This window comes from Dasypus novemcinctus, chromosome 23, assembly GCF_030445035.2.
Source record: "Dasypus novemcinctus isolate mDasNov1 chromosome 23, mDasNov1.1.hap2, whole genome shotgun sequence".
Lineage (NCBI taxonomy): Eukaryota > Metazoa > Chordata > Mammalia > Cingulata > Dasypodidae > Dasypus > Dasypus novemcinctus.
In genome coordinates, this window is record NC_080695.1 from 55,998,192 (window position 1) to 56,070,280 (window position 72,089).

Sequence of the window (72,089 nt, forward strand, 5' to 3'; positions counted from 1 at the left end):
TGTTGCAAACCTGGCAAACTTTAAACTGCTGGGAAAGCTGATTATCTGATGCAGGATGCTTTGGCCATAGTCACGACAATGATAATAACTCGGGTTTTATGCGGCAGCTCTTTGAGAACTAAGCTTTTCCTTTCATCTTTTGGCACAAAGGTAACTGAATGATGATGTGTAATAAGGCTGTGTGTTGTTATTAGGTGAACATCTGCTACCCCAGGGAACTCCAGGACAGTAAGAATTGACAGAGTAATGATGATGATGATGATGATGATAAAGAGAAGGGGAAGAGAATAAAGAAAGGTTACAGTTTAAATGTACTGTCTACTTAATATAGGTCTATCATAGTAAGTATTTTTCATGAACTTCTATTTAATCCTCACAACTAATCCTAAGAGACGGGTTTTATTAATATCACATTTTACAAATAAGGAAACTGAGGCTTAAAGAAATTCAGTAACAGGCTGACTCAGCTAGTAAGTGGTAGAGAGGACTCAAACCCAGGTCCTGACTTCAGCATCTGCACTCCTAACCGTCGTGCTATGTGTCCTCTCATAAAGAAAGCAGTCAGGACTTGCAGAACAAATAAGCATTCCAGATATTCTCCTGCTGGTAGCGGGCATGGGTGGGAAGTGAGTGCCTTCCGTCTTCCACATTTCACATCTTCCAAGTGGATATATTGGAATCCCCAGGAAGTTTTTCCAAACTGCCATTCCCATTCCTGTTCTCAGCCACCTCCCACTCCCAGTTGAGAATCCTTGCTGAGGTCAGTCACTTTTAGTGGTGAGAAGTGTGTTTTCTCCCTCAAATATGTTGGGGGGGGGGGAAAGTTTGGAAAATATTATTCTAGTCCTGAGCCCTCAAACCTGGCTGTGTATTAGACCAAACCAGGTCACTTTTGGTAAATACCAGTGCCCACACCCCACCTTAGACTGATTAAAGTGGACTTTCTGAGGGTGGGGCCGGGCAGCGGTGGGTCTTAAGAGCTGCCCAGGCGACTACAATATACAGTCAACCTTGGGAAACTGGTTCGGACCAGACTCTTCAAAAGCAACCACAGGATTCTCCAAACCCTCCCCATTCCTTATCTTTAAATATTTGCTTAGAGGTGTAGTTCATTGCACAGAAATCAAAGATGTTACATGTTTAAAATTTTAATTTAATTCAGCAAATGTTTCATGAGCATCTCTTGTGTGTAACAGACAACAAAGCATAAGCACAACTTTTATCTTTTATGGCCATAAAGCTTGAAAATGGGATTATACACGCATAAAGATGACTACTGACATAGCTATAAAAGATGAGAAAATACCATAGAGATGGGAAGGAATAAGAGGACTGACAGGAAGAGAGACCCTAATGGAAAGTGGAAATGAAACTCTGGGCAGCTGAAGAAAAAAGCCATGGAGAGAAAGGAAATGGATGGAGAAGAAGAGCAGAGGAAGCACAGATGGCCTCTCTTTTCTTTTTTTTAACTTTGTATTTTGAGACAATAGTAGATTTACATGCAGTTGTAAGGAATAATACAGAGATATCCCATGTTCCCTTCACCAGGTTTTTTCCAATGGTAGTATCTGGCATAACTATCATATCCTATCGTATCTTTTCTTTTTGATAGAAGTCTCTGAGTGAGCAGCAAAAAAATTTTAATTTAATCCTATTAATTTACTTTTGAGGATGGATCAACATTTTATTTCAAGCTTTTGGCAAAGGAAGAGAACTATCAGAGGTCACTCAGTGTTTGACCTCAGAAGAGGAATTTTCCATAAAAGAGGAAGGTGAGATAATCTTAGACTGGTTAGATTCTTGACTGACAGTCAGTAAGTAGGTAGATAGGTAGTTTCTCAGAAGAGGTCTTAATCTTATTAAAGTTTAATGTAAAACTGTTTAAGCATTTTATCATGAATATTAATTTCCTACTAAGAAGGATGTTGTGAATTACATCAAGAAGAAACTTCTGTCTCATACCAGGTTTGGGACCATTTTTCTTTATCATCAGCCAAGACACTAAGTGCACTATTGAGGCCCCCTTGAATTTTGGAAGAACTGGGTTCAGCGCCAAGAATAGAGGCCCATGGGTCTAGTATCATAGAAACTTTAGCTTCTGTTGGACAAAACTGACTTGGTGTTTAGTACATATTATTTACAAATGAGACTGTGATTCCTTTATAATATAAGCTCCAGGGGGACAGGGATTTTGGTCTGTTTCTCACACTTATATTTCCCTCCCACATTATCATGCCCATAGTAGGTACCCACTAAATATTGGCTGAATGAATTCATATCTGAGCATTCAGATGACCTGTAAAACTGTCTGTCTTATATTTGAAATATTATGGGGATGGAGATAGTTAAACCATGATTATATATCATGTAATTGATATTTGGGGACCACATCTAAGAGTATACTGATATACACCAATGCTACAGCTTTGAGAATATTTTCAACCTCATCTTGGATAAGGACCTCTACCCAGACACATTGTTGGAGGTTTAGGAATTGCTCAAAAAACCTTCATTATCATTATAATGATGGAGAATAGATCAGTGGTTGCCATGGGTTGGGGTGTGTGGGGAAGAAGGTGTGATTACAAAAAGATAGCATGAGAGAGTTTGGGGGGTATTCTGTATCCTGATTGTGGTGGTGGTTACACAAAGCTACATGTATTAAAATTCATAGAACTGTACCCAAGTAAGTCAATTACTTAAAAAATAAAATTTTTTGCCACTAAAAGCCTATTGAATGGATATCTTTGGAGTGTATCTGACAGCCAAAAAACCATTTCTCCCTTCTCTTCGACCAGCCCCCATCTCTTTGCAGGGTTAAGCTTCCAGGAATGATGCTCAAATTGGGATACTCCACCTTCACCCCCATCCGCACTCCTTGAGGTAGCTGAACAATGGGTAGGCATCAAGGTGCTCAGTCAAGTCTCTGTCAGATATTTGAAATTGGGGCTACAGTTACAAGTTATTCTCCAATCAAGGACGGATTGGTAAAAATACAACCTATGGTCGTGAGCCAACCATATTCTATTAAATGGAAGTAGAAGCTGAGATTTGAAGTAAAAGTTGACTGAACAGAAAAGGATAACTAGACAAACCCAAATCTTCCTTAGTGATATATTTAAAAATCAGACAAAAACCCAGTATGCATATAGAAAATGTGAAAAACAACCAATTTGACATCATTGGTATTTATAAATCACTACACCAAACAACTACAGAATGCACGTTTTTCAAGTACAAAATAGACCAATGGCTCAAAATAGAGCAAATATGTCAAAATAGATCATAAACCATGTCTCAAAAATTATTACACTATATAGAATATGTCCTCTTACAACATTATAATTCCACTAGAGATCAATAACAGAAAGATAATTAGAAAATCCCCAAATATTTGGAAATTAAGCAATTTACTATTACATAAAACACAGATCAAAGAAGAAATTTTCTAAGGAAAAATTTTAAATGTATTGAAGTGAATGATAATCAGAGTATTACATATCTGAGCTTATGGAATAGAGCTAAACCCCTATGTAGAGAGAAATTTGTAATTTTAAGTGCATATACTAAAAAGAAGAAAGGATGAAAATCAAGTATCTAGGTATCGATCTCAAGAAGGTAGAAAAAGAACAGGAGAACAGGAAGAGAAATATAATAATAATAATAATAGAACAGGTTAATGAAATAGGAAACAAGCAGGCAAAATAAAAGAATCAGCAAAGTTGAAAGCTGATTCTTCGAAAAGGCATATGAAATTAACAAAAGCCAATCAAGACTAAAGAATACAAAGAGAGAAAAATACAATATTAGGAATAAGAAATGGAAAATTACTCAAGATGCTACAGACATTAAAAGGAACAGAAAAATATATTAAACAACTTTAACTTTATTCTGTGAATAAAAGAATTCCATGGCCAATACAATTTACCAAAACTAACACAATGGTTAAGAGATATGCATAATCATTTATCTATTAAAAACTTAACCCATATTTAATAGGGTTTTCACACATGTGCACCCATGCGCACGCACATACACACACACATACACACACCCCGAACCTACAGGCCCAGATAGCTACACTGGTTAATTCTTCCAAATATTTAAGGAATAAATAATAACAATCTTACACAAAGATTTCAGGCAACAGAAAAAGAAGATATACTTACCAACTCCATGCTATGATGCAAGAATAAACTTCATACTATAAAAACCTAATAAAGGACATTAAAAGAAAGAAATATTTCACCCATGAACATAAAGGCAAAAATCATAAATTAGATATGAGCCAATCAAATTTAGCAAACCATGCACATACTCTTATTTGAATTTATTTCAGGAACACAATGTATATTTATAATTCAAAACTATATCCAAATGAAAAACAAAATAAAACAAAAAAGAAAAAAAACTATATCAGTGTAATTCAGGACATTAATATGTTAAAAGAAAAATATCAGTAATTCCCTCACTAAATGGAGAAAATGCATATGGTATCAAACAACCATTCATGTTTTTTTTTTTTAATTAGCAAGTTAAGAATTGATGGGAATGTCTTTAAACTGACGAAGGGTATATGCAAACGCCCTAGAGGAAACACAATGTTTATTGGCAAAATATTGAAAGCTTTCCCTTTGGGGTGATTTGGAATAAGAAAAGAAAGTCTGGTATCACTACTTGTATTTAACATTGTATGGGCAGTCTTATCCAGGGCAATAAGGAAAAAACAAGTGTAAGAGATTTGGAAAGAAAGAAACAAATATACTTTTGTTCTTGGACAGCATGATTGAGTTCATTGAAAATCCAAAAGATCTTCAAATAAACTTAGAATTAATAAGTGATTTTAGTCACAACACTGGATACAAAGTCAATACACAAAGCAAAATTTTATTTCTATATACTAGTAATAAACAATTAGAAAATGCATGTTTTCTAAATGACAATTTTAAAATTGTAGCTATTAAAAAAACAGCCTCATATTCCTATGAACCAATCTAAGGAAAGAGATGCAAGAGCTCAACATGGAAAACTACTAAATATGTCTGAGAGAAATTCAAGAAAACATAAAGGGACATCCCATGTTCACCAATTGGAAGACTCAATATTTCAAGGATGTGAATTTCCCCAAAATTTATTTATAGAGTCAATACAATTCCAATTAAATTGATGGCAGGATTTTGGGGTAAATTGATAAGTTGAAAAGGATCCAGAATAGCAAAGCTAATCTTGAAGAACAAACTTGGAGGACAACACTACTAAATATCAAGCTTATTTTAAAGCTGCAATTATAAACACAGGGTAGTTTCATGTGATGTTATATAAATAGTCCAATGGAATAAAGTTGGAAATGCACTAAAATACACACATATATGATGACTTATGGGAACAATCTCTATTATGAGAAATAATCGGTGCCAAAAATTTGACACCAGTTGGGGAAAATTAAGCATTTGCTACTACCTTTCACACATCATACACAACATTAATTCTAGATTGATGAAGATCTGTGTTTGAAAGGCAAACAAAATATTATAGAAAATAACATGACCTTGGGGAAAGCAAAGATTTCTTAAAAAGAACAACAAAAACATTAACCTTAATGGAAAAGATGGATACATTAGGCTTTATCAAAATTAATAAATTCTTCTCAATGGACATTATTTGGCAAGTGAAAAGGTAAACTACATAGTGGAAGAGTCCTTCGTGAGACAAAGGGCTTTTACCTAAAATACATTTTAAAAACTACGAATCAATGTAAATAAGATACAGACAAGCCAATTTTATTTTATGTAGGCAATGAATTGAACAGGTCCTTAAGAGCATATTGTAATGGCCAATAGGCTTAAGAAAAGGTGCTCCATAGTATAATTTTCAGGGAAGGGCAACTTAAAACAATGAGGTATCCACCAGAAAAACTAAAATTAAAATGACAATAACAAAAGTCAGTAAAAATGTACTCTTCTACACTGCTTATGGAAGTATAAATTGGTATACCATTTTGGAAACGGTCTGCCAATATCTACTAAAGCAAAACACCATGTCTAGCTTTTGACTCCTGAATTCCACTCATGGATATATTCCCAATACCAATGAGTACTGAAAGTTCTGTACCAGAATATTCATAGAAAGTTTTTCTGCAAAAGCCTGAAACTGGAGCCCATCCAATTATCCAGTATTGAAAAGAAAAGAAAAAAAAAAACCACTGTGGTAGAGTCTTACACATTCTGAGAAATAATTTCTTGGAAATTCCTATTATTCAAATCTCAATGTGGGAGATATAAACATACAAGAACAATGCTTGCACAGATTTTATCAATCCAAGGTGATATAATCACTGTCTCCAATCGAGAGAAGAAACAAATACACAGTTTTTTTTTTAGAAAAGCATACACTTAAAGCCACAAAATGGATTTTGAGTGGAAGTTAAAGCAGAAAAGCAGTGGGGTGTCTCTCTATGACTTACCCAGTTATATTAGTGAGAAGTAGAGCATGAAGGCAAAAAAGTTCCTTGGGAGCACACTTCTCCAGAAGATTTGCTCATTCCTAGCATCTTGTGTTCATCTACTTGCCAACCAACTGGAAGGTCTTTTATTTTAATAGCTAAAATGACATCCAGACCACCCAGATATCACCTTCTCTGATATCACCCATTCTTTTGAAATTCAAATGAATTTAGTTCAAACCACATACCATATGCAATGGAAAACTTCAGCATTCGTCCCCATCCCTGTGGAGATTCTTGAGAAGTCAGGAAAGGGTTGACACAACCACCTAATCCTTCCTGGTTGGCAGCCCCACAGCTCAGGTAAGACCACTCAGTTTTGAAGGCACTAACTCCCAGTCCATGTCTGATGGCCATGCCTTAATCCAAGCTATATGTGCAGGAGACTTTTACTGAACGTTTGGGGCAATGAAGAGGATTTGACATCACAGCACAACAAAAGAACTTAGACAAGTATAAGACTCTCTTAAAATTCCTTCCATCTCTTTGCCAGCCAACCGGAGTTCTCATGCACCGCCTTGGTCAACTCCATTTCTCTCTCCTTCTGCCTCCTGGTCTTTCCGTTGCCCCAGACAAGGCATAACTCCAAAATTACTGTTAATTTCTAACACAGGCCAGTTTTCACAAGCCCTTTGTTTCAGGTCTCCTTCCTTGCTATCTCGTGCCCTTCCTAAGTGTTTATTTTAAGCTATTTTATCACTTTAAGCTATTTTCCAAAACAACAGTAGTTCTCTCCCTAGAAGAAACTCAGCTGCCAGATTTTAAATGATTCATTTCTACCCTGCTTCTATCAAAATGATTGAAATTTCCTTTTACTTCTAAACTCAGCCAATAGATGGCTAGGCACGGATGTACTTGAACAACAAAGTTCCTAAATTCCTGAAGCTCCCAAGTGGGAGCTCAATAAACGCTTGTTTGTTTGCAAAAATACAGTAAAATCTTTTGCATTAATGAATGAATGAGGGACATCATTTGTATGTTGGTGATTTAGGACTCAGGGTTTTATACATAATAATTCCTTCTCTACTTGGGACGGCCATCTAGGCCCTCTCCTTCCTTACATGGGAGTGGGGAGGGGGCACAAGCTACGGAGCAACGCTCCTAACCACCTTCCTTTAAAAACACTGTATCAAAATAACCAACATTCTCCATTTCCTCTGTAAAGCATTCTGACTGCTCTCCACAGAAAGCTGAAAGCTCATGGCTAACAGGCAACTCTAATTTTTCTTCTAGATTAACCAGCCAACTACCAGTCCTAATTATGTCAGATTAGAAGACTTACCATATTTTTCTAAATAAAAACATTTTCTCCCCAAGTGGAACTATAAGGCAAGCTGTTGAAAAAAAAAGTGCTTCTCTTTTCTTCCCATCACATGCAGACAACTGGATGCTTCAGAAAGACTTTTCCAGGACTACATAAATGCCATGTACTTCTCAATCACAGAGAATGACTCCAGTCTTCATTTACAGGAAAGAAACTTTAATGGTTGTATTATTTGTTATCAGTTGCCTATTCCTGAGTAACAAACCACTCCAGGACTCAATGGTTTAAAACAATAAGGTTTTATTACTGCACGTGAGCCTTTGTGTGAGCAGGGAAGTTCTGGAGCCTTTTGAAGTCTAGGCTCATCAGCTACGCAATGTCACTTCCACCACATGCTATCGGCCAAAATAATTTACTAGGTGAGCCCTAATATAAGAGAAGGAAACAGAGCCCATCTATTTATGAAAGGAACTACAAAGTCCTACTGTGAGAGTACTGTTTGGGGTTGAATTGCGGCTTCCAATAAAGATTAAGTTGAAGTCCTAATCCCCAGTACCTATAAATATGGCCTTGTTGGAAATAGGATCCTTGCAAATGGAGTTGGTTAAGTTAAAGTGAGGTCTTACTGAGTAGTGTGGGCCCTAATCCAAAAGAAGGGGGAGAGGAGACACAGACGGACACAGAGAGAAGACAGCCATGTGATGACAGAGGCAGGGAACGAGTTCTGCCTCAAGCCAGGGGACACCAAGGATTGCTGGCCACTGCCCAAAGTCAGGAGACAGGTATGCAAGAGATTCTTCAGGGGAGCATGGCCCTTCCGCTACTTTGATTTCAGAAGTCTAGCCTTGCAAACTGTGAAACAATCAATGTCCGTGTTTTAAGCTGTATTAGTGAGCCAAAGGGGTGCTAATGCAGAGTACCAGAATTCTGTTGACTTTTATAAAGGGTATTTATTTGGAGTAGAAGCTGACAGTCACAAGGCCCTAAGGACTCCAAGGTACCATAAGAGGTACTTTCTCACCCAAAGTCATTGGCCACATATTGGAACAAGATGGTACGTGATGTCTGTGAGGGGTCAGCCTCCCTCTTCCTCTTAAGGCTCCATGGTCCCAGCTTCGTCCAATCTCAGCTGTAGGCTGGGATAAGGCTGAACCCTGGGGTTCATTTCTCTCCGGGCTCAGCAGCAACCATAGGCTATCAGGCTCATCTCTCTTCCCGGGTCCTCTGCTGTGTCTACAGAGCTGTCTCTGTTCCTGTGATCTTCTCCTGTGTGTTTACTTTCCTTTGAGCCTCTGTTTTATCCCCAAGGGGGGCTGGGACTCGACACTGAGTCACACTCTAATGACGTGGTTGGATCAGAGCCCTTATCTTAATGTAGTTTAATCAGACGTCTCAGCCAAATCTCATGCATTCAAAAGGTTACCTCACCAGAGGAACTGACCCATTTACGAACATAATCTATATTTCTTTTTGGAATTCATAAATAATATCAAACTACATAAGCTATCCAGTTTGTGGTACTTTGTTAGGGCAGCCCCAGGAAAATAAGACAGGTGTGGACACAGGAAGGTGTGGAGAATCAAAGGCTTTATTATAATCACTGTACCACATTGGTTGAGGCAGTATTATCAAAACTTTTTGCATTTTATCTCACACTTATCTGCAAATTTTAGTAATTAGAAAAAAGTCCTCTTCCATTTAGGACCTAGAAATCATAAGAGACAGTTGCTCTGACTCTAAGAATCAAAAACAAGTCACTTAAGCTATAACGAAAAGCTGAAGACATACGTGTGTGCACACATACACCATCACACACAACAGAAATAAATGCCCAAAGGTAAGCAGGATTTTACGTGGAAGTAGAGATCCACCAATGGCCTAATCACTGCCAGCACTGTGAGGGTGAAGGGGAAAACATCAGATTTCTAACAAACTTTTCATGTCCACACGAAGACTGGAATGAGAAATTAGAATTAAAAGAAGCCACAGAAACAAGCCAGTTTCTTTCCATCTACCGACACTTTCCCATCAGTCTTTACTTGGTGTTTGGGAAATATTCACACAAAGCATGAATGGAGAAAGAGGTAAGAAATAACTCCAAATGCAGGCTGGAAGAGGTGAAAGAAATCTCTCCCCCATGCACTCGGATTTTTACCTAAGGAAGTCTAAGGTGAGACAGGAGAGCTGAAAGAAAACACAAGACATTTCTGGCTTTCAACAACTAAAGACTGGGAGAGGAGAGTAGATATGAGAAAATCCCCTCTAAGGCATTCTAATCCATCACAGAGGATAGAGCTGCCACCCTCTGAAGACCCAGAGGCAGGAATGTAGGGCTGATAGCTCTCCTAGGTTCTGAAGGCAGGGAACAGGACAGGAGAGCAAAGAGAACTCCCCAGAAATTCAGGAAGTACTCAAGTAGGTGGACAACAAGGAAAGATTTTTTACAGTTCTGAAAGCTGGTGACTTGATTGTGAATAAATTGCTTAAATCTCACCTGCACTGCAATCCCAGGTCCAGCTTTAGGTAAATTCCTGTTCCCATACTCAATCATTTAAGGACACGGATGAATTGACTCAAGCAAAAGCTACAACAAAGCCCATACTGTACTCAACCCCAGGTCAACTGAGTCACCCCCATTTTAGTAGCCTGACATAAGAGAGAGTGTACCACTTTCTGGGGGCAAACATTATTTCTTTCAGTCTCTACTATTCCTTTATGTATACTATATAATAAAAAATCACAAGGAACTTCCCAATAAAACAACAAAAGAAAATGTAAATCATGATAAGAAAAGAAAACAGTACAGAAAAGCAGACCAAGATATGGCCCAGATGTTAGAATGAACAAACAAGGACTGTGAAATAATTATGACAAAAATGTTAACACAGCCCTCCCTGATTAAGACGGCAGAGTGAGAAGCTTCAGGTTTCCATGTCCTACCCACGACAGAGGCTTTGAACAACCATCAAGAACTGGCAGAAACAACTTTCTTGAAGTGCCCAAAGGAGTTAAAGGATTATAGAAACAGGGTGAACGTCAAATCAAGACGGGGTTGGATATATGGGAATTCCCTATATCTTCTATGTGACTTTTCTATAACCTAGAGCTTCTTTGAAGATAAAGCAAAATAATAATAATAATAAGACTCTGGGGCAAGATAATGGAAGAAATTGTCACTGTACATAAAAGATAACAGATCTTACAGTGATGAAAGCATGAAAAAAAATTTTCATTTATTTTAATTTTCGTATTGTATTTGATATTTTTATTATTATTTCATTTTATTTTTTAGTTATTAATTTTTTTAGCTTTGTTTTGGGGGAGGTTTTGGATTGCAGAAGGGTCATAGATGTGGCAGGGGAGGATCACTGGTATGGAGTGTTAGAGAAGGGGAGGAAGTGTGGGAAAGGGTGCACCTGGGACATGTCTCTATGTCATACGAATATGTTCAAGTGGCCATGGGCTGTTGTCTCAGTGGGTGGAGACCCACACAATAACCGAAAAAATATTGAATTCCCATCCTGTAAGTCTTGCTGTATTTTCTAATAGAGTGGCAAGAATCCCCAGAGTATATGGGCAGTGCTTAGCAAAAGAAGAAAGACCATTATGCCAGGCCCTTGATTTTGATGGTTGTGCCCATGAAACTTTACTTATGAAATTGATACTTAACCTAGTATTATATGTTAGGCAATATATAATGCTAGGCAAAGTTATCTCCTGAAAGCCTCCTTGTTGTTCAAATGTGGCCTCTCTCTAAGCCAAACTCAGCATATAAATGCACTACCTTCCCCCTGGCAGGGGACATGACTTCCTGGCACCAAGGGATTATTACCAAACACAGGCTAGCAATGCATCTGGAAAAAGGCCTTGACAAAAAGGGGGAAATATTATATACAAATGAGTTTTTATGGCTAAGAGATTTCAAAGCAAGTCAGGAGGTCATTCCAAAGGTTATGCTTATGCACATCTCAGCAGGATCTCATTGACTGCCACAGTAAACAGTGCTTCAAACAGTGGGGTTCCTGAGGGCTCAAGAGACATTCAGACACTATAAGTAGGGCAGATAATCTCAGGAATTTGGCACCCTGTCAGTGGGCCTTTCTTTGGATTATATGCTCCCCAATGTAACAGAGTTAGACTCATTTATAATTTCCCTATACATGGCTCTTCTACCCCTTTTATTTGAACCTAGAATTAGTACCATACTTGTTAAATATGTCTCAGAGACTTAACTCTTCAGTCTGTTCCACTGAGCCCTGAATCTCAACAGAGTTGCAACACCTACTCTCCCATTCATTGGACTCACTCAGGACAACTTGCCAAAGAATGATGATGAAAAATGCCCTTCCTCTAAAACAGAGAGTATTTACTTCAAGCAAGACAGTTTCATCCATCTGTCCCATGGGATCTAAGCCCCCTCTCAATCAGAAACAGAGTGGGCATCACCATCCCCAAAACCTCATGATTGGGGAATGAAGAAATATAAGGGAGAATGCAACTATGGACTAAAGTAGACTTATTATTATTCTAGCAATAGAAGAACTTGTACCATTGATATAAAGTCAATGGCCACCAGAGGTTCTGAGGGAAAGGAAAGGGAAGAATAAATGTAACATAGGGGCATTTGGGGGATGTTGGAATTGCCCTGCATGACAATGCAATGACTGATACAGGCCATTATACATTTTGTCAAAACCTATTATAATTGTGCTTGGTAAAGTGTAAACTACAATGTAAACTATAGGCCCTGGTTAGTAGCAATGCTTCAATATGTGTTCATCAATTTTAACAAATGTACCACATTAATGAAAGATGTTGTTGATGTGGGAAAGTGTGGGAGAGAGGAGGGAATATATGGAAAGCCCCTATATTTCTGATGTAATATTTATGTAATCTAAAGCTTCTTTAAAAATTTAAAAAATAAATAAATAAAAGCAGTAGGATCTCATGATGTCCTGACAGCACTTCCCCCATCCAGGAACTGGCCCATGTTTCCAGTATGATTCTCTGTTCTTGGTTCCAGAGGGAGCAGAGTAGCCTTCATTCTAAAACTGGGAGTGTGTTTGGCCCAATCTCTGGTGGTAACCTGGGAGATTAAACCAAATAGTCATTGCAGGGTCACCGTCTCAGAATGTGCCTTCCATGTAGAAAGCAGTTAACAGATCCTCTCCTACAGAACACCATGGGAAATCAGTCAAGGTGAGGCTACCTGAAGCAAAAGATTGCTGACTATAGGGCATACAATGTAGTGTATGGAAAATCTGCTCCTTTGGGAAGAGGGGGCATTCATATCATATAAATGGGGGGGTTATGGGGCCAGACATGCATGCCCAACACAAGATGCCTGCACAGAAAGGATCAGGGAGGCCATCACACATTGGCCTTGAGCTATTCTCTAAACTTACTGTAAGGATAAACTTTGAAGGAGAGCACTTGCACAGGTCAGTCTTTGAAGAATGGGAAAACTTGTCCATATTTTCCTCCTTTTTCCCTTAGGTAGATCCTAGCATTCAAGGAAAGCGCTATCATAACCCTAACTGGATTCAATCTTGAGGAACAGATGCCACAGAGTCTAAATCCCACTGATAACACATTAAAAGATAAAAATATTCAAGTTTAAACAAAAGATTATAAAACATACAAAGGAACAGGAAGTGATGGCCCAGGCAAAGAAGAAAATGAAAGCATTAAAAATCACCAGAAAGGAGTTCCAGACCTGGAACATTCCAGTCAAAGATTTTTTTTTTTTAAAGATCCTAAATATGCTCAAAGAACTAAAGGAAAATATGGACAAAGAACCAAAGGAAATCAGGAAAAATAATAGATAAATAAAAAGAAAATAGCAAGAGAGAGGTGGAAATTATTAAAAGGAACCAAACAGAGCTGAAGACCACAATAACAGAAATGAAAAATTCCCTAGAACAGTTCAATAGCAGATTGGAGCTAAGAAGAACTAGTGAAATTGAAGGTAAAGCAATTGAAATCATTTATTCTGAGGAGCAGAAAGAAGGAAGAATGAAGTAAAGCGAACATAACCTGAGGAACCTGCAGGGCACCAACAAATTTACCAATATATGCTCTGTGGGAGACCCAGGAGGATAAGAAAGAGAGAAAGAAACAGAGTGACTATTCAAGTAAATAATTGCTGAAGACTTCCCAAGTTTAATGAAAGACATGAATATAAACATCCAAGATGCTCAAGAAACTCCAAACAGGATAAACCCAAATAAATTCATACCATGACATATAATAATCAAACAGTTGAATGCCAAAGAAAAAGAGAGAATTCAGAAAGTGTTAGAAGAGAAACAAAGTATCTCAAAAAAGGAAGCCTCAATAAGATTAGATGTAGATTTCTCAGCAGAAAACACAGAGGCAAGAACAGCAGTGGGATGATAAATTTAAAGTTCTGAAAGCAAAACATTTTCATTCAAGAATTCTGTATCTGGCAAAATGAAGGAGAAATTAAAACATTCTCAGATAAGCAAAAACAGTGGGACTTTGTCCCTATTAGACCAGTACTACAAGGGATGTTAAAGAGATTTCTGTAGGTTGAAAAGAAAGGACAATCAACAAAAAATTGAATAAAGATCTCTGGTAAGGGTGAAGAGTTGGGCAGATAAAAATGTCAATACTGTTGTATTTCTGGTTTTTAATTCCATTTTTACTACGTACAAAATCTAAAAGGTATGTACATAAAAGTAATTTTAAATAATCAGTTTTAGACCCATAATGTAAGTTCTGACAAGAATACATAAAAGGGGTAGAATGGAGCATAGAAATATATGCTCTGACTATATGGAAGTTAAGCATGTATTAAAGCAAACAAAATTAAAGATTTAAGATGTCAAAAATTATATTCTTAGGGAATGGATGTCGCTCAGTTGTTTGAGTGCCTGCTTCCATGTATGAGGTAATGGGGTCAACTCCTGGTACCTCCTTAAAAAAAAAGTTCCATGGTAACTACAAATAAAATATTAGAGAATATGGAAGTTCATAGATAAAGAAATTACAGAAAAGATATCCAGGGGCATGGGCAGGAGGAATGGTCAGTTAATGCCTAATGGAGTTTCTGCTTGGGGAGATGGGAAAGTTTTAGTAATGAAGGGTACCATAATATTGTGAATGTAATTAATCCTCACTGAATGTTATGCTTAGAAGTGGCTAAAATGGGAAATCTTGTCTATGTTTCCACAATTTAAAAAGAAAGAAAGAGCAACTAAAGAGATCATGAGAATTAAATGTAATATGTGCTTCTGGGTATGACCTAACAAGGGAGGAGAAAATGCTCAGATTGACATTATCAGGACATATGAGGGAAAAAACACTGGAATATAGACTGAAAGTTTTATATCAATGGTAAAGTTCTTGAACTTGATAATTGCACTTAAAGTGGTTACATAAGTGAATATCCTTATTCTTCTAAAATGTACTTGCATTATTGAGTATTCAGGGAGTCTGATGTATACAATGTACACTCTAGAGTTCAGAAAATGGATTGATAAATAGACATAAATGGATGAATTCATAGACAGATGAATCAACAGATTATTAAATTTAATGATGTGAAAATTAAAATTAATGGATCTGGGTATCTGGGGGTAGAGAACTAGTTGGAATTTTCTATATGGCATTTTTATTGTTATTATAACTGTCCTATAAGTTTGAAAATATTACAAAATAACAAATTTTATAAAATGTAACTATTAAAGATTAGGGAGGTAAATATGGATTAAACGCATGAAGAACTGTGAGATTTAGTAGAGACATTTAAATTATACAAAAAGCCAAACAGAGGGAGGGAGTGGATATGAGTCGAGCAGTTGAGCACCCACCTCACACATGGGAGGTTCCAGGTTCAGTTCCCAATGCCTACCAAAGAAGACAAAAAACAATGATCAGACAATGAGCAGACATCAAGCAAAACAACAAGAAGACAATGAGAAAAAATGAGCAGACAAAGAGCAAAAACAAATGAGCAGGGAGAAGATGTGGCTCAAGCAGTTGAGCATCTGTTTTCCACATGGGAGGTCCAGGGTTCGGTCCCCAGTGCCACCTAAAAACAAAAAAACAAACAACAAGCAAACAAATGAAAAAACCAACTCGGGAACCATTGTGGCTCAGTGGTTGAGTGCCAGCTTCCCACATAAGAGGTCTGGGTTTCAATCCCTGGCCTCAGTACCACAAACAAATGAACAAGCAAACAAACAAAAACCAATTAGAAATACAAGACAAGGAAAAATCAGGGAAAAAAGAATCTGTTAGATGGGTGAAGGACAGGCTGAAGAAAAGAGGAAAAGTAAGTGATTTAGTAGATAGGTCAATAGAAAGTAGCAATACTAAAACAGGAAGTAGGAAAGAGTACAGAAAATAACTGAACATCTGAGATTGTTACATAATATCAAATGGTCCAACATATGTATAGAACCAAGAGAGGAGAGGAAAAAGTGGAATAGAAGAAATGTATTCAGTGATAATGGCCGAGAATGACCCAAAATAGATGAAAGATATAATCTACATATAAAAGAAGATCAGTGAATTAAAAATAGGATAAAAAAACAAAGAGAAACACCATTATACATACCATATACTATAGAAAACAAAAAAACTAAGGGCAAATATTAAAAGTAACCAGAAATAAAAGACACAGTACATATATGGAGGAAATTATATAAATGATGGCTGAATTTTGACCAAAAAGAGTGGAAGCCAGAAATTGATGCAATGACATCTATAAAGTATTGAAAGAAAAAAAAAGCCAACAAGAATACTATATTAAACAAAAATTTCTTCAAAAATTAAGGAAAAGGGGGGACTTCCAGGGGAAATGGTGGAGAAGGAAGTGCCAGGATTCAGTCCTTCCACCAAAACAAGTATTAATCGGCAGAAACTATCTGCAACAGAAATTTTGAAACTACAGAGTCCAGAAGAACACTGTACAGCATTCAGGGAAGAGCAGGAGGAAGAAGCTGATAAATTACAATGAAGAACTGTAAATCACTCTCTCCACAGGGCATCTACTGATCTACTGATGCCCATCCATCACCTTTGCAGACAGTCTCCATGAGGTTCCGTCCCTGGTTAGCAGCTTCTGAGAGAAAGGGACATAAAAATCCTCTTCCCCAAGAAAAGGGATGTGCATGGCCAATCACTGACCATGGGTTTGATTAGTGAATTTGGAACCCTGGGTTCCAGCTCTGAGGGCAGCTATTCTTTTAACCTCCCCTGGACAAAGGTGTTGGCAGCCAGTTGTTCAACTCCACTCCAGACAAAGGCAGTAGCAGCCATTGTTTCAAAAGCCCTTCCCCCAAGACAGGGGTAGAGTGGTGGAGATTTAAAGACACAGGGCTCCCTCACAGCTCATGGGAAAGTGAGCTGGAGGGCTGCATTGCTGGGTAGGCCAGGAAAGCTTAGCTATGGGGAGCCATTGGAGGAGCTTGGGGCACCTTTCCTACCTCCTCCACAGGGCACTGTAGAGCCAGTCTGTGCTTTTTGTGGGTCCCTGACCCTGTTTGAGCTGGGAAAGGCTGACTTAGAAAAGAATCCTCTAGGGTGACCCTCCTCCTGAAATTTGTGCTTCAGGCAAAAGCAGCATGAGACAACAAAAGGAGTGTAAAAATATATGAAAGCAGGGGTGGAGCCAAGATGGCATCAGTATAAGGAGCTCATGGAGTCAGCTCCTGAAACAGGGCAGTTGGTGGTCACCCAGAGCTACCTAAAGCACCTTTTGGAGGACCTAGGAGACCAGAGGAGCCTCCTGCAACATCCTTGACAGTGTAGAAGGAGAAGACTGCCCATCTGCACAGAGGAATCGTGAGTAGAGCCCTCCACACTGCAGAGGTTGGTACCCGTGGCATGCAAGCCACCTCTGGAGCTGTTCTATGGTTGAAGTTCCATCTCCCCCAATAGAAATGGGAGGAAAACACGGTGTGGCACCGACTTCAGCTACTGAATAGTGGATTTGGCAGGCAGAAGTAGAATCCTAGGAACAACTAAACTTTGAGCCTGTCCAGGTCAGAGGGAAGCCAGTGGCTGCCATTCTGACTCTGCCCCAGGCACAAAGGGAAGTGGTGCTGACTGAAAATCAGTGCTTCGAAGGGCCGGTTTCTTTCCACTCAGGTTGGATTGCAGGTCTAGCCTAAACCCCAGGCCCATCTCCGGCAGGGAGGAAGCTGGAGGGACCTGCCCACCTCTCTGGAAAGCTGCAAGCTACACTGCAGAGGCTGCTGCCCATCCTACTCTAGGAGTGCAAAGCCTCAGGAGTTGTTCCATGGCTGGAGTTAAAAGCTCCATTTCCCATAAATGGTGGAGGAAGAGACAGATGTCCACTGACCTCAGCTACTGATTAGTGAACTCAGCTGGCTAAAGTATAATCTTAGAAGCAGCTAGGGTCTGAGCTGTTCAAGAGGGAAAGTCTGGTAGCAGTCATGTTGACTCTGCCCCCACCAGGAGGGGGAGCCTGGCTGACTGAAATCCAGTGAAGTTAGGGATGGGCTTCCTTCCACCAAAATCAGACTGCAGCCCTAGCCTAGGTTCCAACCCCACCTCCAGCAGAGAGGTATCTGGCAGGACCTGCACCAGGCTCTCCAGGGAAATGCAAGTGCTCTCCACTGGCAGAGGCTGAATAGTCAGACACCTGGGGCTGCATCCCCACACCCCAAGAGAATAGGAGAGGAGCTGGGTATTCCTGGCCTCTCCAGGCAATGGCAGGAGTTCTCAGCCCACACACATTTGTTGAGTGCCTTTGAGCCCATCTCTACCTCTATCCCCCCACAGGATAGGAGGGAGCTGGTGTTGCCTCATCCTCTCAGAGCAAGTTTTGGGCTGCACAAGTCTGACTGTTGGGCATCTGTGGCTCCACCTCTATCCCCAATAGGACAGGAGATGGACTATGTTTGCCCAGCCTCTTTGGGTAACTGCAGATGCTTTTGGCCCATACAGCCAGGTCTGGTAGGTACTTGTAGATGCACCCCACCCCCCAATAGGAAAGAAGGGGGCTTATCTTTCCACAGCCTTTTTGGGCAACAGCAGACCTTCAGCCTGCATAAACTGGACTATTGGATGCCCATGAATCCACCCCCATCCCCAATAGGATAGGAGGGTTTTGGTGTCTGCACAGCCTCTCTGGACAATGGTGGGTACCTTCAGCCAAAAGGGACTGAACTGTCAGGTGCCTGTGGATCCAACCCCATGCCTTAAGAGGATAGAAGGAGGCTGGTATTTTCTCAACCTCTCCAGACAATGGCAAGTATTCTTGGCCTAAAGGGACTGAACTGTTGAGCAACCAAAGAACCACCCCTACTGCCTAATGAGATAGGAGGGAGCTGGTGCTTCCTCAGCCTCTCTGGGCAGTGGTGGGTTCTTTCAGCCTACAGAGCTGAACTGTTGAACATTTGTGGTTCTGTTCCCACCCCCTAAAGGCAGAAGGGACAGTACTCCCTAAGCCTCTCAGGGCAATTGCAGGCATATTTGGCCCACAGAGATTAGATTGTTGGGCACTCCAGAGGGTCCGTTCCCACTCCCAGTAGAGAGAGGGTCTGGTGATACATCAATTTACCTGAAGAACTGTGGTCATTTTGAACCCAAACAGCATAGACTGCTGACCAAAACTATAGCTCCCTCCCTGCCTAAGGTAGGGTAGGAAGGGGTGTGAACCTTCACCAGTGTCTCCAGGTGACTACAGACAGTCTTGTGCCCAAATGGGATTATTACATATGGCTACAGCTCTGCCCCTACCCCTAACAGAGGAGAAAGGTGGGAGAAACTTCATCAATTCCTGGGGCAACATGGGCAGCTTTAGTCTCTATAGCTTACAGCACCAACTATATCCTTGGCTTCTACTACACAACCAGCAAGGGAGAAAAGATACAAAATCCCTGAACTAAAGAGAGAGATTGCACCTAGAATAAATACATCTGGCAAGCCTGATGTGAAAACACCAACAAAAAAAATTACAATTCACATCAAGAAACAGGAAGATATAAGCCTACAGATAACATAAAGGAGTTGAGACATCTAATCATGGATGTTCAAACAAATCTCCTTAATAAATTCAATGAGATAGCTAAAGAGATTAAGGATATTAAGAAGACATTGGATGAGCACAAAGAAGAATTTGAAAGCATACATAGAAAAATAGCAGACCTTATGGGTATGAAAGGTGCAATAAATGAAATTAAAAATACACTGGAGACATACAACAGCAGAATTGAGGAGCAGAAGAAAGGATCGGTGAGCTCAAAGACATGGCCTCCAAAACTGAACAAATAAAAGAACAGATGAAGAAAAGAGTGGGAAAAAATTGAACAGGGTCTCAGAGAATTAATGACAGCAAGAGACATGCAAATATATATGTGTCATGGGTGTCCCAGAAGGAGAAGAGAAGGGAAAAGGGGCAGAAAGAATATCTGAAGAAATAATGGTGGAAAATTTCCCAACCCTATTGAAGGACATAGATATTCATATCCAAGAAGCACAATGTACTCCCATCCAAATAAACCCAAATAGACCAACTCTGAGACACATACTAATCAGAATGTCAAATGCCAGAGACAAAGAGAGAATTCTGAGAGCAGCAAGAGAAAAGCAATGCATAACACATAAGGGATACCTAACATATAAGGGATACCCAATAAGATTAAGTGCTGATTTCTCATCAGAAACATGGAGGCAAGAAGGCAGTGGTATGATATATTTAAGATACTGCAGGAGAAAAACTGCCAGCCAAGGATTTTATACCCAGCAAGATTATCTTTTTAAAACGAGGGTGAGGTTAGAATATTCACAGATAAACAGAAACTGAGAGAGTTTATAACAAAAAGACAAGCTTTGCAAGAAATATTAAAGGGAGTGTTACAGCCAGATAAGAAAAGATTAGAGAGAGAGGTCTGGAGGAAAGTCTACAAATGACAATAGTATCAGTAACAGTAACTAAAAGTGTCAAATATAAAATGACAAACAAAATGCAAAGATCAAAATGGATGAAATAAGAACTGCCTTTACAGTAAGAACATTGAATGTTAATAGATTAAACTCCCCAATCAAAAGATACAGACTGGCAGAATGGACAAGAAAATGTACATATATATGTTTTCTGCAAGAGACTCACCTTAGACCCAAGGATAGCAATAAATTGAAAGCGAAAGGTTGGAAAAAGATATTCCACACATGCAGTAGCCAAAAAAAAAAAAAAAAAAGCTGGGGTAGCTATACTTATATCAGATGACACAGACTTTAAAAGCAAAACTGTTATTAGAGACAAGGAAGGACATTACGTGTTAATAAAAGGGATGATTCATCAGGAAGAAATATCAATCATAAATATATATGCACCTAACCAGGATGCCCCAAGATACACGAGGCAAACACTGGAAAAATTGAAGGGAGAAATAGACATCTCTACAATAATATTTGGAGACTTCAATACACCACTCTCAACATTGGATAGAACACCTGGGCAGAAGATCAATAAAGAAACAGGGAGCTTGAATAATATGATAAATGGACTAGACCTAATAGACATATACAGAACATTGCACCCCCAAAACAGCAAGATATACATTCTTTTCAAGTGCTCATGGATCTTTCTCCAAGATAGACCATATGTTGGGACACAAAGTAGATCTAAATAAATTCAACAAAATTGAAATTATACAAACACTTTCTCTGATCAAAATGGAGTAAAGCTGGAAATCAACAAGCAGCAAATAACAGGAAAATTCACATATATATGGAGATTAAACAACACACTCTTAAATAATCAGTGAGTCAAAGAAGAAATTTCAAGAGAAATCAATAAATATCTCAAGACAAATGACAACAAGAATACAACGTATCAGAACCTATGGGATGGTGCAAAGGCAGCGTTAAGAGGAAAATTTATAGCCCTCAGTGCTTACCATAAAAAAGAAGAAAGAAAGAAGAAAGAGCTAAAATCAATGACCTAACTACACAACTGGAGGAAATAGAAAAAGAACAGCAAACTAATCCTAAAGCAAGTAGAAGGAATGAAATAACAAAGATCAGAGCAGAAATAAATGAAATTGAGAACAGAAAAAAATAGAGAAAAAAATTTTTTTAAAGATTTATTTATTTATTTCTCTCCTCTCCCCCCACCCCCCACCCTGGTTGTCTGTTCTCTGTATCCATTTGCTGCGTCTTGTTTCTTTGTCCACTTCTGTTGTCGTCAGTGGCACAGGAAGTGTGGGCGGTGCCATTCCTGGGCAGGCCGCACCCTCCCTCGTGCTGGGCAGCTCTCCATACGGGGCGCACTCCCTGCGTGTGGGGCTCCCCCATGCGGGGGACACCCCTGCGTGGCGCGGCACTCCCCGTGCGCATCAGCACTGCTCATGGGCCAGCCCCACACGGGTCAAGGAAGGCCTGGGGTTTGAACCGTGGACCTCCCATGTGGTAGGCAGATGCCCCAACCACTGGGCCAAGTCCGTTTCCCAATAGAGAAAATTAACAAAACCAAAAGCTGGTTCTTCGAGAAGATTAGCAAAATCGACAAACCCTTAGCTAGACTGACTAAGATAAAAAGAGAGAAGATGCAAATAAATGAAATAAAAAACAAAAAAGGGAACCTTACTACTGACCCCACAGAAATAAGGGAGATCATAAGAGGATACTATGAATAAATTTATGCTAAAAAACTAGACAATGTAGATGAAATGGAAAAATTCCTAGGAATGTACAAACAACCTACACTGACACTAGAAGAAATAGAAGACATCAACAAGCCAATCACAAGTAAAGAAATTGAAACCGTCATCAAACAGCTCCCCAAAATGAAAAGCCCAGGACCAGACGGTTTCACAGGTGAGTTCTACCAAACATTCAAAGAAGAGTTAATACCAATCTTACTCAAGCTCTTTCAAAAAATTCAACAAGAAGGAACGCTACCAAACACATTCTATGAAGCCAATATCACCCTAATACCAAAGCCAGATAAAGATATTACCAAAAAAAAAAGGAAATTACAGACCCATTCCTCTAAAGAATACAAATGCAAAATCCTCAATAAAATACTTGTTAATCGAATCCAAGAACACATTAAAAGAATTATCCATCATGATCAAGTGGGTTTTTATACCAGACATGCAAGGCTGGTTCAACACAAGAAAATCAATCAGCATAATACACCACATTAATAAATCAAAGAAGAAAAACCACATGATCTTATGAATTGATGCAGAAAAGACATTTGACAAAATACAGAATCCTTTCTTGATAAAAATACTACAAAAAATAGGAATTGAAGGAAATTTTCTCAACATTATAAAGGCCATATATGAAAAATCCACAGTTAACATTGTACCCAATGGTGAAAGACTAAAAGCTTTTCTGTTGAGATCAGGGACAAGACAAAGATGCCCACTCTCATCACTGTTGTTCAATATAGTGCTAGAAGTTTTAGCTAGAGCAATCAGGCAAGAAAAAGAAATAAAAATCATCCAAATTGGAAAGAAGAATTAAAACTTTCACTATTCACAGATGATATGATTGTATATCTAGAAAATCCTGAAACATCTACAACAAAGCTGCTGGAGCTAATAAATCATTTCAGTAGAGTATCAGGAATCAAGATCAATATGCAAAAGTCAGTGGTGTTTCTATACACTAATAATGCACAATCTGAGGAGGAAGTCAGGAAAAAAATTCCATTTACAATAGCAACTAAAAGAATCAAATATTTAGGAATAAACTTAACCAAAGATGCAAAATACTTGTATTCAGAAAACTATAATGCATTGCTAAAAGAAATCAAAAAAGACCTAAATACTTGGAAGAACATTCCATGCTCATGGATTGGAAGACTAAATATCATTAAGGTGTCAATTCTACCCAAATTGATATACAGATTCAATGCAATCCCAATAAAAATTCCACCAGCATTTTTGAAGCAAATGAAAAATGCAATTATCAATTTTATCTGGAAGAGTAAGAGGCCCTGAATAGCCAGAAACTTCTTAAAAAGAAAAAGTGAAGTTGGAGGACTCTCACTTCCAGACTTAAAATCATATTACCTAGCTACAGTGGTAAAAACAGCATGGTATTGGCATAAAGATAGACATATAGACCAATGGAACTGAATTGATGGTTCAGAAATGGACCCTCACATCTATGGCCAAGTGATTTTTGACAAACCTGTCAAGGCCTCCCAGTTCAGGCAGAACAGTTTATTCAACAAATGGTGTTGGGAGAACTGGATATCCATAGCCAAAAGAAAGAAGACCCCTACCTCACACCTTATACAAAATTAACTCAAAATGGATCAAAAACCTAAATATCAAAGGAAGTACAATACAGCTCCTAGAAGAAAATGTAGGGAAACATCTTTAAGACCTGGTGGTAGGTGATAGATTCTTAAACCTTACACCAAAAGCACAAACAACAAAAAGAAAACATGGATAAATGGGACCTCCTCAAACTTAAACATTTCTGTGATTCAAAGGACTTCATCAAGAAGGTGAAAAGGCAGCTCAGTCAATGGGAGAAAATATTTGGAAAGCACTTATCTGATAAGGGTTTGATTTCCATTCTATATAAAGAGGTCATACAACTCAACAATAAAAGAACAAGCAATCCAATTTAAAAATGGGCAAAAGATTTAAATAGACATTTCTCCAAAGAGGAAATACAAATGGCCAAAAAGCACATGAAAAAATGTTCCATATCACTAGCTATTAGGGATATGCAAATTCAAAAAACAATGAGATATCATCTAACACCACATAGAATGGCCATTATTAAAAAAACAGACAACCATAAGTGCTGGAGAGGATGTGGAAAAATAGGAACACTCCTTCACTGTTGATGGGAGTGTAAAATGGTGGCACCTCTGTGGAAAACAGTTTGGTGGTTCCTCAGGAGGCTAAATATAGAACTGCCATATGATCCAGCAATTCCTCCACTAGGAATATATCCAGAAGAACTAAAAACTATGACACAAACAGACATCTGCACACCAATGTTCATAGTGGCTGTGTTCACAATTGCCAAAAGATGGAAACAACCCAAAAGATGGAAACACCCAAGTGTCCATCCACCAGTGAATGGACAAACAAAATGTGGTATATACATAGGATGGAATACTATGCTGCAATAAGAAGAAATGAAATTGGGACGTATGTGGTAATATGGATGAGTCTTGAAGACATTATGCTAAGTGAAGTAAGCCAGACACAAAAGGAAAATATTGCATGGTCTCATTAATATGTACTAAATACAAATAATAAACACATGGAATTAAAACCTAGGGTATAGGTTATAAGGTGATAAGAGGAGGGATGAGAAGATCTATGGATACTTTTATGTACGTAGAAGCTTTAATTAACTTGACTGTAAAAGTGTGGAGATGGATAGAATTGATAGTAACACATTATAGTGAGTAACAACTGGTTTATAAATGGAATTCTGACTTTAAAAAGTAGTCTGGGGAAGTAAATGTCAATAGAAAGTAAGCTAAAGAATCATCTAGGGACTGAATAACACAGTGAACCCAGAGGTGGTTGAGAATTGTGGTTAAGGGTACAAATGCAAGAGAGTCCTTCTGTGAGCTAGAGAAGATGTACATCATTATTGCAGGGTGATGGGAATATGGAGAAACATGGGAAAACTACAATTGGTGTGACCTATAGACTGTGGTTAACAGCACTACTATAATATTCTTGCATTAATACCAAACTATATTGTGTTGATAATAGAGGTGTATGGAAAAAGTGTACCAAATGTATGCTATGGATCATGATTGGTGGTAATAGTCTGATGATATTATCTCATAATCTGTAACAAATGTTCCACCAGGATGTGAAGTCGTTTGGGAAATCTACACATCTGTATGATTTTTTTGCATATTCACAATATCTGTAACAAAAATATGTTTTAAAAAATAGTATAGGTTGGGGGAAAAATACACCAAATATAAGATAAGGAATATAGTTGGTAGTAATATTTTGACAATGCTCTTGCATAGTTTGTAACAAATGTTTCACACCAAGGCAAAGAGTTGGTGGAGGGGTGATGTATGAGACCTCTGTGTGATGTTATGTATATTTATTTTTTAAGTTTGCAATCTTTACTATATACTTATTGTCTATGTGTTTTCATGTATGAATGATCATGGCTTCTAAATACCATTCTCCAATAAAATGAGCTAGAGATGTTTGGAGAAATCACTGATTCCAGGGCTCAAGCAAAGAAAGTACAAGATGAGCCTGGAACATCTTACATTAGAAAATAAGGAAATATTCAAGGAACAATAGAAGTTTGTCAAAAAGGCATGGAAGCCAGCTTGAAGTTACTCCAATCAAATTGAAGACAATTTGAGTATCAAAAAATAATCAAATTAGTGGATTAAAATCTACTACATGAAAATGCATAAGTCCCTTCTGATATAAATGCATAAATTCAAAGTCTGATGAACAACAAGATATTTACATAGTCTTTAAATATCACACTACAAAATACTTATTACCAGGGATAAATAGTAGAGAACTCTGATATACACTACCTTAATCAATTGACTAAAGTGAACATCATCAGTAATGGAATAAATCCAAACTATGCGTCACTTGCTAGGATGCAATGAGAAAAACACAGCATCACTTCTGTGATATTGCTGTTAAAGATGTGTAACTTAAAACTAACCATAAGGCAAGGTCAGGGAAAAACTTGAAGGATACTCCACAAAATAACTGGCCTATAATCTTCAAACTTTCCAATTCTTGCAAATTAAAGAAATATGAGGAACTGTTTCAGACTGGTATAATCAAACGCAACACATAATTGCTATAAAAAGCAGTATTGGGGCAATTTGCAAAACTTGAATGGAGTCTGAAGATTAGATGTCAATAATTTATCAATGTTTATTCCCAGATTTTAATGTTTGTATTGTGGTTATTTAGGAAAACAGCCTTGTTTTTAGGAAATATACTCTGAATTATTGGGAGGGGGAGTGATAGGGAATCATACTCTCAAATACTTCAGGAAAAGTTTATTTGTTCTGTACATATAAATTTTCTGTAGGTTTGAGGTTGTTTCAAATAAAAAGAAACAATATAATTTCCAATAACATCAAAATTCCTAGGAATAAATCTAATGACATAAGTATAAGATCTTTCTACTAAAAATAGAAAAAAAAATTACCAAGAAAAATAAAAAATTTGAATAAATGGAAAATATTTCATAGATTGGAACACTCAACAGAATAAAGTATGCAAAAATAGGCCCATCCTTACATGACTGTTGATTTTCCACAAAAAGTTCCACAAAAGACTCAATTATCTATGGAATAAAGAATGTCCTTTTAGCAAATGTTGCTAAAACAACTGAATACCTGTATAGGAAGAAAAAAATGAACTTTTATATCTTCTCTCCATATACACAAAAATTGATTTTATATCTTCTCTCCATATACACAAAAATTGATTCAAGATGAATCATGTACTTAAACATAAACCCCAGAGTGATAATACTTTTAGAAAAAAATAGAATATCTTCATTATCTTAGGCAAAATAAGATTTTTTAAGGACACCAAAAGCACAAATCATAAAATAAAAAGTTTGAAACATTGGACATCATCTAAATTAAAAATTTCTGCTGACAACCAGCAAGATGGCAATGGAGTAAGAAGCTCCTAGAGTTAGCTCCTGCTACAGGGTGGTTAGTAAACACTAGCTGAAGCACCTGTTTGGGGGCTCCAGGAGACCAGAAGAGCATCCTGCAACATCCATGAAGGAGGAAACTGCTCATCTACAGAGAAGATTCATAATTAGAGAGCTCTGTGTTGTGGAGGCTGGTGCCCATCCTCCACTGGAGGCACAAGCCACCTCGGGAACTGTTCTGTGGCTGGAATTGAAAGCTCCACATTCCAAAAATGGGGGAGGAAGAGACAGTTGGGCATCAACTTTAGCTGCTGATGAGTAAATTCAGCAGGCTAAACTATAATCCTGAGAACAGCTAAGGTTCAAGCTTATCCAAGTCAGAAAGAGGCCAGGAGTCAACCATCTTATCTCCGTACCTGGCATGAGGGGAAGTGGGGTGGACTGAAAATCTCAGTGCTGGTGGGGACTGGCTTATTTCCATCCAAATCAGACTGCAGGTCTAGCCTGGGCCCCAGCCCCACCTCTGGCAAGGAGGAAGCTGCAGGGACCTGTGCCAACCTCTCCAGGAAATTACCAGCCAAGCTACAGAGGCCACCCCAGGAGCTATATTGTGGCTGGAATTTGAAACTCCATTTACCAAAAACAGGGGAGGAGGTGGTTGACCACCAATTTTGTCTACTGATTAACAGACATGGCTGGCTAAGGTATAACCCTAGGAACAGCTGAGGTGTGAATCTGTCCAAATAAAAAAAAAAGCTGGCAGCTGCCATTTTGGCTCTGCCCCCAGCATGAGGGGAAGCCAGGCTAACCGAAAATCACAGTGATGATAGGAACTGGTTTCTTTCATCCAGATTGGCCTGCAGCCCTAGCCTAGGCTTCAGTCCTACCTCTGGCAGAGAGGAGGCTGGTGGGCCCTGGACCACTCTATCTAGGTAACTGTAAGTAACTTTGGCTGGCACAGACTAAATAGTTGGAAGTCTACTGGGGCAACTGTGGTTATCTTGGACCCACATTGCAAAGATTGCTGCCCACACCTGCAGCTCCATCCTCACCCCAGGCAGGGGAGAAAGGGGCATGAAGCTTCATCAGTCTCTCTGGGCAACTATAGTCTAGGCCTGCACAATATGAATTATTACACACAGCTGTGAATCTGTCCCTACCCCTAGCAAAGGAGAAAGTTGGGAGAAGCTTCATTGGTGCCTGGTGCAATGAGGGCAGCTTGAGCTTCCATAGCTCATAGCACTAACTACATTCTTGGTCCTACTGCACAACTAGCAAGGGCGAAAGAGCAGGAAGCCCTAAACTAAAAAGAAAAACTGCACCTAGAATAAATATATCTAGTAAGCCAGATACCAAGACACCAACAAAAAATTACAATCCACACCAAGAAACAGGAAGATATGGCCCAGTTAAAGGACCAATATAAGCCTCCAGATGACATAAAGGAGTTAAGACAAACATAGATGTTCAAACAAATCTCCTTAATAAATTCAATGAGATGGCTAAAGCAATTAAGGATATTAAAAAGACATTGGAAAAGCACAAAGAAGAAATTGAAAGCATACACAGAAAAACAATAGATCTTATGGGAATGAAAGGTGCAAAAAGTGAAATTAAAAAAACATTGGAATCATATAATAGCATATTTGAGGAGGCAGAAGAAAGGATTGGTGAGCTTGAAGAAAAGGACCTCTGAAAGTTAATATACAAAAGAACAGATGAAGAAAAGAATGGAAAAAAATTGAACAAGGTCTCAGGGAACTAAATGACAGCAAAAGCCTTGCAAACATACATGTCATAGGTGTCCCAGAAAGAGAAGAGAAGGGAAAAGGGGCAGAAGGAATATTTGAAGAAATAATGGTAGAAAACTTCCCAGCCCTATTGAAGGACATAGATATTCATGTGCCCAAGAAGCACAGTGTACTCACATCTGAAAAAAACCGAATAGACCAACTCTGAGACACATACTAATCAGAATGTCGAATGCAAAAGACAAAAAGAATTCTGAGAACAACAAGAGAAAAGCAATGCATAACATATAAGGGATACCCAATAAGATTAAGTGCTGATTTCTCACCAGAAACCATGGAGGCAAGAAGACAGTGGTATGGTATATTTAAGATACTACAAGAGAAAAACTTCCAGTCAAGAATCTTATATCCAGCAAGACTGTCTTTCAAAAATGAGGGTGAGATTAGAATATTCACAGATAAACAGAAACTGAGAGAATCTCTAAGCAAGAGACCAGATTTTCAGGAAATACTAAAGGGTGTGCTAGAGCCTAAAAAGAAAAGACAGGAGAGAGAGGCCTGGAAGAGAGTCTAGAAGTGAAGATTGTATCAATAAAAGTAACTAAATGTATCAAAAAAAGTGGTGAAAATAAAATATGACAGATAAAAATTAATGATATAAAGCACCTGTATTCAGAAAACAGCAACTCAGTATTAAAAGAAATGAAAAAAGACCTAAATAACTGGGAGAACATCCCATGCTCATGGATTTGAATACTAAATATCATTAAGATGTCAGTTCTACTCTAATTGATATACAGATTCAATGCAATCCTGATAAAAATTCTACCAGCATTTTTTTAATTGAAAACACAGTTATCAAATTTATTTGGAAGGGTAAGTGGTCCTCAATAGCAGAAACTATAAAAAGCAAACCCTCATCTCCAGACTTTAAATCATATTACCTAGCACAGTGGTAAAAACAGCATGGTACTGGCATAAAGACAGACACATAGACCAATAGAACCAATGTGATTTTTCAGAAAGAGACCCTCACTTGTATGGTCAAGTTATTTTTGATTAGCCTGTCAAACCCACACAGCATGGGCAGAATAGTCCTTTCAACAAATGGTGCTGAAAGAACTGGATATCCATAGCCAGAAGAAGGAAAGAGGACCCCTATCTCACACCTTATCCAAAAATTAACTCAAAATGGATCAAAAACCTAAAAATAAAAGCAAGAACCATAAAACTTCTAGGAGAAATTGTAGGAAAATATCTTCAAGACCTGGTGGTAGGTGATGGATTCTTAAAGAAGGTAAGAGGCAAGATGGCGTCTGAGTGAGTGCACCTTATGGTCTCTCCTGCGAAGAGGCGGCCGAGTGGGGTTGGAATCTGGCTGGAGCGGGCTGTCTTGGGGGCATGCAGGGCAGAGGGTGTGTGGACATCGATTTGGAGAGAGAGTGGTGGAGGTGGTGCTTGCTAAAGGTAGAATTGCAGCTTACAAGTACAGAGGTCGGAAGCTGTGGAATGGCGGGACCATTCCCCCTGAGGCTGGAGGGCATGGTGTTTCCTGAGAATTGTCGGTTGTGTGGTGGTGTTCCTGGGCCCCATGGTCCCCAGATGCATGGTCCCCAGGTCAGTGTCCCCCGAGCCCCCATAGCCTGTGTTCTACGGACCTGCGTGCCCTGGGTCTGCAGAGTCCCAGACTTCCCTTTCCCAAGTCCAGTGCTCCTAGGAGTCCGGGATTGCCTTAGCCCTCTGGCTTTGGACTGGCTCTGTGGGTGGGAGGGATTCAGTGGGGGATGCAGTAGGGGGGCCTGGCTAGTGTGGGTTGATTTTCTGGTGTTCCCCCACCCCTTTTTTCCCTTTTCTTTTTTTCTTTTTTTGCACTTGGAGGAGCACACCAGCTGGCTTCGGGAGAGCCTGGGAAGAGAGGAGTGGCGAATCTGCTGAGAAAGCCTGAGTCACCTAAATATCCTGGGATAGGAAACTTGGCCTAGGAGAAGGTGCAGTCAGAAAATCAACTAGATCTCTCATAGCACAACTAAAGGAGAGGGACTGTAGGAGCTGCTTCCAATCCTCCAATAGCGTACTTGGGTTTCCTGGTGAGGTGTGCGTGCTCTCTCTCTGGAAATTAAAAGTCATTGTTTCGTGCAGAACTGATTCAACAAGAACCCACTTGAATCTCCTACCAGACCTCTTACGCATCTATCCTGCTGCTTGGGAGAGAGGGAAGTGAGGAAAGGAGAAAAGGGGGAACTTCAGATCCCTAAGCATTTTATTTAACTACAAACAGGACTTTAAAAAAAAAAAAAAATTCCAATCCATGATGATGGTATATTCCTTCTTTTAATTTCCCTCAATTGTGTTCTACAGTTTTCTTTTTATAGTCCTTGTGACACGTTCACAAAATTTGTTCTTATGCTTCAATGAATTTTATATGAATTATATATTATTTTAAAATAAAAAAAAAGAACTACAAACAGGATTTCTAGCTTGAAACTTTCCCTAGTATTTGGTTGGTTTTTCCTTCCTCTTTATCCCTCCAGGGCCCTTTTTCCTTTCTTTTTTCTTTCTTTCTCTTTTTCTTTTTCCTGCTTACTTCCCCACTCCCTTTTGTCCCTTTTTTTTTTCTCTTTCTTTCTTTCTCTGCTTTCTTATTCTTCTTACATTAGGTGCTGCAGGGAGAGCTTCATATTTGCTATATTTCCTCATCCTCCATTTACTGTTTTCTGTGTATATTGATTTTGGCCACCAACACTATTCCCTTTCCTCTACATCTTTTTATCCTCCATCATTGATTGTTTCTCTTATATTTCACCTCTCTTTGTTTGCCCCCCCTATTTTTTTTGACTTTTTATTACTAATCCCTTTGTTCTGTTTTCTGCCTTATATTCACTCTTTATATTACTGTCCTTTCTTTTCTCTTTCCCTTTCTCCTGAACACACAGGTTTTTTAATTCACACTATATTCCTCCGCATATTCAGATTTTTATGTACTCTACTTTTCTTACTGTTATAACTCTACATAACTTACATGAGTCTAATATCCATTCTCCTAGATCTCACATGGTTCCTCTGTTAATATTTACTATCAATACTACTATTATACATTTTCTTTTCTTACTCCTTTTGCTTTCTCTGGTCCTAATATTTTTCTTCAAGTGCACTTAGCCAACAACAAGGAAATAGAATAAGAAGAACAAAGTGACAAAGAGAAGACTTAACCTGCACGCAAAAACAATAACTAAACTCCAAACTAGACAATGAAGTTAAGCAACTGACTAAACCAATCAAGATAAAATGATGACCAGACAGCAACAAAAAACTACAAATCAAACCAATAATCAGGAAAACATGCCCCAATCCAACGAACAAACTAAAAACCAGGAAGAGAAGCAGAACATAGAACAAGTAATTAAAGATCTCAAAACATATATTAGGGATCAATTTGATGAGGTGAAGGAAGAGATTAAGAATATGAAGAAAACAATTGCAGAGAATACAGAAGAAATTGCAATCATACACAAAAATATAACAGATATGTTGGTGATGAACAGCACAATTCAAGAAATGAAAAATACACTCTCAGCAAATAACAACAGACTCGAAGAGGCAGAGGAGAGATTAAGTGATGTGGAAGACAGTACATCTGAAATCAAACAGATAGTAAAATCGGTCGATAAAAAGATAGAAAAAATCCAGCAGGGGCTTAGGGACCTGAATGACAATGTAAACCATGCAAACATATGTATTATAGGCATCCCAGAAGAAGAGAAATGAAAGGGGACAAAAGGGGTGTCAGAGGAAATAATGGCTGAAAACTTCCCAAACCTATTGAGGGAGATGGATGTACATGTCCAGAAAGCAAAATGCACCCCAAACAGCATAAATCCCAGCAGGTCGACCCCAAGACATATACTTGTCAAGTTATCCAAAGCTCAAGACAAAGAGAAAATACTAAAAGCAGCAAGAGAAAAGAGAACCATCACATACAAAGGAGGCTCCATAAGATTAAGTGCTGATTTCTCATCTGAAACCATGGAGGCAAGAAGACAGTGGTATGACATAGTCAAGGTAGTAAAAGAAAAAGTTTCCAACTGAGAATACTCTATCCAGAAAAGTTAGCATTCAAAAATGATGGAGACTTTAAAATATTCACAGATAAACAGAAACTAAGAGAGTATGCCAACAAGAATCCTGCCCTTCAAGAAATACTAAAAGGAGTTCTGCAGGAAGAAAGAAGAAAACAAGAGAGACAGAGTTGGAGGAGAGTGTAAGAGCAACGAAAAAGACAAAAACAGAAAAAGAATATCAAACAGAATATGACAAACACAAATCCAAAGAAAATATGGCTTATATAAGTAATTCCTTGAAAGTAATAACACTGAATGTCAATGGATTAAACTCACCTGTCAAGAGACTCAGCCTGGAAGATTGGATAAGGAAATATGACCCATCTATATGCTGTCTGCAAGAAACACATATTAGACCCAGTAATTCAAGGAGGTTGAAAGTGAACAATTGGAAAACAATCTTACAAGCAAGCAATAACAAAAAAAGGTTAGGAGTAGCTATATTAATATCAGACAAAAGAGACTTTAAATGCAAAACAATTGTGAGAGAAAAAGATGGACACTACATATTAGTGAAAGGGACAATCTTTCAAGAAGGAAGAACAATCATAAACATTTATGCTCCTAACAAGTGTGCCTCCAAATACGTGAGGCAAACACTGGAAAAACTAAGTGAAGGAATAGATGCCTCTACAATTATAGTGGGGGACTTTAATACACCACTATCAACTTTGGACAGAACATCTCAAAAGAGAATCAATAAAGAAACAAAGACTTTAAACAATATATTAGAGGAGCTGGACCTAATAGACATATACAGAACATTACACCCAAATACAGCAGGATATACATTCTTCCAAGTGCACATGGATCATTCTCCAAGATAGACCATGTGCTAGACCACAGAAAAAGCCTCAATGAATTCAGAAAGATAGAAGTCATACAAAATAATTTCTCTGACCACAGTGGAATGAAGCTTGAAATCTGCAAGGGCCAGAGACCCAGATTTGGCACCAAGATTTGGAAGTAAAACTACACATTCTTAGAAAAACAGTGGGTCAAGGAGGAAATCTCAAAAGAAATTAATAACTACCTTGAAACTAATGAAAATGATAACACAACCTATCCAAACTTATGGGATGCAGCAAAAGCAGTACTGAGAGGGGAATTTATAGCCATAAAAAAAAAGAAGAACTAAAGTTGAAGAAATAAATGCAGACTTGGAGGAATTCATTAAAAAACAACAAACTAACCCCAAAGGAAGAAGAAAGAAAGAAATAACAAAGATCAGAGCAGAACTAGATGAAATAGAAAATAAGAAAGCACTTGAAAAAATAAACAAAACCAAGAGCTGGTTCTTTGAGAATATCAATAAAATTGACAAACCCTTAGCTAGATTAATAAAGAAAAAAAGAGAGAAGATGCAAATACACAAAATAAGAAATGAGAAAGGAGATATCACCACTGATCCCACAGAAATAAAGACTGTCGTGAGAGGATACTTTGAAAAACTATATTACAAGAAAAACAATAATTTAGAGAAAATGGACAAATTCCTAGAAACACATAAGCAGCCTACACTGACAAAAGAAGAAATTGATGATCTCAACAAACCAATCACATGTAAAAAGAGAATCAGTCATTAAAAACCTCCCAACTAAAAAGAGCCCTGGGCCAGATGGCTTCACAGGTGAATTCTACCAAACATTCTGGAAAGAACTAACACCAATCTTGCTTAAACTCTAAAAAAAATTGAAGTAGAAGGAACATTGCCTAACTCATTCTATGATGCCAACATTACTCTAGTACCAAAGCCAAACAAAGACACCACAGGAAAGGAAAATTACAGATCAATCTCTCTGATGAGCCTACACGTGAAAATCGTCAACAAAATACTTGCTAATCATATTTAACAACACATTAAATAAATTATACACCATGACCAAGTGGGGTTCATTCCTGGTATGCAAGGATGGTTCAACATAAGGAAATCAATTACTATAATACACCACATAAACAGATTGAAGGAAAAAAAATCATATGATCATATCTATAGATGCAGAAAAGGCACTTGACAAAATACAGCACCCTTTCTTGATAAAAAACATTGTAAAAGAGTGGAATAGAAGGAAACTTTTGGAACATGATAAAGAGTCTATATGAAAAACCAATAGCTAAAACCATTTACAATGGTGAAATCCTAAAATCTTTCCCTCTAAGATCAGGAGCAAGACAAGGATGCCCACTCTCATCCCTCCTATTTAACATAGTCTTAGAAGTACTTGCTCGAGCACTGAGGCAAGAACCAGACATAAAAAGCATCCAAACTGGAAAGGAAGAAGTCAAAATTTCACTATTTGCAGATGATATGCTCCTATACATAGAAAACCTTGAGAAGTCTACAACAAAGCTTCTAGAACTTATAAATGAGTTTAGTAAAGTCACGGGTTACAAGATAAATGCCCCAAAATCAGTAGCATTTCTGTTTACCAATAATGAGCATTCTGAGGAGGAAATCAGGAATCAAATACCATTCGCAATAGTAAATTAAAAAATCAAATACCTAGGAAAAATTTAACTAAAGAAGTAAAAGACTTATACACAGAATACTACACAACACTGTTCAAGGAAATCAAAGAAGACCTAAATAAATGGAAGAATATTCCCTGTTCATGGATAGGAAGACTAAATATTATTAAGATGTCTATTCTACCAAAACTGATCTAGAGATTCAATGCAATCCCAATAAAAATCAACACATCATTCTTTAATGAACTAGAGAAACTAACTATGAAATTTATTTGGAAAGGAAAGAGGCCCCGAATAGCCAAAGACATATTGGAAAAGAAAAATGAAATTGGAGGAATCACACTACCTGACTTCAAAGCATACTACAAAGCTACAGTAGTGAAAACAGCATGGTATTGGCACAAGGATAGACACATTGACCAATGGAACCGAATTGAGAGTTCTGGTATAGATCCTCATATATACAGCCATATGGTATTTGACAAGGCCACCAAAGACTATCAACTGGGAGAGAATGGCCTCTTCAACAAATGGTGCCTGGAGAACTGGATATCCATATGTAAAAGAATGAAATAGATTACCAACTTACACCTTATACAAAAATCAACTCAAGATGGATCAAAGACCTAAATATAAGAGCCAAGACCATAAAGACATTGCAAAGCAAAGTAGGGAAGCATCTACAGGACCTTGTAATAGGAAATGGCTTCATGAACTTCACACCACAAGCACAAACAGCAAAAGAGCAAATAGATAAATGGGACTTCCTCAAACTTAAAGCCTTCTGCACTACAAAGGAGTTTTCCAGGAAAGTGAAAAAAGAGTCTATACAATGGGAGAAAATATTTGGTAACCATATATCTGATAGGAGACTTATATCTTGCATATATAAAGAACTCTTATATCTTGAAAATAAAAAGACAAACAGCCCATTTAAAAAATGGGAAAAAATATTTGAACAGACACTTCTCCAAAGATGATATACAAATGGCTAAAAAACACATGAAAAAATGCTCGAAATCCCTAGCTATTAGGGAAATGCAAATCAAAACAACAATGAGATACTCTCTTACTCCCATAAGACTGGCAGCTATCAAAAAATCAGAAGACTACACTTGTTAGAGAGGATGTGGAGGAATGGGAACACCTATACACTGCTGGTGGGAATGCAGAAGGATCCAGACATTCTGGAGGACAGTTTGGCGGTTTCTCAAAAAACTAGCTATAGATTTGCCATATGACCCAGCAATTCCGCTACTGGGCATATACCCAGTAGAACTGAAAACAAGGCACAAACGGATATATGCACACCAGTGTTCATAGCAGCACTATTCACTATTGCCAAAAGTTGAAATCAACCCAAATGCCCATCAACAGATGAATGGATCAATAAAATGTGGTATATACATACAATGGAATACTACTCAGCTGTAAGAACAAATACAGTACAAACACACATGATAACATGGATGAATCTTGAGAACCTTATGTTGACTGAAGCAACCCAGGACAAATACTACATGACCTCTCTGATATATAAGTAAACCAAGCTGTCTCAGAGAGCTAGAGACTGGATGATAAACTTTAAGGTAGTTGGAGGGTAGAGGAAGGTTGGGGGCTGACAGCTACTTGGGTGAAATCTATGATAAGCTGGAGGTAAGTATTTGTACAGGGAAGGGATAAAATGGGGGCATAGGGATAACTTCGGGTGGGCCTGCAAGGGCTTTAGGGGCACTAGGGATGGGAGGATGGGTCAGATTGCCCAAGAAATTGGGGATTGGGTGAGGCGAACATTTGATTATGGGAGATTGTCAGGTATTTGGTTGAAATTGTGGTGCAAAGAAAACTCTTTAGAGAAAGTAATATGGAAGATTGCATGTTTCAGATGCTTAAGGGGGAGCATCTGACATAGGGCAAGCTTCTGGGGAGTGTGTGAGTGCTCATTTTGTCATAGTGGATTATATCATTGGGTGGAGACCCATACAATGAGTGAAGGTATACCCACATCTTGGGGAGGACTGATGTTCACAAACAGAGGGAATTGTATCTCTTGAGAGAATCGGTGGCTCCCAGTGGGTTAGGGCAGTCAAGTATGTCAAGCCCTCAACATTTTTGCAAGTATCTCTGGATATGGTCCCTCAAGCAATAAAGATTGATTGTCATGGTGGGCCCTGAGGGAGGGGGAAAGAGGTGTTGAATACATGGAATCAGGATAACTGTGGGGCAATGGAAGTGTTCCACAGGATCATGCCATGATGGATGTAGGGTATGTTAAATTACACCAAAATGGATAAAAGTCTATAGGCTAAAATGTAAACCATAATGTAAAACAGAAGATAACTAAAAATTTAGAAAATCATATAGTCTAAAATATAAACCGTGATGTAAACTCAAATGGAACCATGTTTGAAAGCTATCATTTCAATATCTTTACATTAGCTGCAGCAAATATAACATGAACATGTCACTGTTGGGGAAGGGACAAAGGGTTTGTTGTTGGATATGTGGGAGGACCATATATTGTATATGTGAATTACTGTGACCTAAAACTTATGTCAAGAGAAACTTAATAATCAGGAAGAAAAAAAAGAAAAAAAAGAGGTAGACACTTGCGGTCAGTACGTCCTGTCCGGTGGACGACGGAGCAGGAGAGGCCTAGGCTCCTGCGGGGGCTCGCAGGCGTGGAGGGCGCGGTGGAGAAACCACCACGGAGACGAGGTTAGCACGCAGGTCTAATTTATTAAGGGAAGTACATGTGTTTATATAGGGTTATGGGGGAGTGAGCAGGAGACTGATTGGCTGTGGCCAAAGGGGGATTGGATTGGCGGTGGCGAGCAGTTGGTGGGGGGAAGAGGCAGATTCTAGGTTGGTGAAGGGGCGGCACCGGCGGGAAAGGGGAACGGGGCTGGGAGTGATTGGTAGGGACTAGTTCCTTGCCTTTTATGGTGCGGCTTGTGCTGCGGCTTGACAGTGCGGGAGGAGGGATGTGAGCGTAGGCAGCTTCTGCTGGCTATCAGCAAGCCGGTGTCGGTTGCCTGGGTGGGGCCGAGGGCAGTGTGCCCGTTCCATAGGGCAGTTCACCCGTTCCAGCCGCCCTACACCCGAGTGGTGGGCTGCGCATATCCCCCATTGGGCGCGGCTATGCTTGCCAGCCAGACTTCAGCCTGCCTCACCTCAGACACTGAGGAAGAAATGGAAGAAATTGCCTTGCCACTGTACATACAGGGCAACACCTGTAGCAGTGATGAAAGGCAAAATGTCAAAAACAAAGCTTTTTCATTTCTTTGATACCCCAATTTATTTTTCCTTTATTTAATTTTTCTAAATTTCTATGTATTCTATATCTAACCTTGAAACCCATCACTATATTCCATTTTTCTATTAATGGAACCTGGCAATATATTGGGTTTCTGTTTTGAAGAAGTTTTGGACTACAGAGAGATTGAACCATGGTGGGGGAGGAGCACTTGTGTGGGGTGTCATTAGTGGGGGGCACATGGTTGGGATGGAGTTCTCCAGGACATGTATACAGAGTATATAGAAAGGTTTGGGTATATTCATAGTGGTTTCAGTTGGAAATGACAGATGAGAGAGTGCTGAATTCCTGACCAGGGAGCTCTATCACATTCCCCAATGGAACAACAACAATCTCCCAAGTGCAACGGCAAAGACCAATAAAGATGGATAGTGCAATGATGAGCCCTTGATATTGATGGCTCTGATTATGAGCCTGCATGCCTGAAATATCAACTAGGCCTAGAGTTGTGGGGTGCCTAAGAGTTACCTCCTGAGAGCCTCCGTGTTGCTCAAATGTGGCCACTCTCTAAGCCAAACTCAGCATGTAGATGCATTGCCTTCCCCCCAGCATGGGACATGACTCCTGGGTATGAACCTCCCTGGCACCGAGGGATTGCTACCAAGCAACAGCTGATGATGTAACTACAAAAAGACCATGAACAAAGAGGTCGTCACAGACCGGCAGAATATCTCAGCCTACATGTAATATCAGGTGTTAAAAACTGCATTTTGATCTTCGATAAAGGGGGAAATGGAAAGGACAAATAGTTTATATGGCTATGAGTCTCCAAAAAAGAGACAGGAGGTCATCAGGGAGTGATGCTTATGCATGCCTCAGCAGGGTACCAGAGACAGCCAAGGTAGATGGAAACCCAGGTGCTGGTTTCCTGAGGCTGCAGAGACCCACAGGTTCTATGGTCAAGGCAGATGGTTCTGGAGTTCAGGATCATGTCAGTTGGCCCTACTTTGGAGTTTGTTTTCCTGAGTGTGATGGAGTTGGACCCAAATATAATCTTTCTACACATGCCTCTTCTGTAACTTTTACCGGACCCGTGGTTGGTGTTTGGGTTGGTGTATACTCAGGAGACCTGAATCTCTGTGACGGCCAGGCCCTGGGCCTCAGTAGACTTGCAGCTTCTACCCTCTGGTTTCTTGGACTTACTCTGGCCAGCTGACAGGGCATTGAAGAGGGTCAACCACCACACCAGGGAGCCAAGAGTGCCTACAGCTGCAAGCAGGAGAATTGCATTCATCATCCACATGGAATCTAAACCCCCTCTTGATGTAGAGGGGGACAGGACATAGCCATCCCAGGTCCACAGGATGGAGGAATAGATTATGGGTTGCGGTCACCCCTCGGGCTGAAGTGTGGTTTGCTGGCCTGGCAGGGGAGCGGCCGCGGTAGGCCTAATTCCGCTGCCCCCATAATAGGGTGGTTGGTTGGGCCCACCGCCACCCCTGAAGGAAGCTCGGCATGGGCGCAGAGTGCCCTCGGGTCTCCCCTTCTCGGCAGCCATGCTTCCGCGGCCGCCCCTCCTCCCAGATGGCGCCACCCGATGCCTTGTGGGGTGGCACCCTTCTTCCTTCTCCCTGCGCAGGCGCAGGGCAGAAAATTCCAGTCTGCCCTTTTCCCCTCCCCCAACAGCAGCAACAGCCAGGTGTGGGTGGAAAAATCCAGCCCGCCCTTTTCCCTTCCCCCGACAGCAGCAACAGCCAGGCGTGGGCGGGAAACTCAAGTCTGCCCTCCACCCCAGCAACAGCAGCCACCAATCCCTAAACCCTGCCCCTTCCCCCAGCAACAGCGACAGCCAATCCCTAACCACCACCCCTCCCCCGTCCAGTACCGCCCACTGACCTTTCACTGGCAACCAATCAGAACAGGGCATGGCTTCGACCAATCAGCCTTCCCCAGCCCCTATAAAACTGTTGCCTCTCCCTCAATAAAGTTGGACTTGCGTGTTTACCTTGTCTCCGCGGTAGTTCTTCTGCCTTGCACCCTCCAGTCCTGAGAGCCCCCGACAAGGGCCTGGCCTCCCTTGTCCCCAGTTCGTCGCCTGCTTCTCCGGGTGACCCCTTCGTCGCCTGCTTCTCCGGGCGACCCCTTCGTCGCCTGCTTCTCCGGGCGACCCCTTCGTCGCCGGCTTCGCCGGGCGACCCCGTCAGCCGAACCGCGCAACCCCTTGTGAGACCGATCCCTCGTCTGCTGCCGGACCGACCCCTCGTCCCAAGTGGGACCGACCCCTCATCCCAAGCGGGACCGGCCCCTCGTCCAGAGCTGGACCGACCCCTCGTCCGCAGCCAGACCCCACCTCTACCGACCGAGCAAGCCGCCGCAGTTGGCGCCCAACGTGGGGCAGAGCACCCCCACTGCCACCGACTGAGCAAGCCGCCGCAATGGATTAGAGTGGGCTTACTGGTGTTCTGCTGGGGAACTATTGTGATCAGTAAGGGAAGAAACTGTAGTAGTGATGTGGAGAGGGTGGCCATGGTGGCTGCTGATGGTTGGGAGAGGGAAGAAGAGATATGGTGTGGGGGCATTTTCAGGATTTGGAGTTGTCCTAGGTGGTGCTGCAGGGACAGATGCTGGGCGTTGTGTGTCCCATCATGGCCCACTGGCTGAACTGGGGGAGAGTGTGGACTACAATGTGGACCACTGTCCATGTGCTGCAGCAGTTCTCCAGAATGTATTCACCGGGTGCAGTGGATGTGCCACAATGATGGAAGAGTTTGTTGATGTGGGAGGGGTGGCATGAGTGGGGTGGGGGGTATATGGGGATCTCATATTTTTTGAACATAACATTTAAAAGAAAATAAAGGAAAAAATAAAGGAGGTAAAGGGAGGACTGAGATGGACTACTGATGTTTAATGTAGGTAGAACTTTTCATTAGCTTTACTGTAAAAGTATGGAAATATATAGGGTGGATGGTAACAAATAGTGAGTAACAGCTAGTTTATAAATGGGAATGTGGCTGAAAATGGTAGTCTAGGTACATAAATGCCAATTGGCAGAATCCTAGAGAATAATCTAGAAACAGAATAGCATGGTAAAACAAGAGGCAATGAGAATTGTGGTTGATGGTACAGATGCAAGACTCACCTTTGTAAGCTAGAGCAATAATATCCTTGCATCTATGCCAAAGATGCACTGTGTTGATAATGGCGCAGTATGAAAAATGTGAGCCAAATGTACATTATGGACATAGTAACAATCAGAAGATATTATCTTATCTGTAACGAATGTTCCACCACAGTGTGGTGTGTTGATAGAGGGGTGTTGTTTGGGAATTCTCTGCATATGCATGATTGTTTTATAAGTTTACAACTTCAGTCATAAAAAAGTATATTTAAAAAGTACTAATAGGGTGTGTTGGGGGAAAAACACACCAAATGTAAGATAAGGACTATAATTAGTAGTAAGATTTTGACAAAATTCTTTCCTAATTTGTAAAAAACGTCTCATGACAATGCAAGGTGTTGGTGCAGGGCTGATGTATGGGACTCCTGTATGATGTTATGCATGTTTGCTTTGTAAGTTCCCAACTTTTACTATAAACTTATTGTTTATGTATGTTCATATATAAATGATATAAAGATAATAATAATAGGATGGGTTGGGGGGAAAATGCTTTGGTTAGTAGTAGTATTTTGACAATGCTCTTTAATCATTAGTTAAAAAGGTTTAACCACAATGCAGGGTATTGGTGGTAGGGTGAGTTATGAGAGTCCTGTATGATGTTATATACGTCTGTTTTGTAAGTTCACAACTATTACTATACACTTATTGTTTATGTATGTTTATGTATGAGGGATATACTTCAAAAATTTTTTTTAATTCTATTCATCAAAAGACATCATTAAGTATGAATAGACAAGCCACAGATCGACAGATATATTCACAACACCTGTATCTGAGGACTTGGATCCAGAATATGTAAAGAATTACAAACCTACAATTAAAAAATGAGCAACTGAACTTTAAAAAAAAATTCATAGATGCTTCACAAAAGAAGATATATGAATAGCCAACAAGTATATGAAAAGGGGCTCAATGTCATCAGGGAAATGTGAATGAATATCATCATCAGATAGGTTTGGCATGGCTAAAATTAAAAAAGAAGACTGATGACACCAAATGTTGGCCAGGATGTGGAGCGACTGGAATGCTCATACACTGCTGGTGTGCATGAACAATTGCCTCAACCACTTTTACAGCTATGTGGCAGGTTCTTATAAAGTTGAATATATATGTACCTTATCAGCCTAGTTATTTACCCAAAATAAATGAAACATATGTTTGCACAAAGATATGTACAAGAATGTTCATAACAACTATATTCATAAAATTACCCAAAGTGGAAACAAAGTAAATTTCCATTAACAGGAGAATGCTGAATCCTTGTAATAGGATATTATTCAGCAATAAAAATGACTGGCTACTGATACACACACAACAAGCATGACTCTGAAAAACAGTATCTTAGGCAATTGAAGCCAGAAACAAGAATTCAAGGTTACAAGTAGTGAGGTTAAGGGATGAATTGATTGAAAAGAAGCCAAAGAAAACTCTTTGGGATGATGGAAAACTATCTTGTTTTGCGTGGTGGTTACCCTTGTGTCTATAACTGTCAAAACTCGTTGAACTGAACCCCTTGAATCCGTACATTTTATTGTTAGTTAATTATATTTGGGAGGAAAAAAAATAGTTGCTTTACTACAAATGTCTAGTATGGGACCTACCTATTCCTGATTAATGAAATTTTCAATTTCTAGATTTCTTTCTTCCCTAAGAGTACAATGTTGAAAACTTATATATTTAGCACATAATATATAAATATGCACATTTACAACTCAATGTTTCAAAATGGTTGTTACCCAACAAAATGAAACAGCAACAGAGAGCTACTGCAATTAATGGTATAATTGGCCAGAGTCCCAGGATGTCAGGGGTTGTATTCAACTGTAAGAACCACCACACCCAGATTTGGTGACTAAACAGCCACAACTACACCATTCAGGTTAATAGCACTAGCTGTGGAGTCAGACAGATTTTAGAACATTTCCTAATATAACTTTACACTCTTCTTTTAAGAATGCTGAGTCATAAGTTTAGATTGAAGGGGTGGATGTTTCTTCCAATTTCAACCTATTAACTGGCCCTGCTGGAACTGCCTTTCATTTTAGGTCTATCTCTAAGAGTCACAAGATTCAGCACCAGTTCCAGTGGCACAGGCAAGACCACACTTATCAACTGATATTTTCCCAGCCCTTTGAACCCTCAACCACCCCTTTTCCCTATTTGGAAACCAGCAAACAATAGCAAGATACAACACCAAGTGGTGAGGATATTGTAAAGTACAGCCAGGATGTAAAATGCTATTCTTGGACAAGTCTGTCAAGGAGAAAATAGACATTTTCTTATTTCTGTCTTATGCGTGATTTATGGTGCCACTCTGCTGCCCCCAATGCTCATTTAATGCCCTTCAGGCATTCAATTGTTCAACAGAAATAAAGCACATGAATCTATTCCCCAGGACAGAGACAGACATCAGGGTCTTCCTGCCAGAATGTGCGGAAGAAAGAACAAACACCAAGTGAAAGTCAGCTAGGGAGTGTGAGCCTCTGGACTGTACAGCAGCCACTGCATTTCTACTCCTTTGATATCTGGAAACTTTCTATGTCCTCCTACTGTAACTCCCAAGACACCTGAGACCTCTTAACCAAAGTTCCAAATGCTCATCTCTTTCTCCACTTCCAGATATAAAATATGACCCTCTTCTCTTATTATACAGCAATGAAAGACCTCCAAACTTAGTCACTAGTGCTACTAGGACCCCTGGGATGATTTGCTGAGCCAGAAAGATGCAGGGCAGCAGCGAATGCTAAGGCATTCCTTCAGATGAAGCCTTATCCTCACAGTTCATTCACATGCTTTTCTCTGGGCAAGGCAACAACAATTTAAAATAATCTAACATGGGCCTTCCTAGAATTACGAAAATGGGAGCGCCTCCAGATGTGAGGGTTGCCTGCCCCTGTTCCCTGGTGCCACCCCAGCTGGAAGTCAGCCCTGGACAGGGTTACAGTCTCTTTAACAGCAATGGAGATTAGCAGGTGTTAAAGGCAGATTAGCAACTAAATGAGTTTCTCTGGCATAATCAGTATTGAAAGAGGAAGAGTTTTAGTGAGAAGTTGGGTGCGGTCACCCCTCGGGCTGAAGTGTGGTTTGCTGGCCTGGTGGGGGAGCGGCCGCGGCAGGCCAAGCCGCTGCCCCCATAATAGGGTGGCTGGTCGGACTCACCGCCACCCCTGAAGGAAGCTCGGCATGGGCGCAGAGTGCCCTCGGGTCTCCCTTTCTCGGCAGCCATGCTTCCACGGCCGCCCCTCCTCCCGGATGGCGCCACACGATGCCTGTGGGGCGGCACTCTTCTTCTTTCTCCCTGCGCAGGCGCAGGGCGGAAAAATCCAGTCTGCCCTTTTCCCCTCCCCCGACAGCAGCAACAGCCAGGCGTGGGCGGAAAAATCCAGTCTGCCCTTTTCCCTCCCCCAGACAGCAGCAACAGCCAGGCGTGGGCGGGAAACTCAAGTCTGCCCTCCACCCCAGCAATAGCAGCCACCAATCCCTAAACCCTGCCCCTTCCCCCAGCAACAGCAACAGCCAATCCCTAACCACCGCCCCTCCCCCTTCCAGTACCTCCCACTGACCTTTCTCCCGCAACCAATCAGAACAGGGCGTGGCTTCGACCAATCAGCCTTCCCCAGCCCCTATAAAACTGTTGCCTCTCCCTCAATAAAGTGGACTTGCGTGTTTACCTTGTCTCCGCGGTAGTTCTTCTGCCGTGCGCCCTCCAGTCCTGAGAGCCCCCGACAAGGGCCTGGCCTCCCTTGTCCCCAGTTCGTCGCCTGCTTCTCCGGGTGACCCCCTCGTCACCGGCTTCGCCGGGCGACCCCGTCAGCCGAACCGCGCAACCCCTGTGAGACCGACCCCCGTCTGCTGCTGGACCGACCCCTCGTCCCAAGCGGGACCGACCCCTCGTCCAAAGCTGGACCGACCCCTCATCCAAAGCTGGACCGACCCCTCATCCGCAGCCAGACCCCACCTCTACCGACCGAGCAAACCGTCGCAGTTGGGCAACTCTTGGAAGTCTTCTCTAGTAAGAGAAAATTGGGGGGGTTTAACAGGCTGACACAAACCCAAGAACCCAAATTGTAAAGGCAGTCCACAAATGAAATTTGTAGCAGGCAGGCGTTTAGTGTCCGTAACGGAGAGAAGATGGAGTCACAGCAGGTTTGGTTTTGTTAGGGTGCGGTTCTATTTTGGCACAAATTTTCCTCTTGATTCAGATTCTGACTCTACCTTTGAGACCCTGTGCTTACACAGTTTCTACTTTCTCCAGTGTGAGTTTTGACCATTGTGCTACAGGGCAGAGGAAAGAGGTTGAACAGCCCTAGGTGAAACAACACAGAGTACCTTGTCATAATCTTAGGATTTTAGAAAGGAACAGCTATATATTAAACACCTATTTGCACCACGTACTTGCTAGTCTTTTTCATCATTTTACATTACCCCAAAAACCTGGTCCATATTAAAAGATTTGGCGAAAGAGAAACTAAAGACAGATTGAGTTCCCTGCATCTTTCCTTCCCACAGTTTTGTGTTTCCTTCTTAATGTTATTTTGAATTTGTTTGGGTTCAAATTATATTACACCCTTGTCATCTCCATTAGCTAAAATGTATTTATGGCTGATTATGCATGCAGAAAATAAATTAAATATCTGAATAACATTACCAGTAATTGGTGAAATTGCCTTATGTTTTCACATCCTTGTAAGAAAAAAGGCATCAACAAATGACCAGGAAAACAAAGGGATAACCCATTATAATTGTCCATATTACCAACGAGATTGGACAATTGCAATTATGGGCAATTTTAGTGTCTAAAAATCAAGTGTGATGGAAATTATGTTGAAGTTAACAACAACAAAAAAATCACTTTATCTGTTGCTCCCAAACAACTGCTAGTCAGGATAAAAGGAAACAGGCCCTGCTTTTAAAAATTAGCCACCAGCTTGAGAGTTGAAACTGAATCCCTTCAATTTCTACAGTATGGAAACCATAGACGAAATGCTGTTTTTTATTTACTTGAGTCATTCTCCATGATATAGTGTCCCTTTAGACACTGCTGGCTAAATGGTGAAACATTTATGCTGATGGAGAGAAAGAGTTTAGTGTGTTTTTGTTTCTAAGCACGTAAGTACCTCCCCTGGCATATCCTGATAAATACTGAAATCGACTGGTATAATATATCCTTAGGCTGATAACTAGCAGCTTTTTTTATTAGAGAAATTGTGGATATACAGACCAATCATGCGTAAAATACAGGATTCCCATGTGTTACCCCACCACCAACACCTTGCACTGGTGTGGAACATTTGTAACAAACCATACTAGCACATGGTCATCATTTTCCTATTAATTAAAGTCCATGCTTTAACTGAGGGTTCACTGTTTGTGTAGTGTAGTTCCATGGATTATTATTTTTAAATTTAATCCTGGTATCATATATACAGTCTAACATTTCCCCTTTTGATTGTATTCAGATAAATATTTCAGTGCTATTAATTGTTTTCACAATGTGGAGCTACCATCACCACCATTCATTACCAAAGCATTTCCATCATTCCAAGTAGGAACACTGTACATTTAAGCCTTAACTTCCTATGCCCTATCCTCATCCCATACCCTGGCAATTTATATTCTAGATTCTAACACTATCACTTTGCTTATTCTAATTGTTTCCAATCAGCGAGAGCATATAATATTTGTCCTTTTGCGTCTGGTTTATGTCACTCAACACGATGTCTTCAAGGTGGTCACACATTACCAGGACTTCATTCCTTTTTATGGCTGTAGAACATTCCATTGCATGTATATATGACATTTTATTTATCCATCCATCAGTTGATAGACACTTGGGTTGCCTTCATCTTTTGGCAATTATGAATAATGCCACTATGAACATCAGTGTGCAAATATCTGTTCAAGTCCCTGCCTTCAATTCTCCTGGGTATATACCTAGTAGAGGAATTACTGGGTCATATGGTAATTCTACACTTAGCTTTCTGAGGAATCACCAATCTGTCTACCACAGTGGCTGCTCCTTTTTACATTGCCACTAGCAATGCAATGAGTGAGTATTACTATTTCTCAAATACTATCCCTCACTTCTTATTTTCAGTTTTTCAAATAGTAGCCATTCTAATAGGTGTGAAATGGTACCTCTTTGTGGTTTTGTTTTTCATTTCCCTAATGGCTAATGATGTATAGTATCTTCTCATGTGCTTTCTGGTCATTTGTGTATCTTCTCTGCAGAGATATCTGTTCAAGTCTTTTGCCCATTTTTAAAATTGGGTTGTTTATCCTTTTGTTGTTAAGTTGAAAGATTTCTTTATATATTCTGGATATTAATCCTTTATTAAATTTATGGTTCATAATTCTTTTCTGCCATTGCATAGGTTGTTGTTTTACTTTCAATGTAAAGTACTTTGAAGAACGAAAGTTTTATTTTTATTTTAATAAGGTCCCATTTATCTATTTTTTCTTTTGTTCCTTGTGCTTTGGGTGTAAGGTCTAAGAAACCATTGCCTAACAAAAAGTCCTGAAGATGCTTCCATACATTTTCTTTTAGAAGTTTGGCAATTCTAGCACTTACATTAAAGCCTTTGATCCATTTTGAGTTGAATTTTCTATGTGGTGTGAGGTAGGGGTCCTCCTTGTTTTGCAAATGGAGATCCAGAATTCCCAGCACCATTTGCTAAAGAGACTATTCTTTTCCAATTGATTGGTCTTTGCCACTTAGTCAAAAGTCAGTTAGCCATAAACATAAGGGTTGATTTCTGAGCTCTCAATTACATCGCATTGGTCTATTGGCCTATCCTTGTGCCAATACCATGCTATTTTGATTAATGTGGATTTGTCATGAATTTTAAGATCAGGAGTGTGAGTATCCAATTTCATTCTTTTCTTTCCAGAAGGCTTTAGCTATTGAAAGCCCATTACCCTTCCATATAAATTTGATGATTGACTTTTCCATTTCTGCAAAAAATATTCTTGGAATTTTGATTGGGATTGCATTAAATCTATAAATTGCTTTGGGTAGTATTGATGTAATGATATTTAGTCTTCCAGTCCATGAACATGGAATGTCCTTCTATTTATTTAGGTCTTCTTTGATTTCTTTTAGTAAAGTTTGGTAGTTTTCTATATACAAGTCCTTTACATCCTTTGTTAAATTTATTCCTTCCTATATATTGATTATTTTAGTTGCTATTATCAATGGAATATTTTTCTTTGTCTCTTTCTCTGATTGTTCATTGCTTGTGTATACAAACAGTACTAATTTTGGGGTGTTGATCTTGAACTCCACCTGTATGCTGAACTCATTAGTTTTAGGTGCTTTCTGTATTTTTTCAGGACTTCCTGTTATAGGATCATAGCATCTGCACATAGTGTAAGTTTTACTTCTTCCTTTCCAATTTGGATGCATTTTATTTCTTTTTCTTGCCTAACTGTTCTGACAAAAACTTACAGTCCATATTGAATAACAGTGGTGACAGGGAGTATCCATAACTTGTTCTTGGTCATAGAGGGAAAGATTTCAGTCTTTCACCATTAAGTAGAATATTAGTTTCTGCTTATATATGTATTTCATATATGCCCTTTATCATGTCAAAGGAGTTTCCTTCTATTCCTAGTGTTTTAAGAATTTTTCTCAAGAAAGGGTGCTGTATTTTGTGAAATGCCTTTTCTGCATTGAGATGATCATGTGGTTTTATTTCCCCTTCATTCTGTTAATGTGGTATATTGCATTAATTGATTTTCTTATGTTGAACTAACCTTGCTTGCAAGGGATAAATCCCACTTGATCATGGTGTATAATTATTTTAATATGTTGTTGGATCAAGTTTGCTAGTATTTTGTTGAGGATTTTTGTATCTATATTCATAAGAAATATTGGTCTGTAGTTTTCTTTTCTTGTGGTATCTTTATCCAACTTTGTTATAAGGGTGATTTTGGCCTTGTAGAATGAGTTAGGGAGTGCTCGTCCTATTTGGTTTTTTGAAGAGTTTGAGACTTGGCATTAAGACTCCTTGGAATGTTTGTTAGTTTTATTTATTTATTTATTTTTGGGCCTCAGATATGTGAACCTGGGACCTTGTACATGCAAATCTATACCACTGAGCTATACACACTTCCCTGTTGGGAGGTTTTTGATTACTCATTTACTCTCTTTAATAGCAATTGTTTAGTTAACATCTTCAATTTCTTCTTGAGTCAATGTAGGTAGTTTTGTGTTTCTAAGAATTTGTCCATTTCATTTACATTATCTAATTTATAGGCATACAGTTGTTCATAGTATCCACTTATTAGTCCTTTTAATTTCAGTGGGGTTCTTAGTAATATCCCTCTTTTCCTTTCTGATTTTCATTTTTTGTATCCTCTCTCTCTTTTTCTGTGTCACTCTTGCTAAAGACTTGTGATTTTATTGATCTTTCCAAAGAACCATCATTTGGTTTTGTTGCTTCTATTGATTTTTTTTTTCTATTTCATTTATCTCTGCTCTATGCTTTGTTTTTCCCTTCCTTTTGCTTGCTTTGGATTTAGTTTGCTCTTTTTTTCTAGTTCTTCCAGTTTTGAGGTTAGCTCTTCGATTTGAAGTCTCTCTTCCTTTTTGATGTAGGCAATTAGAGCTATAAATTCTTTCCCTTGGAACTGCTTTAACTGCAACCCTTAATTATTGGTATATTGGATTTTAATTTTCTTCAGGAAATTTTCTAATTTCACTTCTGATTTCCTCTTTAGCCCATTGTTTTTTTAATGGTATATTGTTTAATTTCCACAAATTTGTGAATTTTCTCTTCCTCTCTCTATTACTGATTTCAGGTTTCATTCTGTTGTTCTCAGAGAATATACAATGTATGATTTCAATATTTTTAAATTTACTGATACTTGTTTTTGTGACCCTACATATGGTCTGAGAATGTCTTAAACTCACCCTCATTTTTTGAAAGGAGTCTCACAGATATAAAATTCTTGCCAGGCAGTTATTTTCTTTCAGTACTTTAAGTATTTTAACCCACTGCCTCCTTGCCTCCATGGTTTCTGACAAGAAATTGGCACTCAATCTACCTGGGTCTCCTTTGTATGTAACACATTGTTTTTCTCTTGCAGCTTTAAGAACTCTTTCCTTACCTTTTACATTTGATGGTGTGATTAGTATATGAAAAGTTATGTTTTTCTTCATGTTTATCCTATTAGGTGTTCTCTGAGCTTCTTAGATGTGCATTTTAATGTCTTTTGGTAAATTTGGGAATCTCTCTGTCATTATTTCTTCGACTATTCCTTCTACCACTTTCTTTCTTCTCCTTTTGGAATCCCATAATGCATATATTGGTGCACTTTTTGTTATTAATATTTCTTCTTTCTTTCTGCTCCTCTGACTCATTTCGAGTGTCTTGTCTTCATGCTCGATGATTCTATCTTCTGCCAGCTCCAATCTGCTATTACCTTCATGGGCATTTGTCATTTCATTATTGTGGTCTGTTTGGTTCCTTTTTGAAACTTCTCTTTACTGAGACTCATATTGCTCATTCTTTGTTTTCCTGATATCCTTTAGTTCTTTGTCTGTACTTTCCTTCATCTCCTTGAGCATTTTTAATATCCTTTTTCTACAGGCTTTGTTCAGTATGTCCATATACTCATCTTCTTTGTTAGTGTATTTTGTACTTTTTCCCTCTTCCTTCTGATGGGCCATAATTTCCTGTTTCTTTCTTTGTCTTGTGTTCTTTTCTTGCACAATATACATTGTGATATTTTAAAATGTTAACTCTGGGATGTATTCCTTGGGATGTCTGTCTCTTGGCTTTGTAACCAGCTGGTTATAAGACAGAGGTTTTCTTGGGTTTCAGTCTTCCCAAGGGTGATGCAGTATACAGGGTTTTCCCTGTCTTTCTGGGCCTCTGTCTTGTTCTGGGCATTTGCTTGTTAGTTGTTTTGGAGTTCCCCAGTTTATAGGAGTTTTGTTGTCCCCTCTGTTTCCCAGGAGACAGATTTCCCTTTCCTGGATATTTGAAGCCCACAGGCCTTTGTCTCAGACTGTATGCCTCTATTTTTTAAAATACTCCTTTCATTGTTTCTAGCTTCTTTTACCTAGAGCACAAATTTTGGGAGGAGTGTCACCCCAGAAAGAACTTTCCCAAGTCAATATTTCCCAGCCATAACAGGGTCAGGGACCGATAAGGGTGCACAGACTGTCTCTAAAGCGTCCTGTGGAAGGAGTTAGAAAGGGCACTAAAACTTCTGCAGCACCTCCCAGAGCTGAGCGTTCCTGGCCTGCCCAGCAAATGCAGCCCTTCAGCTAACTTTCCCCTGCAGCCCTGAGAAAGTGCTACATCTTCAAATCTCCACCACCTCTCTCCCTGTCTGGGGTGGGTTGAAACAGCAGCTGCCCTCAGGTCTGGCCCCCAGCAATTCTAATTCAATCAAAAGGGGTGATCAGAGATCCATGCCCATCCCTGTTCTTGGGAAGAGGATTTTACATCCCTTTCTATCATCTGTGAGCTAGCCAGGGACTGGACCCTGGGGCAGCCTGCCACAGGTCTGGGGGACGTGTGCTGGTAGCCACTGTACAGAGAGAGCAATTTGCTGTCCTTTATCAGTCTTTTCCTCCTACTCTTTCCTGGATGCTGTACAGTGTTGTACTGGCCTCTGGAATTTCAAAATAGTTGTGTCAGACAATTCCTGTTTGTTTAATAGTTGTTTTGGTAGAAGGACTGAGTCCTGGATCTCCCTACTACACCATCTTCCTGAGAAGTCCTTATTTGTGTTGTTGATGATGATATAAATTTAAAATGTTTACTAGTCATACTAACCATTATGGTATAGGTACTGACCAATGCCAGATGTTACACGAGAGTAGGGTCCTGGGATTCCTTTTGTGTAAGACCCGGGTATTGCAGTACCTGTGGTACAAAGAGAAGCTGATTTTTATCAACCAATATGGAATTATTTTAATATTTTACTAAACAGTGAAACTATACCAGTTTACCCCAGCTAAATATCTGCCCTGTTCACACATTCATGAAAGACAGAAACTTGCCTCTCACTTCAGCTCTATTTTTCCAAGTGGTTTCTCTCAGCATCTTGCCAAATGGACACCCCAGGAAAGTATACCCCTGCAGGGCTCCAGCAGATGACATAGTAACCCAAGCCAAAGAACATTTTTACAAGGACACACCTTCTCTTTAAGAAGCGACACCTTAAAAACCACAGTGATGTCTTCAGGACACAATGGTAGGGGCCCAAGAACAGTTTCCATTGCTTTGGTTTCTAAAGCCAACAGACTTGTAAGCTTTAAAACACAGCAGAAAGTACCAAATCCACCCAAGAGAATCTAAAGAAGATACATCAACAGAGAGAGATGGAGCAGGGCCTGTATCTCAGGAGAAAGAATTCTTTTCATTTTCACTGTCAGAGTGAGCTCTATAAAGTACAGACCCAATCATATTACACCATTCCTCAAAATTCTTCAATGGCTTCCCATCACTGACTCTTTATTATAGAATAAAACAAACTTCGTAATGCAGTCTTGCCTTCTTTCTTGCTATCTGCATCCTATTTTCAAGCAATATTAGACCAATCATTCTCTAAACCCCCACCTCCACTTCATTGATGGGCAATACGTAACTGGATTCCTGTAGGTTTGTGTCTATGTTATATAAAAGAATTTAAGAATATGCCAGTTTAGTTAGGCCAGTAGTTTATTAAGGAAATGAGAGAAGAGTATAGAAAAAGGAGAAAATAAGAGCTTAGAGATCCCCAGATGTACCTGTGGGTTGCTCCAGGCAGAGAGAAAGTGATTTAGCTCATGGGGTTACTTTTTAAACCATTAATTATTCCTCCCCTTGCTCAGGTCCCAGCTCGTTTTTGATTGATTACCCCTCCCATCAATTCCCCCGGGGGGCCCAATGATAAGGCCCCTTGAGAATATCTGGGGCTTTTCCTTGATCCCAGATGAAATCTCATTCCAAATGGGGAATTCTTGTGGGGTTCTTCCAGCAGCCTTCAGATGGGGTCGTTCCTCCAGGGGATTTCCAGATGGGATTCCATGGCCATGTGTTTCATGGCCATGTTTTTCTGCCAGGTTTTAGATTCATCTTCCCATTCCCTAAACGAGCCTGCCTCAAATCCATTACAACCTACATCTTATGTCTTTTGGAATTTTATGCTAGCAAACAACCTAGTTGCATTCATCCAAGTATCTTGAGTAACATAAGGCCTACCCTACAGTAGGTCTTGATAACTTTTGTTAAATAGATAATTTAATACAACCAGGCAGTTTCAAATAATCAAAAATTGCTATGTTTGGGCAATTCTCCTATAAGACCCCTAAGATTCCTTTAAACTCTAAGCTTTCTCATTTCCAAAGGATGACACTGGCAGGATTGTATTTGCTGATAGAAAATTCCCTGTCACTGATGCTTATGAAAACAACCATTAGGAATTGTCCTCAAGAATAAAAGAAGTGAATGTAATTCAAAGAAATGGGACTTCAAAGAAGTAGAGTTGGAAGGAAATCAATCTTCAGATACTGGAATTATAAGTGAGTACAAAGAGAATAGGGAGTGATGGAAGGGGCAACTGGGTGGCTGTCAGTCTGGGTGTGAGGATATTTGGGTGTGGGCAGGCACTGAGGTCTAGAAACCCTGGGGTGTTAGGGTAAGAAACTGGAAACTGGAGATCCAAGCAGGGATTAGGAGGCTGGAGCCTGTGTTTTTATCACAGATGGTGTTGGACTTGATGTGGAGTCACCTTTGAAAGAACAAAATGCACCCCCATGTTCATAAACTTCCAATAGCTTCCTGTTGCACTTTTGAAAATAGCTAGAAGCAGAGAAATGTATAACAAGACTGGAATCACATTAAAAACAAGGGCAACAGAGACTCCTTTTGTGTGCATGTGCATTCTACAGGAGCATTTTACACAAGGGTGGCACTCTTGGTGATGATACTGAATTAAAACTCCTCCCAAAGCCTGTCCCAGGCTCCCCCTCCCAGTCCCTCTCTGGCATATGGCACTACTCTGAGGGGGAGATTAGGGTAATTGCTGGAAGCACAGGGGACCAAGGAGGAGCCACCTGGATGAAGCAGTGAAGCAATTAAACGATCAAATGAGTAGAGAGTAACAAGATGCCAAAGGGATGAAAATTGACTTGGGTAAAAGCGAAAATGAGGTTGATTTCCTCACTTCTGAAAATCAAGGTTAGTGTTAAGGTCAGACCTTTCTCCTTAGCCCACATCTCCTCCAGGGCCCATGGAGGAGAGGATTTCACCCATCTTATGGGAAAGAAATTGCCAGGTCTCTCTCTATCCCCTTGGTCCTCCCAGGGAGGAGGGGAGATGTAAAAAGGCCAGGAAGACTAAGGCGTAATTTACATCCTCACTACTCAAAGTATGGTCCAGGGACCAGCAGCCTCATCATTGCCTGGACACCTGATAGAAATGCAGACTCTCAGAGCCTGAATCAGAATCTGCATTTTAATAAGGTACCTAGCTGATTCGTATGCACTCTGAAGTTTGAAAAAGCATTGTCCCAGAGTCTGCATTTGATGGTGGGTTAGTTCCCAATAGCAGTCCTAGGTTCTTACTGACCAGTGCAGAAACTAAGTTCCCTTTAAGATCAGTCCAGCTAAAGCATCCCTCTGGCTATAACCCAGATCAATCTACAGGTGGCATTTCCACCTGGATACTTTCCGTTTGGATAACAGAGAGCATGCCCCCCAGGCGTCAGCAAGGGCCTTGGCTCTCTTTGCTCACAAAGTAGAGCACTGAATATAATGAAATATGGCACATCATCAATACCTCCTCTGCAGAAACTGCGGCAGAATGCCACAGCTGAAAGATTCCTTGAAAGGGAAAAGAAAATTCTATTGCAACTTTTATTTGGAGCTTGATTGCTTCATTGCCTCTTGCCCTCCAAGTGAAGGGGCAGCCAAGAAAAATGCATTCAGTGTGAGGCGATGAGCTCCTATTCCTGGTTCTGAAGGCAGCTCAGTCTGTGTCCTGTTGTATGTGGAAGGGAAAAGAGATGCTCTGCCTCTGCCCAAAAGCCAAACATTTCTCCCACCAGGTTTATCATATTCATCCTTCAAAAAATAATAGGTCAAAAGAACTCAATATTTACTGAGTACTAAGTACCGCAGCAGTATTCTAAGAACTTTTCATATATATATTAACTCATTTAATACTCACAGAACTATGAGGGAGAACCTATCAATAGCCCTATTTTATAAAGGAAGAAACCTAAGTAAGTACCTTTCCCAAAGTCAGATAGGCAGGAAGTGGTGAAACCAAGAATTGAACCCAGGAGGTCTGGCTTCAGAACCCATTCTCTTAACCCCTCCACCTTACAGTTTACATTTTACTCTGTGTGAGGGACTCCATAAGGATTTTATGAGAATCAATAAGATGCAATTGTTGCTAAAGGGAGTTAGATAAACAGATATGTCACACTATATTAGACACTTGCAGCCAAGATGTATCATTTCCTCTGTTTAACACCAACATATCTCCTTTCCTCTGTCCTCATCCTAATTTTACTCTGTGGTTTGAAATTAAGAAACATTATAACATGTGAAGTACCTTCTAGATAGTCATTAAATTAAATAATGGTTGAATGGATGAATGAATGAAGCAATTAACAAATGAATGGGCATGGTCCTTTGAGAGTTTGAGAAAATAGGGCACCATAAAATTGGATTAGGCTTTTAGAGTCAATATTCACCTGTTTGTATTTTTCTAAGAGGCACCACTCCTTATTCATGGAATGGCCTCTTCCCCCAACTCCTTCCCTGTGGTATCCGTGTCCCTGTCCTCAGTGGACTTCCCCGGGATGCACTCTTGAAATGAGCTGGGCCAGTGAGTTCCCCTCCTTAGGAATTTTGGAATCAAGACAAATCACAATAAACTCTCTAGGTAGTTGAAGCTGGAAGATGAAAACCTTGGGATCAGTTGGCCTCCACATTTTCAACCCCAGGGAGAATTGTCTGCAATACGAGATCAGCAGAAAGCTTTATGCTAATGTGCAGCCAAGCACCAAAGATGAAAGATGAAGAGAAATTACTTCTGACACCGTTCAAGTCTCTGTTTCCAGGCGCTCAACCTCTCCGATCTTTCATTTCCTCTTTCATAAAATAGGGGCGTGAGAGGGAATTACCTCCTCAAAGGCTGTGGTCTCACCTGTATTCCGGGAAGGAGGGACTCCCCAGGTGGCCAGACAACAACCGGGGCCTGGGGGAAAGTTGACCCCTTCCCTCCTAGCTCTTCACTATGTATGTACCAGGGGCACCCGAGTTGGAGAGCGCCTTCAGCGGAGGGAACCCAGTTCCGCCCACCAGCCTTCTGGTTCCTGCGCAGACCCGACGCCCAGAAGAGGGCAGCGGGCCTGGCGTGGCAGGGCGTAAGGAGGGCAGGCGGGCCTCGCGTTTCACAGGGACACCCGTGTTCAAGTTTACACGACTGGCCCCCCGCGCCTTGGCCGACGTGACCACGTCCCGTGGGCCGGTTCAGCACTTGAGTTCTGCTGCTGTTGGGCTGCGAGCCCCGCCTGAGCAGGGTGCCGGGCACGCCCGCGCCGGGCTGTGCTGCTCGCGCGCCGCGGGGGTCCCCGCACACGCTGGTTGGGCGGAAAAGGTCTTTGCCACCTCAGCGCAGTTTGCGTTTTGCTCGGATGTTGGAGGCCACCGAGGCGGGGAAGAGAGGTGCACGGGAAAGAGCCTTCTACCAGCCTCTCCCATGGCAGCGTGCTCTCCTGTGCTCTAAATGCTGGGGTTTTGTAACATGTGATGCATTCTGACATTTTCTACTTTCTTTCTTTAAAATTAGCCACAACGAAAGAGGGTGCAGTCACGGCACCCTAAATTAACGTCCTGATTCCCCTGATGGGCCCTGAACTCAGGTTTGAAAAACTCTACTGTCGCTTGCTCAGCTGCGATTTACAACGAAGTTCACCGTGTCATAGATCTCAGGCCTGGTGCCCGCTGAGAAGACTTGTTCAATTTGAGCCCCCGCCTGCTTGCCCTGTCTTCCTTGTTTGTGACAACCCTCCTGACAAGGAAGATAGCTGAGTTTTCTCCTCCAACTCTAGGCCTTTCCCAAATATAAAATCTGAGCTGGAACAGTTCCAGGACCATGGAGACTCGCCCGGGTCCCCAAGCGCTGCCATGTGTCAGGAAGCCTGCCCCGCCTCCCTTCGCAACATGCATTCTGCAAGCACAGTCAGCTCTCCTTTTGATAAATGCCCTTTGCTAAGATGCAGGTCAGTGTAATTTTCTGAAAGGTTAGGAGGAGTGACTGTTCAGAGAGGGCTCGGTTATTATTTCAAATGCCACTCGTCCCATTCGCTAACATTTACTGAGTTATTTACAACTTGATACCCGCCACACCTGCCAGAGCAGCTGACCTCCTGCTGTCTCCTCCTCCCTTGTTGGTCTCTCCAGCTTTGACTAGGGACCTGGTAGACTCGGAACCCGGCCTCGAGAAGCCAGGCTGGTCTCTAACCCATCATAAAGATGCTACTGTAATGGGTAATTTTGGTGTTAAGTCATGCTGAAAAGTCATTGATAAAATTCACCTTTTTTGAGGCATGCAGGACTGTTGATTCTATCCGTGGCTGCAAAGTTTAGTTCATTTGCAATTTGCTCAGCTGGACTAAAAACCCAGCTCTAATGTTTTAAACTAACAAGCCTCAAAAACACTTGATTTCTCCTCTCAATAATCTAGAGCATAAGTTTGAGTCGGTCATTTTAATTACAGAAACTTTGCAGGGACAGATATTCATCCCCTGAGCCTGCTGAAATGATAATAAAAATGATATTAATAATGAAAACATTAATACCTATCATCTCTCCAGTGTCTTTTATGCGCCACGCACAAATGGTGTTCAGCTTTTTGCTATAAAGTGTCGTCAGACTCACAATATCACTACAAGTTGGAGATCAGGGAATTACCTCATTTTTACCAATAAGGAATCTGAGGCTCAAAGAGCTTCAAAACTTTGCCAAGGTCATTCAGTCATTGCCTGAGCCAGACCCATCTACACTGTCTACCTGACCCACTGCCTGTGAATCATAATTATGTCAAGAAAGTCCACCTGGAAGGCAGCATCTCTGTACACAAAGAACATCAAAGCACAAAGATTACACAAAGAGACAACTGTGGAAATTCTGTTACCATAGACCATGAGTGCTTGGATTCCCTTTCTTCTGGTTGGGAATAAGAACTTCTGGAGCTACAGCAAGCCAAGCCTCTTTCCAACAGGACCCAGGAGCTCTTGGTCTCCCAGCAGAGAGGTTGACTACCTTGACACTGGGCTCAGACTAACCAGAAGAGTCCTGCCTCCCTCATTTATTAGCTATAGTACCGTGGGCAAGTCACTGAACCTCTCTGAGTCTCAGTTTCTCCATCTGAAAAAAAGGGTACACGAATAGCACTCAATGGGGGAAAAACAAGGTTCCTTGTAGAAAGCACTTCATGCCATGGCTGGAGCATTGTGATAAACATTAGGTAGAATCATAATTACCCATCCGAAGGCTGCTGCTTTTGGAGCTACTATTAATAGAACCATGACTGAGACTCTGTAAGAACAGAACATGACACTTTTTCTATTAGGACAAAATGACCACTCTTTGTTTGTCCCCACTCCATGTACACTCTTACCCCATCCACCCACCCATAAGATCACTACCTCCACCTCTGCAGAGAGAGGTGGTCAGCCTGGCTTTGGAAAGCAGGCAACCAAAAGGCAGCCTATTCCAGATTTCGGAGTTCTCAGGCAGAAGCCCCAGGCTGTGCACATCCCAGACCCATCCTCAGCTTTGCCACCTTCTCATTGGAGCTCAGCTCTGGAACCTTCTGGAACCTTGGTCCATATGATGAAGAAGCTCCAACCATCAACAGACTTACTCTGGGTCCCAGGGGGCCATTCACTGATTTCCCTCCATTTCCTCTTCCCTTGCTCATCCCTTCCTCTTCTTTTTCTTCCCTTCTCCCTCCCAGTATCCCACACAATCAGGTTGCACATTGACCTCTGAGCTCTCAGATATGTCCAATATCTGCATATTCAACACCAGCTTCTGAAAACTCTGACTCCACATAGCCACCCAGCTCAGTACCAAGAAGACCTGGAGGGAAAGTTAAGGACTTGAACACTCCCAGGCCAATAAATACCTTCTCTTCACAAAGCACCTTGAGCATCAGATCCCAATGGGTCCCACAAGAGCTGTGACATACCTTACTTCCATCATCCAGCTCAGCTCATCCTTAACCAAAACAATGCCGAGTCCTAAAGAAAACCTTCCATTTTATTGCAATAACCCGATTTTCCACTCTCTTCCCTAAACTCCACGTTTTGCAGGAATCTGAGCCTGATGCAGAAGTTGTGGAAGTAACATGGGTAAATGAAACAGAGTTCCATAAAGGTAAAAGGACAATCGGTCTCCTCTTTGACCCAGCTTCCTGTTAAACAAGTATCACTGCCTGGAAGACACTGACAGGCTGTTGTCCACTCTTCCAGGGAGACAGAAGCTGAAGGGACAAGCATATGTTAGCACTCCCTGTAACAGCAATAAAATTTCTATTTGCAAATGAACCTAGGAAGCGCTGAGTTAAATTCAGACAGGTTTCGTTTTTGCAGAACTTGCCAGAATTCTCAATAGAGCAAACTATGAATAGAGGTAGAAATAATTTGCAGAGGTACAAATAATTAGCTCTTACAAATACAAAACAGAAAATTCTGATTCTGGTGTAGATCCTTTTATGCAATTATTCATTAGGAAAATGCAAATTAAAACCACAATAAGATAGTACTTCATCAACACTGAGCTAACTCTCTCCAAAAGGACAGACAATCACAGATGTGGGTGAGGAGGCAGAGTAAGGTGGACCCTCACACATTGTTGGTGGGAATGGAAAATGGTGCAGCAGTTTTGAAAAACAGTTTGGCAGTTTCTTAAAAGTGTATCGTATGCTCCTGCAATTCCACTTCTAAAAAGAAAACATACATCTACATAAAGTCGCATGTGAATGTTTGTAGCATCATTATTCACAAAGCCCAAAACTGGAAACAACCCAAACATTCATCGACTGGTGAACATGATAAACAAATGTGGTATATCCACACAATTGATGTAATTCAGCAATAGAAAGGAACAAAATACGGCTACATGCTATAGCATGGATGATTCTCAAACACATTATGCTAAGTGAAAGTAACCAGATACAAAAGACTACATATATTATGATCCCATTTATATGAAATGTACAAAAAAAGTAAATAAAGTGAGGGACAAAGTAGATTAATGGTTGCCAGGACCTGGAGATGGAAAAAGGGATTAACTGTAAATGGGCATGAAGGATCTTACTGAAGTGATAAAAATATTCTAAAACTAGATTGCGTGATGGTGCACAATTCAGTAAATTTACTAAACATCATTAAATTGCACATTTAACATGGGTGAATGAAAACATGCTATTACTAACTGATGGAATAAAATTTTATTAACCTAAAAATGCCAGTTGCCAATCAGGCTATATGCTCACTCCTATGCTTGCGCTAATGAAATTACTGAGCAGTTGTTTTTAGAGTAAAGTTTTGGAAGCAAAGCTTTTCGTCGAAAGGCTTTGAGTAGCATTGCATAAAGTTTGGGTTGTGTTTTGGAGGGTGCATTGAAGTCTTTTTTACTGTAGGATGTGCCCGTTGTGGTTCTTGCAAACAGGAAATACTTGGAATGAATTCCAACTCACACACTGTACACTCAATAAAACAAGACCTAGTCCATAGAATTTATAAAAATGGTGGAATTGATTAGAATTCTGGGACCAATGTGATAGAAGTTCTAAGGGAGAGGGACTGGGCTCTTTGATCTGCCTGGTTCCACCCTGACTTCTTTCTAATTAGGAAAGTTTTTGAGGAGGACTGATAAGCATTCTGGGCACTGCACATGTCTGGCCACTAACTAATTAATTAATTTTTGACTTTGAGCAGTGACACTTAATTTGAAAACTTTCTACCATCCATTGCTGAATGTGGAAAAGTAGGGCAAAAGATTTAAAAATATGCAGAAGGTTCCACTTTAAATCCAGTTGATTTCAGAGAGAGCAGAATGGGTCAGCAGGTTAAATAAAGAGAAAGATACTGAAGGGGAAGGACTGGGGAAAGAGTGTGCTGGGCCAGCTCTGAATCCTCTTTGCTGTGTGATTGGGTTTAGCCATTTACTCTCTCTGTTCTCTTGGTCATTTACTTGAAAATTAGGGCTCTCTTGGGCATCCTCATTTATCGAGAAGTGACAGTATGCATCACTCACAAAAAGAAAAGTGGGGGGAAATAAAAATGACTTGTCCAAGAAGAAATGGGAGGGTGAATGAAACTTTTCAGTCTACACAGAGGTTTTGAGATGACCAATGTTTAGATCAGGGGTGAGCAAACTATGGCCCGAGGGCCAAATCCAGCCTGCTCCCTGTCTTTGTGAATAAAGTTTTATTGGCGCACAACCACACTCATTCATCCATGCATTGTCTATGGTCAGACACATGCTACAAGGGCAGAATTGAGTAGGTGCAAAAGACCATGGTCCCAGAAAGTGGAAAACATGTGCTCACTGACCCTTTACAGCAAAAGTTTGCCAACCGCCAGCGCGTATGGAGTCAGCGTGATTGGTATAATGGAAGGGACACTGGGGACTCTTCTTTTTCATGTTAAAAGAGCTCCTTTTTCTTACATGAAGGGAGTGAACCTTTTTTTAATTTTTTTGAACTCCTCTCTGCCTGGCAGTAAGTCCCTTTCCTATTTGGTAGCCTTACCCCAAATCGTTGAGGTGGAAATTTGTGTGTTACGTTTCAGAGTAAGATACTGAGCCTGAGAAAGGAAATAAGGGAGCCATACCTTGTAGAAGTAGCATTTAAAACCAGACCTACTTGACTCTAGCATCCTAATCAGATGCCACCCTTTTTGATCATGAAGAAGTCTTCTTCAGACATCCCCTTTTGGAATAGACTTCCGAATGGCGTATTTGATGATATTAATATGTATTCAGTCATCTGTGTGCCAGCTCTATCCCCCAAGCTTGGAAAGCCCCATCTACCAATTCCCCTCCATGTCTGACCAAGGCTAGGCCAAAATATTTAACAAACCTTCATCAAAAATTTGGGGACTTCAAAAATCTTCACAGAGAGAAGCGGCGTGTTGCTCTTACTAGAATTACTGCCTCCTCTAGCAGAAATCCTGTAACTGTAGGTCCCCTACTCTAGGCAACCCCAGAGCAAATGATGTCCCTCCCTTTCCCAGCCTGACACTGTACTCCCCATCCCAGGATGGTTGACCATAGGAGCAGACCCTTCTCCCAGAAGAAACTCCCACTCCAAAGCCATGGCTCACCCTCCAGGTCCACATGGGCATTAGCAGGATTTAGAGCATAGTTCTAAGAAGGCTAAGGCCCTTCATACTACCCTAGAAGGCTGGGTCCAGGTGAGTCCAGCTCATGGTCAAAGTCCTTTCTCCAGCCTAAGGTGAAGAGATCAGGCCTGGCTGTAGGTAGGATTCTGCTCCCCTGAAAAGAACACACACTTCCCAAGAGGGAGTAATAGTTTCAAGGATCATTTGATCTAAATACAATTTTAGGGAGAAAAAAAAGTTTCCTCGAACTCTGCCAAGACACTGTCCTACTAAAGAGAATCTCAATTTGTATCACTAAATAGGACTGATAGCATTTCAACCTGTGACTTTTGCATTTAAGTTAATATTGATCAACGTTACTCGCTAGTAGCTCACATTGTACCTTCGTACACGTTGGAAAGGGCGCCCCCTGCTGGAGTACCACTTACAAGGCCTCTGCGAATTAGCTCAAAGGGTTTGTCTCCTCTGGGTGGACACAGCCCCCTCTAGGTGCAAGGCTGGGAGCCAAGCATGGGCTCATCTTCAGTGTCTTCGGTGACTCAGTGAGCAACCTGGACAGCCATCTATGGTGACCCTGGCTGTTTAACTAAAGGCCCACCCTGATGGCATTTTCACAAACAAAGGTAGACTCCAAAAAGTTAAATCTCTATCCACCCCTAGAGAAAAATAAAGGCTAGGGTTTTTTATTTTTTTATTTTTATTATTTTTTTTTATTATTCATTTTTTAAAAAATATTACATTCAAAAAATATGAGGTCCCCATTCACCCCCACCGCCCCCACAGCAACACGCTCCCCCATCATCATGACACATCCATTGCATTTGGTGAGTGCATCTCTGGGCATCGCTGCACCTCATGGTCAATGGTCCACATCATAGCCCACACTCTCCCACGTTCCATCCAGTGGGCCATGGGAGGACATACAATGTCCGGTAATTGTCCCTGCAGCACTACCAAGGACAAGAGCAAGTCCCAAAAATGCCTCCACATCTCATCTCCTCCTCCCATTCCCCGCACCCAGCAAGGGCTAGGGTTTTTTAAACAAAGGAATTCAAAAGCTCTGGGGCATGAATCCACAACTCAGCAGCCTATTACCAACTATTTGCTCTTAGATGTGCCACTGGGCCTCCCTTAGGTTTTCATCTGTAAAATGGCACTAGCATTTTACTAGCTCTCAAGGCTGTTTACATTCTCTAATTAGAAAATGTAGAGTGACTTTGTAAATGTAAAATGATCTATGGATTTTAAGCAGTAACCACATAACAAGACAGAAACAGCAAATTATATCACTCTGCTTGCCATCAAAAGCCATTTTTCCTATCCCTGCTGTTTCTGGCCATAATATTCCTCCAGCAAAAACCTGAACAGGGCCATGAGTTGTCCCTGGGTTTCCAGAAAGGTCACCCAAGCAATAAAGGGTTTCCAATATGGAAGGTAATTAGCTCTCAAAGCATTTTCATCCCACCTGATCAATTAGACTAAGCACTAAACACTCCCATCCCTAAAGTGCATAAAATGGAATTATATGTATGTTTTACTCTTATAGAATGGTAATGTGTTGCTTTCAGAATCAGTCACTCAAGCTGGGGAGTAATCCAATTTTTTTAAAGTCACCACCCTGCCTAGCGATAAGGTTCCAGCTAGATGTGTTTGACTGGGATTTTTAATTTCTTGGGGAGAAAAAAAATATGATACCGACTTTTGATGGCTCATCAGGGTTGCCTTAAAGACTTCTGCAGAAAGCCCAAATCGCAATTCAGCTGCCTTAACGGTGCCTTGCGAATGCTGTAATCTGCAATCCAACATCGGTAACTGTGGTAGATATAAGTACCAAATGCAAAGCCCATTTTTCTTTGTCAAAGGCTCCCTGTGATAGGAGGAAACATCAAACACCCAGCTCAGGAATTTTCTTAGCAACCCAACCAAGCATGGATGTGTAACCCTTTCCTCCTCTCCCAGAAGACAAGTTAGTAAAAAGATGTATTCTTGAAAGCAGCCTTCTCTGTATGTAAACATCAATGTCAACAAATAAAGGGTGAGGGAAGAAGAGCCAATGGGAGGGCAGGCTAAGGGGGAGGGAGATGCCTCCCTGCACAGTTTAAGGAATGATCAATGCATGTGTCAAATGCCGCGATAAGACGTGCTGTGCTTATCAAAAACTGAAGCTCTGATGGCAGAGTTCACATGTGGTAGGAAGATAAATTAAGTCGGGTACTTCTCTCTCTCTTTTTCTCTCCCCAGAGACCCTGTTTTAATTTCCCACTCTGGATGTTATGTTTTCAGTCCCAGTGGAAAACACCCACCCTTGTTCAACTCCTTTTATGATCTCACTGCAAATGTTTCCAGGAGACCGTGATTAGCAGATGTTGACCTCAGTGCTATTTGGGGAGATATGGGATTCAGAGATCCCAAATGCAGCTGCTTCTGTGAAATGCACCGAACACCAGAGAAAGGAGTGGGAACTGCCCTGGACTGGAGTGTAAAGTGCCATATATGTCTTGGCTCTGTCACGACCACGCTTTGCACCCTTGCATAAGTTACTGCACCTGCCAGGGGTGGAGTTTCCTCTTCTGCAAAATGGGGGCGATGGACTGGGTTATCAGGAACTTTTCATCTATAGCAATCCCACCTTTGCTACTTCTCTCTGGTAATCAGGTTAAAAAACCACAAAGCTTCAGACCTGAGCCCACTCTCCTCTTCACCACTGTGCTCTCCTGGCTAATGGTACCGAGGCGTCAGGCAAGACCCCCGCGATCTGTAAATGAGAGAAGAAGGCTACGTGTGGACCCTCCCCCTCTTCCCTCCAGTTCAGCAGGTGCTCCCAATGCTGGCCCACCCCTCCCAAGAAAGCCTGTATTGCCCCCTTGCTCGCCCCCAGCCATGAAGATATCCATAACCCTTCCCCTCACTTGAGTCTGTTCCATTTTTTTCTTCATCCACACCCAAATCCACTGTTTCAAATCTCCTTTTTGTCTCTTTAGCCAAGCTTGTGATGAAATGTAGCCACTTCAAGAAATGGATTTTCCTCAGTTTCCCTGTTAAAAGCTCCTTGGTGATCTACCAAAAGAGTTAGCCCAGATTAGCTGGAAGTGGCTGCCTGGTATTGAGAAGGATCCTGAGGCTATGTTTGGGCAGAAATGGAAAGAGAACTGCGATCCATTAGTGATAATCTGCGATGGATGTCACAGGGGAGTGATGGCAGATCTGCCAGATTTAGCCTCCAGCGGTGGTTCTCAAACACTGAGTGAGCTAGAGCGCCTATTTAAAGAGCAGGTTCCCAGGCCCCACACCAGAGATTCTGATTTCATAAGTCAGTTTTGGGGCCTGGGTAAGGGGCCCTGAATAGCAAAACAAACAAACAAACAAACAAACAAAGAAGCTTAAAAAGAAGAACAAAGTTAGAAGACTCTCTTTCTGACTTTAAAGCATATTACTTTGCTACAGTGGTAAAAGCAACATGGTACTAGCTTAAAGATAGACACATTGATCAAAGGAACCAAATCAAGAACTCAGAAATAGACCCTCACATCTATGGTCAATTGATTTTTGAAAATCTGTCTAGCCCACCCAGCTGGGCCAGAACAGTCTCTTTAACAAATGATCTTGGGAAAACTGGATATCCATATCCAAAAGAAAGAAAGAGGACCACTATCTCACACCTTACACAAAAAATCAACTCAAAATTGGTCAAGGACCATAAAACTTCTAGAAGAAAATGTAGAGAAACATCTTCAAGATTTTGCTGTAGGTGGTAGTTTCTTAAATTTTGTACCCAAAGAATAAACAATGAAAGAAAAAATAGATAAATGGCCCCTCCTCAAAATTAACCACTTTTTTTCTCAAAGACTTTGTCAAGAAAGTAAAAAGGCAGCCTACTCAATGGGGGAAAATATTTGGAAACCAAATAGCCAATAATGGTTTCATATCCATGTTATATAAAGAGATCATACAACTCAGCAATAAAAAGGCAAGCAAGCCAATTTAAAAATGTGCAAAATATTTGAATAGACATTTCTCCAAAGAGGAAATGCAAATGGCCAAAAAGCACACAAAAAATGTCCAATATCAGTAGCTATTAGAGAAACACAGATCAAAATTACGAGATACTATTTCACAACTTATAGAATGGCCATCATAAAAAAAAGAAAAAGAAAAACTGCAAGTGCTGGGAAGGATGTGGAGTGGAGAAACAGGAGCACTCCTTCCCTGTTGGTGGGAAGATAGAATGGTGCAGCCTCTGTGGACGCCAGTTTGGCAGTACCTCATGAAGCTGAATATAGACCTTGGGTTTGATGGGTCCAAGTATTCATCAACCGATAAATGGCTAAACAAAATGTAGTATATACATACAATGGAATGTTATTCAGCTATAAAAAGAAATGAAATTGGGATGTATATGACAACATAGATGAATCTTGAGGATATTATGTTGAGTGAAATAAGCCAGATGCAAAAGGACAAATATTGTATGGTCTCATTAATACGAACTAAATACAATGAGTAAACTCACAGAGGTAAGCTCTAGACTATAGGTTACTAGGAAATAGAATAAGATTTAAGAATGTGAGCTGATGCTCAATATATGCAGGATTTTTAATAGAGTTGATGGTAACACATTATAGTGAGTATATCTAACACTGCTGATTAATAAATGAGATTGTGAATATAAAGCCAATTGAAAGGAAATGAGAATAGAGTGATTTCAGTGGTAGATGAAGACTATGGTTAATAGCATAAATATAAGAATGCTCTTCTTTTATAAACTGTTAAGACTATGGTGATACATGGGGAAAGTACAACTAGTGTAACTTATGGACAATAGTTACCAGTAATACTTTTGCAGCAATGGTAAAGAAGATATATCTATTCTGTGGCACAAAAACAGGGGGGTATAAGGCGGTATGGGATTTTTCCATTTTGAGTAATGAAATGTTCTAAAATTCACTGAGGTGATGACAGCACAGCGCTGTGATGGAAACGAGAGCCAGCCACTGAGTGTACGCTTGAAAGGATGGTACAAAACATGGGCTGTATAGCCCAGGGAATCCAGTGGTAGAAGAGAGACTGTGGTTAACAGGAGAAATACGAGAACGTTCTCTATAACAAATGTATATTATTACACGGTATTAGTAATCAGGTGGGTTGGAGGAAAAATACACCAATGTAAAATATGAGCTGTAGTTAGCAGCAGTACTTCGACGATGCTCTTTCATAGACTGTAACAAATGTTTCACAACCATGCAAGGTGTTGGTGGTGGGGTGATGTAGGGGAGTCCTGTAGGATGACATGCATGTTTGTTTTGTAACTTCACAACTTTTACCATACACTTATTGTTTAGACGTGTTCCTGTATGAATGACATACATCAATAACGCACTATTTTAAAAAGCATTTGCATCTCTCTGCCCGAGGGCTTTCTCTTCTCTATTCACCGGACCCTGCTCTCCTCACACTCAAGGCGGAACAGAAGTGCCAGTGAATTTGTATGCTTCAGAAATAGCACCCGACCAATCAGTTCCCACAAACACACCCAAGATGGAATAACCCTGAGATGTTCCCGGAGTTCCCAGGTGGGGTTAGACTCCAGGTTCTTGCGGGTGCCCATCCCTTCCTCGCCCAGAGCTCCAACCCCTTCCCCCAAAGTGTGTCCAGGGACTAGCGCCCCAAACAGGCTATCTGCACTGCAATCCTTATCCTGGCCGCAGCTTCTGGGGAAACCCACACTAAGGCTGCGCATTAGGAGTTAATTTCAGGCTTAGGCTCTGAGAGGCAATGTAGCTCTGGCAGTATTAGATGTATAATACAGATGATGTTTTCCCCCTTATAATCTCCTCAAAACCTGCAGCTCTAATTTTTTCCGTTGTCCTACCCCGCACTGCATTTATAATAAGAATGAGTCTGTATTTGTAGAGCCGTTTTAATTTTTCAAAGCACTTATGCATTTAGACTTCCTTTTGATATTTACAAGAAGTCTGAGAGGTAGGAGCGACAATAGCTTTATCCTCTCTGGGTAAATGAGATCAGCCCTTTGAACACAAGCCCAGAGAGGCAAGTCAAATTGCACAAGGTCACACAGAGCAAGGGCCTCCAGCTTCCCACCGGCATCACTGCCTCTCCTGAACGGCTTCATCTGTCGTGGATTACACATGCCCAGGGGCAGGGACGGGGAGAGTAGCTTACTGAAGCACAGGGCACTGCACCCCACCAGAATAGGGGCTTAATGCGACAGCACTTTATGACGCCAGTCATTCTCTACTTTCACTCTGGATCAGGGAAATTACTCCAGAAGAGAAAAGGGCTGCTTGTAGACAAACTGACTGAACAGAAGTTTGCTGAGCTAGAGCCAATGACATCCAGTTCTTCATATCCTATTTATGGATACACTTCTATGGTTGAGGTGGAAGTGAATGCATTTCTTTGATACAGGAATTCAAAGATCAGGCTGGTGTATTCACAGGTATAAATGTCAGTGATACAGTCCAGCACACCTGAAGAGAAATGAGCCTTATAACCAAAAAAGAAGAAATGCGGAGCAGATGTAGCCCAAGTGGTTGAGCACCTGTTTCCCATGTTTGAGGTCCCAGGTTCAATCTCCTGTACCTCCTAAAAACAAAGAAACAAATGGAAAAAAGCACTTCTCATTGGGGAGAAGATACAGCTCAGTGGCTGAGCACCTACTTCCCATGTACGAATCCTGGATTCAATACCCAGTACCTCCTTAAAAAAAAAAAAGTTTTCTCTAACTCAGGGATTCTCAAACTTTATTGTGCATTGGAATCACTCAGAAGGCTTTTTAAAACACAGATTGTTAGCCCCACCCCAGAGTTTCTGATTCAGTAGGTCTTCGTTAAAGCCCAAGAATTAGCACATCTAACAAGGTCCCAGGTGCTGCTGCTGCCGGTCTGGGGACCACACACTGAAAACCACTGCTTTGAGACACTGCTTAGCAATTTAGTGTGCATACAAGCACCTGGAGCTACAGTTCCAGTGCAGATTCTGACTCAGGAGGTCTAGGCTGGGTTCCACGATTCTGCTTTTCTAACAAACTCCCAGTGGTGCTGGTGCTGCACCACCAGTGGAGCTTATCTGTGGACCACATTGAATAGAGAGGCTCTAAGACAATGTTCGACTACCATCCATTGTCAGTCCCCAGAGATCTAACTCCGCCCCCCCCCAAAAAAGGGTCCCTCATCTGTCTGCTCGCTGTGCCTGCTTGTTGTGCCTGCTAGCTGTCTCTGTTTGTTGTCTCTGCTCATTGTGTCTGCTTATCGTCTGCTCATCTTCTTTAGGAAGCCCTGGAACCAAACCTGGGACCTATGATGTGAGAGGCGGATACCAAACCGCTTGAGCCACATCCACTCCCTGCTCATTGCATCTGCTCATCTTCTTTAGGAGGCACCAGGACCTCCCCTGTGGGAGGTAGGCACCCAATGGCTTGAGCCACATCCAATCCCCAGAGAGCTTATTTTAAAGATGCAGATTCCAAAATGACACCTAGTGGGAAGGAAGCTCTGGTCAGGGTCCCAAGAGGCTGCCTTTTAAAAAGCTCCTCAGGTGATCCTAAGATATGAGCATCACAGCCCTAAGTCAACATTTCCCAGTCTTCACTGATGATCAGAAGAATCGCCTAGTGCATGTGTTAAAATGCAGATTCCTGGGCTTCATTCTGAACTTCCTATATCAGAATGTCCACAAGAGAAGCCTGAAGATGGGGAGCTCCTTAATCTCCAGTGATTCTCATGAAGAGGAAAGTTTGGGAAATGCTGCTCTGAGAATCAGCACTCACCTGCTCCTGATATATTGGGTACCATAATCTTCCTCTTTTATATCTCCATGGCATCCATCCAATTCAGAATTCAGTCCATGAAAACACACAGAGGAGTTCTTTAACTTGGGAACTGTGATATCTAAAAAAGGTTTTTGTTGAGAATGACCAGACCTGCACTATGGAATGAACAATCACATTTGCCATACAAATGCACAGACATGACAATATAAAGGATGCATGGTGGGTTACCCCATCAGTTTCAGCTCTCTTTCCAGTAGGGGAATCTCAGGGGCTTGAACTCAGCCCTGGCTTTGCACCAAAGAAGGAATTCCTTGAATGTGATGAAAGCAGCAAGATGCAGAAACTCTTAAAAGGGAGAAAAAGGAAGCAGCAGTCTTCCTTGGCTTTGAGGAACATGGTCTCCAGGCTAGAAACCAGTTGGGACTTCCAGCTGAGCAAGAGGTGAGTTGGACCACCATCGGCTGAACATCCCTGGGGTCCCCAAAATAATTTCCCTCAACCACAGCAAATGGAGAGAGAGAAGGTGAAAGAGGGAGGGAGAGGAAATTACGCTTTCATTAAATGATGGCATTTGGAATAACGTAGAAATTCAAAACAAATATTGAACAACTTGCAAATTGCATCTTGCTAGGACTTCTTTCTTTTTTGTTTGTTTGCTTTAATTGAAATCTGTGTGCTTCAATGAGCTCACGTGACATGCCATGTTCAGTTATTCTAAATGACTTGGGCTGCGTGATGCGCTATTTCTCATCAGTTGCACAGCACATTTTATGTTTCAGGAGCTACAGTAC